We start from the raw sequence: 62954 nt of genomic DNA, 5'->3' as shown, positions 1-62954 counted from the left end.
GAAATGAGAGGGAAGTCACATCAACTAGCTGAGAATCATTCTTATTGGCATGGACAATTGATCGTCTTATGGCTTCTTGGGATCAGGGTATGCTTTTTCCTCTCTCTTTCTCTCTCCTGCCTTTATTAAAAAAGATGAGAGTGCGGACCATTGCTGTTGGAATATTTACCTCCATGAGTTTAAAAAAAAAAAAAAAAAGTTAATTACTGCTTGGAGCAAGTTGGTCTAGCTGTCCTGAGCTGTCTTTTATTAGCATCCCCCTTCATTAATTTCCCTCGCTGGATTTGCTGTTAATAGCTGCCTGGTCTCAGACAGCACAAAGCAGCATCTGTGCCATTGAGCAGAAAAGCGGGAGTCAAGCACAGGGGGGTGGGGGAAGACGCCGTTTACAAATCAACCCTGATTAACATGATGGCCTACTCTAGGGGGAACTGCATCTCTCACCCACCACCACCTTCCAGAGCATCAGTTTGGACTACAAAATCCACAAATGTCAACTGGTGCTGTTGATCAAAGGTAGGGAACAAAACACTCTTGTGCATATTGGTGCAGGTGGGAAAAAAATGATTAAACATGATAAAGGAAGTGGAGAAAAAAATAAGACTTCAGCAATAACAAGTGGTGACGGTTGTTAAAAAGGAATAGAGAATGATTCTGATCCAAAATACATTGCTTGTGAGTTAGGAATATAAAACCCTGATGAATCAGATCCAAGGTCAAGCAACCTGTGGCAAGACAGAAGCATTCAGGAAGCCCAGATGTTATGCCCATTGATGTCAAAGGAACTTGGGGCCAAACTACATGTTATGTTAAATTTATATTTTGATCCTGAATTGTATTAAAGTTAAAGAGCAGCTGGGGCTGGGTGGGAGGGAAACATCATCAGGACCATTGACACAGGCTTTTAACCCTTTCCTGCTCTGCCACAGACTGGACAGAAATCACATTCCTGAAACAGCTATGAGATCTAGATAGGACATTTCCACTGAAGCCAATGGCATGATTGCATCAGGACTGAGGCAGAAGTGGGACAAGGTCAAATAAGCCAACACACCATCCTGATTGCCTTTCCTCTTTGTGACTATTACTTAACTTAAAAAAACATACACAGCACCATGCTGGACCAAATGATGTGTTTAACATACTCTGTAGTTTGCCCTGGAGTTCTATATTGCTGTGGACTATGTCTTGGCAGCCAACAGGCTTAGTTGAGTTCCATTGCTGGCTCTGGAAAGCAAAGAGCTGATAGTTAACAGTGAGTCTTGATTGTGCTTGTGGTAATTCCTCTTCCCCTTACAGGACAAGTGTTCAAAGCACTTCACATGGATTATCCTGATATAATCCTTACAACAACACTGTATGGTTTTTATTAATATCCCCTACTACTGCATCTGGGAAACTGAGGCTGAGTGGGAATGACTTGCCCAAGGCCACTGAGTGAGATCTGACAGAGGTGAGACTCGAACTGGGAAAATCCTGATTTGCTGCAGACTGCAATCCTGTTTTTACGCTCCACCAGGTGCAGTGGTTGCTCGCTGGCAGAAGGTGTCGCAACTCTGTCTGATGCTATTACTGGAGCCAGTTTTTTCATGATGCTATAATGTTGGAAATGCCTAGAGGGTCTGACTCTCCAGGATATCTTTCAGCAGTAACCTTGAGATTGATGCCAATTCCTGAGGACTGTAGGCCAGTCTTGGAGAGTTGGCAGCCCTGTTAGGGTGCAGAGTTCTGATGACTTCTGCAAATGCATGTGTTATTACGGTGAAAAGGAACCCTTCAGAGACTTGACAAGTCATTCTGAGCTTCAGAGGTCACCACTAGAACTCTGAATTGTGCCCTAAAGTCAACAGAATGCTGTTATGCTCTTTAAGCATTGGTGTAGTATGTATTTTAGGACAAATTAATTCTGGCTACCATAATCGGAACCAGGCGACATTTCTAAATATTTTTCAGAAGCAGCCCGCACAGAGAATCCCATATGCTGGGGTGGCCAAAAAGTGGTTCATGAGCCACATACAGATCTTTGACATATAATGTGCGGCTTGTGAAAATATCTTGACTGAGCTCCTTTTTACATCACAATTAATATCATAGGTAAATAAGAAATTTTCAGGATTTATAATTATTTAAGAATTTAAATGTTCAGGATTTATAATTATTTAAGAATTTAAATGTTTTTTAAATATTGCAGCTCTCAAACATCTCTCTTGCTGCTCTCAAACATCTGGAGTTTATTGTACATAGCTTTTCAGTTCAAGCAAGTTTGACTACCTCTGCTATATGCTATCTTAGTTGCTAAAGGCACAAGCAGGGCAGACATTGTCAGTGTATCATAAGTCAATGTGAAACAGAAAATAGAGTTAAATAATATGTTCAGAGTTGGTCAGCTTATTATATGATGGCAATTTCATAATATTTTATTTCAATAACATTAAACAAAACAAAAACACACATGCCTAATGTTTGACAAAGATCCCAGCGCCTTGCGTTTGTGCTCAATGGTCGGAATGTCGGAAGACAAGGGCAGGTTGACTTCCTACTACGCAATTGTGCAGAATCTGAGCAGTTCTAACTTCCGCTTCACTCCACTGATTCTGCTGTCTCCTGCCTGTCCAGTGTTGCCAGTGCAATGCTGGCAGGCTGCCGTGAAGGCAGGGCCTTGTTCAGAGAGTGGACAACGGCAGCTAGAGCCACATTGTTCATTCAGCTCTTGCCTCGCAGATGGACTAAGGGATGATTTCATCATCATAACTGAGTGCACTCAGGCAATGCTCAATCCAAAGGGGAATGCAGGTCACCCTGCCTCTCTCCTCCTAGCCTGTTCTTCTAAATGAATAATTAACAGTTTCCCTTTTAATTGTTATCCTGGATTCATGCTTGCTGAGAAGCAGCACTGCTGCAAATTTTAATACACTTCCTATTCAGGTGAAGAATGAAGTGGTGCTTAATTCAGAGGATAAGTGAGACTGACAAGGCTTGGACACGGGTCTGAAACGAACCTGAATATTTGATCCAAGTTGGGTTTTTTTGTCTTGTATTTCTTCCAAGATGAAAGGCATAACCTCAACCTGCCCTGTGCATCTTTTGGGCGTGTAATTTTGAGTAGCTCAGCATGATGCAGGTCACATTCAGTAATGGTTTTGCTCCATTTCTAGTCATTAAACATTCTATTTTTTTTAAATATAGGTGAATGTAAAAACACATGGCTTCTGAAGGATAGCATCTGCTTAACACTTCCAGTTAAATCAATGACACTTACAAGTGCTTTCTTTGGGTGAATAGTGCCCAATCTGTACTTGCACAGATGTGTTAGAACTGAGATGATTTATTTTGAATGTAAATGTACTTATTCTTAGACTTTGGATTCAAAATCTAACTCTGGCTATATGAGATTATTAATTTAAAAAATGAATTAAAAATCAATTCGAATTCTGAAATCATATACATTTCTAAAGAAATTCAATGCTAATTTTTAAATTTAAGCTATTGTTAAATCTGCTGGTACACATTAACCTCGCACAAGACATTTAAAGTGGTAACCAAGTACAGCTCATGCTTCATCTGTCATTCCTGCGATTTTTCTGCCCTTCTGGTGGCTAAGCAGACGGGCGGTAGGTGGACTGAAAAAGAGTTGCAGTACAGAGGATGGAGGCTATATGCAGAGTGATGTCACTGAGGGTGTGGAGGGGTTTTGGACCCCACCAGGTGACACACTCAGGGGTTTGGGGTTGGAGCCACTACTAGCCAAAATTGTGAAATCTTGGTATTTTTGAATAATACCATCATGTTATATCATTCGATGTGTAATTTAATGCAGAATGCAATGAAACAGACCTTGTTTAAATGTCTGTATTCTATCAAAACTTATGGACAAATAACCAGAAAAGGAAAACACAATTGCCTTATGTAACAAATAGCGGATGTTCTTAACTCAAACTGACCAAAAAGCCTGGTTTTTCTGAAAGTCAATGAGGTGTTATTATGACACAAGAGGTGTCATAATGAGATATTAGTATAAGTCAGTATAGTATAAGTATAGCATACATACACAGATACATTGATGGTCCATCCTCATTGGCAATCTTTCCAATGTGGCCCACACTCGCTCCATGTTTTTTGGTCTAGTGGGACTGTTGTCCTGTTGTTTAAATGTACGGCAGTCCCTGTTGTTTAAATGACCTGGAAAAGGTATCTGACCAGTGAGTAGCTGGTCGGCCAAGGGTTCTTTTGATGTGGTATGGGGTCCAGTGCATGATTCTGGTGCTCCATCAGTCTTCTGTTCGGCGGTTGACATGTCCTGCCCATCTGTGCTTTGAAGAAGCCATGTACTTGAGCGGGTTGCAGATCTTGGATTCTTGCCGGAGGTCTTGACTTCTGAGACCATGTTGCCATTGCTTTCGGCAGTTTGTCCCGAGAAGGCATCTTTCAAGTGCCCAGAGGGTGGTTCACATGGCATAGTATAGTATAAGTATATAGTATAAGTATAGTATAAGACCCAATGAGGTATTGGAATAAGTCAGCTCTCATTTCCATGCATCAGAGTTAATACTAGAACTCTTATTCAGTTGTTTGAGTGCCATCAAGTTGCCCACTGGTTTTTTTGTTGGTTAGTGATTTGTTGGCTGACCTGTACTGTTATATATTGAAATAAATAAAATTAATGGGGCTTACACCAACTCTAGTGATGCCTCTGCATTAGGCTGTGCATATGATATTGTAATTTATTCTGTAGGGACTGGTACGTGAGGAGATCCATCACAGGGTGACGCAATTTGCTCTCACAGTGGGTGATGCAAACCCACATTGAACTGCACCAGAGAAGGGAATGGAAGGGAGGGCTCCAGATATCCTATCCCTGCCCACTTGAGTTCTCATAAGCAGCTAGATGCTTTTGTACACCTTCCCTCCACTTTCTCCAGCAGCACTGGAAGGAGAGGTGGGTTGCCACTGCTGTGATCCTCTTCTGACTCAGGGCCCAAGCCTAATCACTAGCAGCACCAGAGGAATGCCAATGCACACTGTTGCCAAAGTGCAGTAAAGAGTTTTGTGACTGCATGATAGCCAGGTGTGCTGGTGGAAGGCCAGTGGCTTCCTGCTAGCGCTGGTGGCTGCAGGGACATCCACAAGACCAGGTAAGTATAGAGCAAGAAAGGATGGAGGAAAAGCGGTGGTAGGGATGAGTGACTTGGGCCTGGAAGGGGTTTGCGGTGCAGGCGCACGCCATATCCTAACCCTGGGCCTGATCCTCTGATACAGATCAACCCTGGCTTGTGATATCCCTGGTGCGGGTCCGAGTTGACCATTGCAGGACCGAGTTGACCTAGCATTGTGGCTGCTAGGGTTTACCCAGAGGCAAATGTCCCCTTACCCGAATAGACTTCCAGCAGCCAAAATTATCCTACAGGATGCAGTGGAACCTGCACCGGGCCAGTGCATTGCTACTCAGGAATTCAGTTGGGTTTGGGCTGTAGCAAACCCAATGTTGACGTAGTAAACATATTTCTTACATAAAGTGTAGAGTTGTCCTCAGTCTGTTTGAGAGGACAATTATGAAACAACAACCACACACAAGCCAGGAAGACAAAAATATTCTTTTTTAGCAGCACCGATTCCTGAAGCCCCAGTATCTTTATTCCGCAGACAAAGTTTACAGCAGCACTGTCAACTTTTGGTACTGGGTTAAATCCAGCAAGTGCAGTCGGGCATCCGGCCTCCTTGGCTGTGGAACAAGATAACTGACATAATCTTCCCAGGAACACGTGAGCTGTCATGTATCGTTTTAATCTGTGAACCCCCCTGAGTAGAGTGTCCCGTCACATGCCGGTTTTACTTTTCTATGAGAAAGTGACTCTGGGTTCATTGATGGATTGTTTGCTCTCTTTTTAAAAGCAGTCAAGATGCTGCATGCCCTGGGGTGCTAGACACTGTGCAATGGGAGCGAAAGCAAAGCTGATGGCCCCGTTCAAGTTCACCTGACAAAGCAGGAGCAGGCCGCAAGCAAGACTCTAGAAAAGGATTATTCACACTACCATTATATTTTGTGAATGCATTTTTCTTCCTGTGCAGCTGCAAAGCTCCCTAACCCTGAAGGTTTATGCACCATAATAAAGAGATTTAATTTTTTTTTTCTTTCTCTCTCCAGTTTCCCACTCTTTACATCTAATTTCTTCTCTGGCTCTCGGCTGTGACAGGGCATTTGTGTACCCAAACAACGCAGCACAAACATCATCCGGAAAACAATAGCAGCATGAAGAAGCAGCCACACGAGGTCTCAGCTCTCTGCTATTTGCAGAAACAAAAGCCAATAGGTTTGTTAAGCCTAACTTTGTAGTGGGGGCCTGTCTTTTAATGAAACATTACTGATTAGCTTGGTTTGTGTTCAAAAAGAATCAGAGGCCCCAAATAACCATATGCCTTACTCAATTTTTATTTACTGCCATTTAATTTTTATTTTGATATCAAAAGAATTTGCTGAAGGAAATCTGGATGTCTGACCAGAAAATGTTCCTCTTCCTTTCCTATACTTATGAGTGCAGGGCTGTTGACACAGTGGCTGCTGTATCCTGCGGGCTTGCTGGGGACCAGGCCAGATGGGATAGGTAAGTAAAGTTTTACTTACCTCCTCTGCCTGGTCTCCTATGGAACTCCTCAAGGCTAGGTTAACTCTTCTGCTGGCATAGCCTTGAGGAGACAGCTGGGTGTGTGTGTCTGGGCTGGGACAGGGGCATAGGACCTGGTGGGTGTTGCTGTTGCTGAGATCCACTTCTGTCCTGCCCTGATCTGCCCATACCAGCCTGATCTACTTCGCTCCCCACTCTGATCATCCCTTGTTGCCAGCAGACACCTGCTGGTGGCTAGTCTGCAGAGCACTTTTGGAGGCATGAAGCCATTTGGGCATATGCTGGCAGGTTGGTGAACCTCCAAGTCCACCAGATATCACATGGATAGGATTGGGCCATTTTTAATATGCAGCAAGAAATTTCATCCTTGCTGCAAAATGTACAACTTTCATTTGAAGACCTAGGGGGAATCTGATGGGCAGCTTACCCTTAAGCTTCCCTAGTGCTCAGGGATGCAGAGGTGCCAAAATGGTGACCGCTGCATCCAGTGGGGCAAGAGAAGCACCGCCAGGTCTCCTCAGGGTAAGGGAACTTATGTTCCCTTATTCTGTGTAGCAGCCAGATGGCCCTATTGGGTCTCCTTGGATCTGCACCTGCTATTGAGTGGGTACAGATTTAAGGAGACCTGTGTTGGGTTTCCTGTCCTGGGAAGGGGGGGGGAGTGTTAGGTGATGGCAGAGCCTTCCTTCCAGGGAAGGTATGTAAAAATATTTTACTTGCCATAGGCAAGTATGGCAAACAAGTTTGCTACCTGGCAAACTATTTAGCTTGCCTAAGTCAAGGAATCTCAGGGGCAGTTTGGGATGGGGAAAGAGGGATTGGATCTCAGTGTGTGTGGCTGCTGCCAAGATCCTCCCCTTCCTGCCACTGAATTGTCCCATCTGGCCCACTCCCTGCCCCAAACCACCTCCAATTCTCCTCTGAACTGCCACTTCTGCCAACCCACATGCTCAAGTGAGGGTGCCATGTACTCACAACAGCAATGTGGCTTTCATGCCATCATTCTGGCCCTTACAGTGACTGATTACCATCCTAAGGACATTGCAATACAAACTGGTCATTTCACATGCTGGTTTGTTCCCTAGCAAAAGTACTTGTGGGGCTGCTAAATCTGAACTGCAGATATTGTTCTGTTCTGATGTATACCAAGATTATTCCACACCACCTAAAGGTTTCACAGCAATGTGCTAAAACAGGAATTTCCTTAAAAGAAATTGGATACTTAGTGAAGCAATCACACAACCTCTTCTCTTCATAACCGCAGCCTGCAAATTGTCAACTAACATTTTGGCAGGCATCCAGGGTCATGTGAAATGGCCTTTAGACCTGCTCAAAAGAAATCCCAGTGACAGGGTGGTATAAAACAGATGTCTAGTCTATAGCAGAGATCCCATCATTGTTTATGCTGGGAAAGCTGCAATGATGGTTACTTTAACTATCCACTGGAAAGTTCTCCACACTAGCCTCGCTGAAATAAATCCAAACTACTCAAGAGCACAGTAGAGCTCTTATATAGCTCCCATTCATTACAATGGGGTTTATGTAAGAGAATGTCTCATAGACTGAACTCTGGAGAAGGAACAGCATTGCAATCAGTGACATCAGAATATTCCCCAGCGAACATTTGGGAAATGATATGGCATAATTCCATTTCTGCTGCTTTCCAATTCTCCAGGTGGTAGCTGACAAAAGTCCAAGCAGGTCACATCCATGAATTACAAGCTTTGATCCAAAAACACAAAAGATTGCTTCCTAAGAAAAAGTGACAGCTGCTTTTACCCAGGGCAAGTACTGCTGATGCCTGTGGACAGCACACATACCACAAAACATTCAAAGGGGACGAGTGTCAGACAGGAGGGGCTTGAATATATCATATGGCTGTGAGTGCAAGCAAGAAAAGCAGCACATGCAATGGCAACGGTCAAAGGGATTGATGTCGCTGTATCCTTCTCAGCATTGAAGAATAGCATTGTGAAAACAGAAAGAAACAAGGAGAAGTGGTTGAGATGATGGCGGAGAGAGCTCACTGGCAACAAAACCAAACCACAGTTTGACAGCATATCTGGCCTGCTAGTTGAAAACATTCTGCTTTCTTTTCAAAATGAGCAGTATCTTGGTAACCAACCAACAACACAGTCCAGTGCAAATTTGTTTCAAAACACATTCTCTCTATTTCAGCCTCTGTTACAAACCAGAGAAATTCATTAAATTAAATTAAATTCATTAAGGGCGCAAGCCTAACCTCTTATGTCAGTACTTTCCACTGACTGAGGCCAACGGGACATGTGCCTCATCTTGCAGTTGGGCGTCACTCATGGAGGTCTCCTCAAAGTAAGGGAATGTTTATTCCCTGACCTCAGAGCTGCATTGCCCTTATGTCAGTGCTGGAAAGCACTGACATAGTGGGTTAGGATTGCGCCCTTAGTGACATCACAAGTAATAAGGTCGACGAAAGCTTTGCTATGGGATAGGATAGAGGCACAGTTCCCACCCAAAGCTGAAATCCTGTGAACACTTTCCTGGGAGTAAGCCTCACTGAACACCTTGGAACTTACTTCTGAGTAGACGCACATAGGATTGTGCTGAAATTTTGTGCTCACAAACAGTAATAAAGAGAATGCTCGCACACATTGATCTGGAGGGGTTTTCAGGGAAAAGGCAGGCGGGTGCAGCATGCTTTCAAGGTACTTAGAACAGACAACAACCCACCAGTCCCATTCACCCTCATCAGTGGCCAGGCTATATCAAGCTTAGGTGGAGACATCTCTCCCTGCAGTTTGCACTACAGAACAGGATAACCCAAAATTTACTAGCTGGGATCCAAAAGACCGTCCACCTAATTCCTGACATTGAAGGGGTTTTGTCTTTGTTTTTCTTGAACAAGTTTTCTGTTCCATGTGGCAAGCTGCTTTTGAAACATGGGGGAATTATCAAATGTACAGCACAATCCTAAATTTACCTTAAGCCTGCACAGCAGCTGCTGTGTCAGCCCAGGGTGTCACAAATGTGCCATAAAGCATGTCTGTGGCATCTATTGAGTAGACTGAGCTGGCCAGAAGGCCTGCGCTATCTGACCAGTGCCAGATTCGGATCTGCAGCCAACGGAGCAGGTAGATGCTCCTCCATGCAGTGCAGGGGAGGAGGGATGGGGGGTTGGTGCATAACAGAGTGGGGGAGAGTAGAAAGTAGGTGGATCAGGTCGAGGAGGGGGAGGGATCAGCAGGGATGTCTGTATCCTATTCCTCCTCTGAAGCCTTTCCCCCGACACAGCGTTTCTCAGACGTGCCAGAGATTTAGCTGGTGCAGATCCGAGTAGCCCCATTGGGCAGGCTGCGCTTTACCCAGAGTAAGGTGACAAATGTCCCGTACTCTGAGGAGAACTTCAGCCTGCTTCTAACCAGCACTGGATACAGTATCTGGAAGTAGCATTGGATTGTAATGTGCCCTGTGTTATATGAATGGATATTAGCTAACATAATACACTTTGGGAAGAAAGAACCATTTCCCATTCAAATTCTTTAATATAGACACATGGGTTAAATGATTTGGTTGTTGCAGGCTTACATTTGTGAATAGACAGAGCCTTTAATATCCGAATTATCAATGTATGAATGACTTTTTCCAGATCAGATGGAAAGCTCTTCAACCTCTCCAGACTGAGAGCAAAGTCCAAAGTCCAGCTGAAATGTCTGCGTGACTTCCTCTTTGCCGACGATGCAGCCGTCACTACCCACTCTGCCAAAGATCTCCAGCAGCTCATGGATCGTTTTAGCAAGGCCTGCCAAGATTTTGGACTGACAATCAGCCTGAAGAAAACACAGGTCATGGTTCGGGATGTGGACTCACCTCCCTGCAATACAATCTCTGCACATGAACTGGAGGTTGTCCATGACTTTGTGTACCTTGGCTCAACGATCTCCGACACTCTTTCTCTCGATATCGAGCTAAACAAACGCATCGGTAAAGCAGCTACCACGTTTTCCAGACTCACAAAGAGAGTCTGGTCCAACAAGAAGCTGACGGAACATACCAAGATCCAGGTCTACAGAGCTTGCGTCCTGAGTACACTTCTGTACTGCAGCGAGTCATGGACTCTTCACTCACAAAAGGAGAGGAAACTGAATGCTTTCCACACGCGCTGCCTCCGACGTATTCTCGGCATCACCTGGCAGGACAAAGTTCCAAACAACACAGTCCTGGAACGTGCTGGAATCCCTAGCATGTATGCACTACTGAAACAGAGACGCCTGCGTTGGCTCGGTCATGTCGTGAGAATGGATGATGGCCGGATCCCAAAGGATCTCCTCTATGGAGAACTCGTGCAAGGAAAGCGCCCTACGGGTAGACCACAGCTGCAATACAAGGACATCTGCAAGAGGGATCTGAAGGCCTTAGGAGTGGACCTCAACAAGTGGGAAACCCTGGCCTCTGAGCGGCCCGCTTGGAGGCAGGCTGTGCAACATGGCCTTTCCCAGTTTGAAGAGACAGTTGGCCAACAGTCTGAGGCTAAGAGGCAAAGAAGGAAGGCCCATAGCCAGGGAGACAGGCCAGGGACAGACTGCACTTGCTCCCAGTGTGGAAGGGATTGTCACTCCCGAATTGGCCTTTTCAGCCACACTAGACGCTGTTCCAGAACCACCTTTCAGAGCGCGATACCATAGTCTTTCGAGACTGAAGGTTGCCAACGATGAGAATGACTTCTGGAAATGGAAAAGGTGCAAAAGAGAGCGACTAAGATGATTACGGGTCTGGGGCACCTTCCTTATGAGGAAAGGCTACGGCGTGTGGGCCTCTTCAGCCTAGAAAAGAGACGCTTGAGGGGGGACATGATTGAGACATACAAAATTATGCAGGGGATGGACAGAGTGGATAGGGAGATGCTCTTTACACTCTCACATAATACCAGAACCAGGGGACATCCACTAAAATTGAGTGTTGGGCGGGTTAGGACAGACAAAAGAAAATATTTCTTTACTCAGCGCGTGGTCGGTCTGTGGAACTCCTTGCCACAGGATGTGGTGCTGGCTTCTAGCCTAGACGCCTTTAAAAGGGGATTGGACAAGTTTCTGGAGGAAAAATCCATTATGGGGTAAAAGCCATGATGTGTATGCGCAACCTCCTGATTTTAGGAATGGGTTAAGTCAGAATGCCAGATGTAGGGGAGGGCACCAGGATGAGGTCTCTTGTTATCTGGTGTGCTCCCTGGGGCATTTGGTGGGCCGCTGTGAGATACAGGAAGCTGGACTAGATGGGCCTATGGCCTGATCCAGTGGGGCTGTTCTTATGTTCTTATGTTCTTATGACTTTTTCCCACTAAAAAAACACAGTATTTGAACCCTTTTGGCAATAGCAATTTTTCCACAATAAAAAAATGGAGAAAGATGGTATTTCTTAGGGTATGAAAATGTAAAACATTAGACCATTCCTAATGTGGTTTGGTTGGATATCATGCAGATACAGGAAATGCAAAAACAACAGAAGTGCCTCTTGGGAAAAGGCCTGTAGCTTTATCCAAAGTCATTTTAGGTTCTCTATGGAAGGTCTTGTTAATGAGAGACGATGGCAGATTTCATTGCATTCTACATGCTGATCGTTGAAAAAATAGTAGATCCCTTTCTTCCCAAAGTTTGTTAGGTAAGACATGTCTTTCTGAGAGACAGAATGAATCTGGGGGTCAGTTAGGTAAATGAGGCCTTTTCCATTACCAGTCACCCAACCTGTCAAACAGAAGGAAAAAAAAAAGTTGTAGTCTTTATTTTTCTAACTACACACAACATCTCTACCAAATGCAGATAAATTATTCCATTCAATATAAACAGAAGTAAATTTAGAATTTAGTTTGCAAATTTGCACTACAGATCAGATACTGTCTGTTACTGCAAACTACTAGGATGCGTTATCAGGCTAACAAATTCCTTTGTTGCAAGACTGGGTGAAACCAAATTGTTTGCAGAAATGCAAAGAGGCAGTCCAAACTGGTCCCAATCCAACACGGTATGTATGCATGTGCTGAGTGAAACTGGAATCCCAAAAGGTATTTCGTGGCAGAGAAGGAGCTGGGAAATGGCTACACCGAGACCCTTGCTCTGCCTCTTGAACAGGTGACTGGGAGACCCACCTTTTTCCTCCTTCTCATATATATGTGGGCAGCTCTGGCTGCTGGATCAAGCCTGAGGCTTACATGAGGAGCAGCTGCTTCTGAGTGCAATTGTTCATTCAGCTTAGTTTCTTTATTACAGTCACAGACCAGCATAAGTTCATTCAGCAAGGGATATGCTTTGCCGTGTCTATGATTGAACTGAGATTATTATGTCTGTGATGCCTGTGAAAATATCCGAGCACTTAGCTTTTGAGAGGATAGCAGAGAACTGCAGAAGTAAAAGACTGCATGCTTGCTGCCTTTGAATATACAGTGCCTCCTCCGTCAACTTGGGGTTTAGAAACGTAGGCACTGCTGGATGTGTTCTTTGCTCCCCTGTGCAACAGGCTTTTCTGAATCAAATTCTGCATCAAGAATCACCTGCAGAAACTAGTTTCTGTAAATAAGAAATTCTGAATAAAGATGATACATTTAAAGTATCACCGCAACTTAGGGCACAATCCTAACCCACTTTCCAGCACTGTCATAAGAGCAATGCAGGTCTGAGGTAAGAGAACAAATATTCCCTTACTTTGAAGAGACCTCCATGATTGCCCACCCCCCAACTGCAGGATGCAGCACATGTCCCGTTGGCATAATGATGCCAGTGCTGGAAAGTGGGTTAGGATTTGGGCCTTAGAGTTAAACCAGCTTGCCTACAATGAACATGGTTTAAATTTAAGATGGGATTGGCAAGTGCTTTTTGTTATACCCACTTCACAAGAAACTGACAAGTCAATTCTGTAGTCACCAAAAGCAATCTCAATCTCAATCATGACACTACTGAGCCAAAGACAGGTCAACAGACAATCTAGAAAGTCCTATAAAGAAAGAACATTTCACCATTATATGCCTTGTAGTACAAACCTTGCAAATCAACCACTACATCTGTGCCTTGGGAAAATTCATAGCAGAAATGGCCATAAGCAAGTCCATATTCTGTAGCTTTGTACTCTGATTTTACTACTTTGGTGTTATTGGATAACTTCACAAACTCTCCCAGAATATAAGGCTCCACACTTATACAGCCTTGTATAGTCTTGCCTTCTAGCACCTGAGGAACAAGAGAGGGTTATTATTAAAATATTTATATACTGCTTTTCAACAAAAAGTAGTTCACCAAGTGGATAACACAGTTAGGGCGCAATCCTAACCCCTAATGTCAGTGCTTTCCAGCACTGGCACAGCAGTGCCAATGGGGCGTGTGCTGCATCCTGCAGTTGGGTGTCCCTCACGGAGGCCTCCTCAAAGTAAGGGAATGTTTGTTCCCTTACCTCAGAGCTGCACTGCCCTTATGTCAGTGCTGGAAAGCACTGACATAAGGGGTTAGGATTGCGCCCTTAAATATTTAAATGGTTTTCTGTCCTCAAAGGGTTCACAATCTAAAAAGATGCAAAAGAGACATCTGCAACAGCCACTGGGGTGAAGGACAACTCCCCCCCCCCCAAAACATGAGAGGATGTCACTTAGCAGAGGAATCATATGGATGGTATTTTAGTGCCTACTGCATTTCTCAAGACAGTACAAGGACATCTGCAAGAGGGATCTGAAGGCCTTAGGAGTGGACCTCAACAGGTGGGAAACCCTGACCTCTGAGCGGCCCGCTTGGAGGCAGGCTGTGCAGCATGCCCTTTCGCAGTTTGAAGAGACACTTGGCCAACAGTCTGAGGCTAAGAGGCAAAGAAGGAAGACCCCATAGCCAGGGAGACAGACCAGGGGCAGACTGCACTTGCTCCCAGTGTGGAAGGGATTGTCACTCCCGAATTGGCCTTTTCAGCCACACTAGACGCTGTTCCAGAACCACCTTTCAGAGCGCGATACCATAGTCTTTCGAGACTGAAGGCTGCCAACAAACAGTGCAATGCATTCCTAACCCCTGGGTTAGGCTGGCACAAGTCAGTTGTGCTGGCCCTGGGGTGTCGGAAACGTGCCATAAGGCACATTTACGCTGACTCGGGAGTCCAACGCTGAGACGGGGAGGCCAACACAAGGAGTTGCGTTGGCCTCCCTGTGCCGGATTCAGGCCTGGTGGGGTCTGTTTGCATTGGCTGAGCTCAGCCAATGCAGAGGTCTGGAGGGGGGACATGGGGAGGGCAGGGAGGAGGTGGGAGAGAGGGGTTTGGGGGCAGGGGGTGGGTGGGTAGGCAGCGGGCATTCCTGGGGGTGGATGGGGAGCTGAAGGCGGGGCCAGGATCCGGCAGTTATGCTGGATTCTGACCCTGAGCGGCGAGGAGCAGCCTTTTGGTGCTCTACTCTACTCTACTCTACTCAAATTTGCATCACCTCCTGAGGTGGCTCAGATCTAAGTAGACCCATTGGGGCCAGTGCAGCGTGACGTGGGGTAAGGGGAAAGTTTTCCACTTGCCTTGGGTTGCACCAATTCTGGTTCCAAACTTGCGATTGATGCAGCGCAGGCCTGCTGGCCTTCCTGCTCCACTGCAAGTCAGGATTGTGCCCTCGGTTTCTCATCTTGTGCCTGCTCATAAACCAGTGGAATCCCTTTTGGCCTCTGGTTTGCTACTTACCAAGAGTATCACTGATGGAATGTAAAAGATTTGCGTTGGGATTTTTTGCTCATATAGCCTTTTGTTGAATTCCGTCACGTAGTACTGGGCAGTCATTTGCCGCTCAACGTCACTGAAGTGGTGAATAAGTCCCTTCTCACTTTTATACTCTTTGCCAACATACCTATGCAAAACAGAGAACACACCACAAATATGTATCATGTATTTACTAGAAATTTTGGGGGGGGGGTGCAAAATTGACAAGACCTTAGCACCACTTTCCTTCATATACAACAGAGTTCATGGAAGTCAGGTATGAAGAAGATTAGATTATGACATTTGTAGATGACTACAAAATGCATTTTATGCACTGTCTAGTTTAGATTAATGGCTGTAGTATATAAAAATAAACTTCCACGTAAGAATCAAATATCAAGCTGCAGAGGTAAAAAAAAATTGTATAGATTGTTACCATTAACCATCACATCATCAGTGTCACCGTCCACTGCATGAATAACATTCCAGTGTAGTCCTTGTTCCTAGTATGAACATGTATTCAGCCCAACAATATAATATTGAAAGACTATATATGTAAAAACTTAAGACAACAAAATAGACTTCATCTCTTACAGCAAGGCTGCTTTTAAGGCAGTGAGCCTTACACCGTGATATGTGACTGCATCTGGTACCCAGTTTTTAGAATGAGAATCTTTCAGTACCCACTGGAAGTGATGTCATGACCAGAAGTGACATCATCAAGCAGGAAAATTTTTAACAATCCTAGGCTGCAATCCTACCCACACTTACCCAGGAGTATGTCCCATTGACTGTCATTGTTAAAAGCATATACAGAGTAGCCTGTTAAAAGTACAGGCCTGTAACATTTCCCCAAATGCTGTCACATATCATGGTAGCATCGTCTACTACATTAAAAATAAAATATTGAAATGAATGGGAACCCACCTGAAATTGGCTCATGGCCCACTTAGTGGGTCCTGACCCACAGTTTGAGAAATGCTGTGTTAAGGGTATACACTTACTTTGCTTCTCTAGAGGCCAGGAGCGTACATTTTGCAGCTTAAAAAGGACACCATTGCAAAGAATGGAAATAGCAACAAGTTTTAATTTACCACAGGAGCTAGAAGTGAGGGAGATAAAAGTGATCTAGGCACTGATTCTGATTTAGGTCGGTCACCAAACCCAATGCTGAATTAATAAAGGCAATTTCCACCATGGCATAATTCCATAGGAATTCTGGCTGTGCTGATATGGAAGCAGGAGAAGGAAATGCTGACAATAGAAGAGTCCTTCAGGGTCCAGGCCACATCACTGCTGCTAGTATGTTCTGAGGACGTTTGTGACGTCGCAAAGCAGTTACTGTATCTTCATAGAGCATGTTCACACTGATGCACACAGGCTGATGTTGCAGCTCTGCAACCTTGCAAACAGCCGACATCCTGAGAGCACTGAGTAGCAGGAAGAGCAGCATCTTCAACAGGACTCTGGACCAGGAGTGTTTGTGTCGGGGTGGATGGGAAACTGGGGCTAACATTTTCCAAATTCCAACTATGTGGAATTTTCCCCTTGGAATTATGTGACATTGTGATGGAACATTATTCCTGGGATTTTTTAGGTAAGACAAAAAGGTTCCCAGCAGCCACTGGCCACAAAGAGGGATGCCTTCTATCACAGCAAAACAGGTGGCAGGGACAGCAGTAAGGGGGAAAAGGTAAGCCCCATTTCATCCCCTATTTTTGCTCTTTCTGTCCAAAAAATGCAAGCAAAAAGGTTGCATGTTTGTTTATTTGGGAAATATATTAACTGCTTTTCTGCTGTAGCAGTGACAGTGGCAAAATAATATAAAACCGTTTTAAAAATCCATGCATTTATTTGTCACTGTATTCTGTTATCGTTAGTGTTATGTTCTGTTCCATTTGGAAAACTTGGTAAATGGTATGTTAAATAAAAACTACAACCCCTAGAGCAGTGTTTCTCAAACTGTGGGTCAGGACTCGGGACCCACTAGGTGGGTCATGAGCCAATTTCAGGTGAGTCCCCATTCTTTTCAATATATATTTTTTAATATTTTAGACTTGATGCTACCATTAGTATGTGACTGCATTCGGGGATATGTTACAGATCTGTACTTTTAACAGACTACTATATATGCTTTTAACAATCATAGCAAATGGTACATTTCTGGCTAATTGTAGGCAGGATTGCAGTGTAGGATTGTTAAAAATTTTCCTGCTTGATGATGTCACTTCCAGTCATGACGTTGCTTCTGGTGGGTCCCATCAGATTCTCATTCTAAAAAGTGGGTCCCAGTCCTAAAGGTTTGAGAATCACTGCTCTGGAGTATATTCTTTTCCAGATTCTCCTCATCCAGCCCATAACCAATTCTAGACAATGCTTCAGAACTTATACTACCTCCCTAGTTAAAGATGGGAGAGACAGAGCATAGTCACTGGTGTTGCTAGGGGGATGCGGAGGGTGTGGGCCATGTTACCAAAAAGGGCTGTTATGTTTAAGGGAGTTATTATATTACCCTTTTGGAAACTTTAGGACCATAGGCTGGATAGCAAGACAGCATAAAGCAAAGAAATCCCTTGTTTAGCTTAAAGAGGAGACTGGGAGAAAGGTAACTTTCAATCAAAGTATTATATTTTTATTGCAAAAACACACAAAGGTAAACATAATACACATGGAAAATGGTAAGTATATGTCTACTTGAATCCTAGTACTTGGATACAGTGTACCTAGCTTTATGATGGCTGCATGTGCTATGTATTAGGTGTATCCGATAAGGAATCCGAAAAGGATAGGTTGTAGGGAAGGATTTTAGGGGTCCCTGGTCTGCCTAAGCCCGTTTGCTAACTAAAGAAGGGGGAAGAAGGGGAGAAATAGGTAGGATGGAAGGGAGAGAGTTTAGACGCAAGATATATTTACCTGTCCCGGGGAGCAGTTGGATGGGAGAGAGTCCTAGGAAGGACCACTCCCTTGGGAGGGCAGTCAGAGAGAGAGACCATGTGGCCGGAGCTTCCTCTTAAAGGGTTATGGCTGACCTAGAATGACCCGGAAGTATCCTACAGCTGTCCTAGATGTGCATGCTCAGTACACACAATGGAACACGTGGAGCATGCAAGAACATGATGACTGGGTATAAGCCATGACTGGGGGAGGGAGGCAGTTTGCATAAGGAGTTTAAGAGTGATAAAGCTACAACAATAGAACAATAGACTTCTTCCTCCGGAGGTGCATGCTTGTTTTGCATAATCAGAAGACATTCCTTGACTGGAGTAGGGGATGTAATCACCGTGAGTTTTGCAAACTTCTACCAGGTTTTTGGAAATTGGGCTTGTTTGCTTGGCCTGTATGATATCTTAGTCCATAATAACATAACCAGATATAAAAATCACAACTTAAAAGGAAAAAGGGGATTTTCATGTAACAGCCACACTGGGTGACGTGCTGGGGGGGGGTGTGACGCGCCCTGGGGGAGGACATGCTAACTTTGTGGCTTCAGGAGCTAGCCCATCATGCCATACACTATTGGATGCGGAGTGTCCAGTGGAACGCAGTGCAAAAAACAGAATTGCAATAGCTCCTTTCATTCAAAAGTTATGGCCAAAAAGATGGAAAGAAAAAATGCATGGAGCCCTATGGAAAGTGAAAGTGAGCCGTATCGCGCGTTTACTCACGAGTTGGCATACTTGCCATAGTCCGTCAGAAAGGGCAAGCTAAGAGGAATCCAACGACACCAGAATGGTCCCGAGCCAATGAATGCAGCCTCCCAAAACACCCGAGAAGCTCCCCCCTCCCAGCTGCAAGTCTGAGCCCAAAACGAAGCCACATGGCCGTGTTTACTCGTGAGTAGGCAAACTTGCCTTAGTCTGGAAAGGGCAGGCAGAGAGGACTTCAAGGACGTCAGAATGGTCCTGATCCAATGAATGCAGCCCCCAAAATACCTGAGAAGGAAGTCCCTCCCCCCCTCCTGCAGTCTATTGAGCTCTACGAAAAGCAAACTCAGCTACATGGTTGCATTTACTCTCAAGTAGGCAGACGTGCCTTGCCTTTTGGTTAGGCCAGGCAAAGGGGAATGTGAGGCCACCAGAAGGGTCCCAATCCGATGGAACTGGAGCACAACAAATGCTGCAGAAGGCAGCCCCCCCCCCCCCACTAAGAAGGACAAAGAAAAGAGGCTTCAACTGGTAAGGGGAATGTTTTCTATTTTGCACTTGCAAAGCTAGGAGGGTCTATCTTGATATGCTTGAAATAGAAGAACTTTAAACTGGGCACTGGGGAGGGCTGGAAATCTCACTGATTCTTTTTGGAGGGGAGGTTATTGCAGGCAGGCTACAGAGTAAGCTCCATTGACCACTATGGGACTTACTTCTGAGTAGACATGCATAGGATTGGGCTCACAGGCTGCAATTCTACCCACACTTTCCTGAGAGTAAGCCCCATTGACCACTGTGGGACTTATTTCAGAGTAGACATGCATAGGCTTGAACTCACAGGCTGCAATTCTACTCACACTTTCCTAAGAGTAAGCCCCATTGACCACTATGGGACTTACTTCAGAGTAGACATGCATAGGATTGGGCTCACAGGCTGCAATTCTACCCACACTTTCCTGAGAATAAGCCCCATTGACCACAATAAGACTTACTTCAGAATAGATTCACTTGGTGGAACAGGACTGGCTCCCCCTTATTTAATTATTTCTTTTATTTTAATTTAATTATTTATAATTATTTATTTTAATTTGCTTGATGATGTCACTTCTGGCCATGACATCACTTCCAATGGGTCCTGGACAGATTGTCATTCTAAAAAGTGGGTCCCAGTGCTAAAAGTTTGAGAACTGCTGCAATAAGATGTTAGTAAGTTGACATGGGTGTGTGTGTGACTCTACGAGTTTTCAAAATCACTAAAATCAGAGTTTGGAGGAATAATACTATCATGTTATAAATCAATCAATGCGTAATTTCATGCAGAATGCAATGAAACAAACCACATTGAAATATCTGTGTTCCATCAAAAGGTACAGCCAAAAAACCAGTGGGGGTGGGGCAATGGTACATTACCATGCCCACCACCTGGGGCATTGCCCCGCCCACTGCATGGGGTGATGTGCAGGCCTCCTGCACCAGATGACGCAAATCCTAGTGATGCCAGTATCTATGCCAGTGAGCATAGTATCATCTGTATATTTGTGGCACTCAACCCCATAATCCTTAGCACAATGGTTCCCAAACTGTGAGCAATGGCTCCCTGGGGAGCCATGGAAACCAGCCAGGGGAGCCGTGGAATCTTTGTGAAAAAACCTGCTGCACTATACAATGTTTAGGATTGAAGTCCTAATGAGGAGCCATGTCTAATGGCCCAGTAGGTCAAGGGAGACACCAGTTGAAAAAGTTTTGGAACCATTGTCCTAGTGGTTTCATGTTTTACTTTATACAAAAATATGCAAGGCAGTCCATTCTATAGGAAAACTATAATTAATACCCAGTGACTATACTAGAAACTCAGCCTACCTTGCCTTCCCAGATTGATCAAAAATTTACACTAGTGAATTCATTATTCACATTAGTGAATTCACATTAAAAATTCACATTAGTGAATTCACACTAGTGAGCAATACCTTCCCAGAGTCTCTTCTTGGTGTAGGAAGTGTATCCAAAAAGCATTTCTTTGTTTTCCTTTTTTAGCCACATTCAAGTAGTCTCCAATACATACAGCTGTTTCCTGGGCGGTCCATAGTCCAGATTTCTTAGAGAATTTCAAAAGAAGAGCAGCTGGAAAAGAAGATCAGTGAATTGACAACTTCTTCAGCAAGGTGGTTCCGTACCAGTAACCAAGCATGAAAGGGCAGAGTTACTAGGTTTTCTTGCTAGGATCAATGCCCTTTCCCAGAGAAGAGTAATGGGGTTGTGGGATTTTGTTTCACAGTCTGATCAATAAGAAGTGGCATTCATTACTGCAGCAAGGAGCTGCAACTGGAAGAGGGAGATGTATGTTGCATGTGCAGACCATGCCATGTAACCAACAATTTTCTGCTCTTTGATTTTATCCTAAAATCTCTCTCCTGAGAGGGGATACCTCATTCTGTCAGTTGCAAGGCTGACATAAGCAAGATTCCAGCTTTGGATGCTCTTCCATGTTCAAAGCTTGTTGTAAACAGAAAACTAGCACAGCAGGGAGAAAGGTTCTATCTCAGCCCTTTGTCTGCTTTGCAATTTGCAAGTAGTTTTTTTTTAATTATAGCATCACAAGAAAAGATGAACTGGGGAAGGAAAATGCCCAAGGCAAAGAATGCCCAAGGCAAAGAATGCCCAAGGCAATCTGGTGCTTGAGGATCAGGAACTAGTTTGCAGGGTGGTAGTAAAACTGGGGGGCTGATCTATACATGTAGGAAAGGGATGCGAATTAGGGCCAGATCCTAGCCAACCTTCCAGTGCTGATGCAGCCATACCAATGAGGCATGCACTGCAACCTGAAGTGGGGGGGGGGCCTTACCTCGGGGCTGCATTGTGGCTGCACTGATGCTGGAAAGTTAGATAGGATTGGGCCCTCAGGTGGTAGAGGGCTGCGGTAATAGAAGAGATTGCATCACTTCAGACTGCATTCTCAGAGTGCTTTTACATGCTGCAAAGAAGCCAGAGCGATTGATGCATCATCTTTTGTGCTTCTGTTGCAACATGCAAATGGGGAATTTCCTGTATTACCCATCAGGAGAGACATGACAGTTTCTGCTCGTGTGTACATTAACACATCTCAGCACGCGAAGTTTGTCAGTTGGCCTGACAATGGTAGGGTGGAAGAAAACTTCTGGGACCAGGGGATGCATTTATATAAGGGCACGTTTTAGTCAGATCTACTCACAGTGTGCTTTTTGGAGTTGGTTCGGCTTAAAGAGCCCCGTATTCTTCAGTCTCTCTACTAGCCAACTATGTGTTACACCTGCCAAAAGCCTCTCATAGTCATCATCACTCAGAATGCGAGCTTGTAGGCATTGTTCTTTGGATCGACTCATAAATATGAAAGAGCTGCCACTTGAGTTCAAAAATGGACTCCCCAATTCTGAGAAACTACTTGAAAAACTGTGTTGGTTGTACCATGATTTCAGAGAAGAGCTTGAGCTCCCACTACGGTTAAAAACGTTCTTTAGTTTATCACCTTCATCTTCTTCAGTGGTAGCACAGTCACTGGATTGATTGGCTAATTGTTTGATCCTCCCAGATAGAGAATTTGTAGTCTCAGACTTGTGATCTTGTTGATTCCTTATCACAACCACATCAGGATCATTCTCAACTGACTTCCTTCCACTACCAGAAGCAAACTCCCAGTCATCTTCTGTAACTGCTTGGGGGTCAACTTCAGGCACTTCAGAGGAGCCCCCTGCAGTCACCATAACAACTGATTCATTAATCCAATTCTGTATATAACAGCTACGTTCTGGTTGTTTGCTGTTTACCAAAGCAGGGGCCATACTATGATTGGGGAGGTGTGGACTCCCAGGTGTATCTTCAGTAGCATCTACAGTTTCTCCTTCTGGGTCAACTAACAGCCAATGATTTTTAGATATCGGTTCTGTAACTTGGTTGCAGCTTTTGGGATCTTCTCTACTTCCTCTCCCAAGTTGGCTTTGATTATGGCTAGACAAGGCATTGCAATATTTGTTGCTGTCCTTGGTTCTGGAATCTGAAGAGGGTATACTCATTCCAGATGGATCTTGTTCACAAGAGGGATTCATTCCATCACTGAAAAGGTTACTGTTCCTACAGCTGGTGTTACTGAGTTCCTTGAGTGATTGTTTCAAAAAATCCTCTTCACATTCTGTTCCCTCCAGTTGCTCCTCTTTGACATTTGGGCATGATTCTGTTAGTCTATTAGCTACAGCTATATTGTTCTGTGTAACGGGACCTATATAGCCATTTTGAGCCTTCGACAGATTATGAGTTTTGGAAGATAGTAAACAGAGATTGTGCTCTTGGGCACTTTCTCCACCATCTTCAGTCAAGGCTGCGGTGTGGTCTTGCACATTATCTGTAGAGCCCTTTGTTTTCTGTTCCTTTTCTTGGGGTAGTTCAATCCAGTCAACCTCTTCCCAGCTAGGAAGTGAACTCGATTTGGACCATTTGCTCCAAGATCTCAATGAACTCAAAATTTCACTCCTGCTTTGAGATCTGCTTGACATGCCATCACCATTGCTTTGATCCCTTTCTGAAGGTTCACTCTCTGTCTCTTCATCAAGGGAGGTATCCACTGCAGGAACACGGGATAATTTCTTTCGGATTTGGCCTTTAAGACTTTCATGACCTTTCCTCACCTTTTGTGAAACTGAGATCTTTGCAGTGTCTTTTCCATGGAGTGATCTTTCTTCAGTAGTGCACACAGTGTCCATATTCCTGGTTTCAGTTTTCAGAGCTGTTATACAGGTGCCCATTCTGCCTTCCTCTTGTCTCACTGTGTGGCTCCTACAAGCACTTTCAAAAACTTCACAGACTGCTGTATGATGCTGGGAATGCATTTTGAGGACTTCCTTGAAGTTTAATTCACCATTCACAATCTGCTTTTCGATACCCACTTTGAAGCTATCTGGAACATAAGACTTGGCATCTGAATTGGGGAAACTCTGCACCTGCAATTGCTCCTTAGCAGACATGACCAGGGACATGATCTCCTGGGCAAGGAGATCTTTGTCTTGTTTTCCAGCATGAGTGGAATGACTATAAGTGTACAACTTTTCCAAGGCCTCCTGGCATAGTTGGGTCACTCCACTCAGTCTTTCACTCTCCCCATAGAGTCGCTGGTGAACTTTTGTAAGGCAGAAAGCGGCCTTTACAAAACTGTGAAGTTCCTGTTTGCTGGTGGCTGGCTTTTGATCCCTTTTACTAAGGAGACCAATTTCAAAAGACTCCTTTGCTTCAGACAAATAGAACTTTTGTTTTTCTGAAGGACATGCAGGGGAGTAGCTATAAGACAGCAAACACACTCCACGGATATTCTGCAAGACATATACAGCTGAAATTGATAAGGTATTTCAGATTCATGTGTCCAAAGTAAAGTTCAGATACTTCATAGAATAATGATAATTTACCATAGACATGCGCCTATAAGGCAAGAAATTTCTGCCAAAAAATCAAACTTAGATCATCCCCTCACCTTATCTGCGAGGCCACTAGAGGGTCAGGGCTGGGAGAAGCAGACAATGCAGAGATAATTAGAGGGCTATTAGTCTCCATGACAACCCTCTAGAGCAAACTGCAGCCAAAGTTAACCTTTTTCCAATTCTCATTTACTTATTTTTATATTTGTTCATGCACGCTTGACTTGCGGCACAAATCCTATAGGGCTGGTTGTGATGTTGTAATCCTAGTTACAACAACACAAAGGCCCTACGGCATCAAAAAGAGTTGCCATTTTGCAGGTGGCCATTTTGGATCCACCATCCGAAATGGCAACAATGGTCTGCACCTGGTTCTGGAGGGAAGTGATGGTAAGCTGGTGGGGTGGGCAGAATGGGGCAAGTAGGAGGTAGGAAGGGTCATGTAGGGGGCTAGCCAAAGGGCTAGCATAGATCTGTGGAGATCCATTGGTGTTCAGGTGGCTTATGGGGAAGTAAGGGAAAATATTTTCCCTCACCTCTCCCAAGCCTCCTGATTCAACTTCCCCTCCCCCCACCATAGCATGCAGTGCATCCTGTTTTGGCAGGGAAATGGATAGGATTGGGTTGTTGGATATCTTTATTACACACTGATGGAACACACCAACATTTGCATGCTTATTATGAGATATCTAGTAATTATTTCATTCATGTTAGACTTTTTCATTGGCCAGCTGCATTCTCAGAGGCCTAGTACAGAACCTTGCATAGCATGTTACTTCTGGAGGATTAATTGCTGAGAGGACTGATCTTTTTGGTGTTGGGCAGGATGGGAGAGGGATAGGAAGGAATGATAACAATATAAAACCCTATATTGTGAAATTAATAACCATAGTTGTACAAAGCACTCTTAGTTTACCAGATGCATTTTGTATGAATTCATTTTACTATAACAAAAGATAAATATCATTAGCAGCCTTTGGTTGAGTCCTAAATTCCCTCACGCCAGAATAATTTGTCGGCGCATTGGAGCAGTAGTTAGTAATAAAGAATTTTCCGCTTGGAGAGAACATTCACTGAATATGGTCCTTACCACGGCTGTGAGCACAAACAGCGGTGTGAACTGACTGAAGGCTGCTGCTAACTTGCAGGCCTCAGCAGCTGATAGCAACCGATGGTCAAACTCTTCCAGAAGATTCTGTAGCGACAGCAAGAAGAATGCAATATTTAGGCAGGTCTGTTTTTGCAAGACAGCAAGATTTTTATTTCAAGTCTGCTTTAATGACTCTGACCCTTCATGACCATACAAACCCAAACAATCTATAAAAACCAATCAATAATGCTTTTTAAATGACATTTTTGGAATCGGCTTCATTTGTAAATGTTTGCCACAATGACTGAGTAACTGACAGCCCGATTCTACCTAACTCCATGCATGGTGATGCAGCAGCACCAATGGGGCGTCCGCCATATCCCAAGGGAGAATTTTTGCATTGGGGAAGGCTCCTGTTGACCCAGTGGGTCTACTTGGACCTGCGCCAGCTATATAGCTGTTGCAAGTCTGAGTGAATCTCTGTAGGTGGATTGGGCCTGGGAAGGGTGTTAGGATTCAGCAGATGCCACTGCTGCTGAACCGACCCTCGTCTCGGGCCTGATCCACCCTCTTCCTCACCCCTGTAGCCTCATTCAAGTTAATCTAAGTACCTAAGTATCTAAGTGAGAATAGTTACCAGGTTAATCTGAGAGTTGTTTTTAAAACGGTTGTAATCATTTTCACTCATAGATACAAAGATGTCAGCCAGAATACCCAATGATGTAGCAATCCCCTGCAAGAGAGAGACAGATAAAAATAATCTTGTTGTTTGTTTCCATTATTTATACTTTAGGTTACTCTAAATACTTAAGGTGCAAAAGCATAAACAGAATCTAAGAGACCAATTCTGCCCCCCCCCCCCCGCTGGTGCAGCTGTGCCAAAAAGTAGTGTGCTGTCTTTGGCGGGGGAGAGGGGGTCAAGTGGTTTTGGAGGAGAAAGGCGACATAAATCCCCTTACCCCTTCATAAGTCTCCAGCTCTGCAATGGGTCTCCTTGGACATGTGCCAGTGACAGAATTTGAGAAGAAAGGCGTAGGGAGACTGCCAAAGCAGAGGATAGGATCCGACATATGACACTGCTGCCAGATTCACCTCTCCTTCACGCTTCCTGCCCCATTCCTCCTCCTCCACACTTTAGCCCTTCCCTATTCCCTCTGCAGCTGAATCTGCTCTGGCAGCCGCAGACAGGACCAATGATGGACAGAGAGCACTGCTGCCTCTTGAAGCAGTGCTCCTGAAATTACTGCTGACGAGTTCTCCGCATGCTGTTGTAGCCATTTTGCAAGAGCAGAAGTGTCTTCTGCTGTTGCAAAGAGCTATGGCGGGCAGCCGGAACCTTTATACTATAGTAGTGGTTCCCAAAGTCCTCCGTGGGAGTAGGGAACCACTTGAGTCTTTGCAGGGACGGGGATGCAGCAGCAACTCGATTCCCAGGATCGCGCTGCTGCCAGGACCGGAGGGGGGAGGGTTTACATATCAGCAGGTAGCGCCAGCCTCTGAGGGGTGAAGGGAGCTCCATGGAGCCCTCCACAGGGCCTCTGATTCATTAAAAATCACAATTGGAAACAACTTCCGGTTTTGCAATTGAAAACTGGAAGTGGTTTACAGTTGCAATTTTTAGTGAATCGGAGGCTTGGGGAGCCCTGCTGAGGGCTCTGCTGGGCTCTCTATACTACTCTGGAGGCCGGCGCTACCCGCTGGTAAGTAAAAACCCCCTTCTGTCCTGGCAGCAGCATGATCCTGGGAACCGAGTCACTAACTTCCCTCCCTTCCACCCCCTAAAGGGGCATAGGCCAGTGCTTTCCAGGCTGGTGGGTTGTGACCCACCAGTTTGGGAACTGCTGTACTATAGGATTGGGCTGTAAGGCTGTTAGTACACTGTTCATAGCAGGTCAAAAAGGGACAGCTGCTCCATTGTTTCGGAAGAGCTGCAGTTTGTTGCTTGAAATGGTAGAGGCAGCACTTCCTTGCAAGTAAATCTGCTTGGGAAAAAGGACCACAAACTGTCTCTAGTCCTCCACTTTCAGTTATAGTGTATGTAACAAGCTGCGTTGTTCCTTATTGTGATTCAATCCGGTTATGGGGATAGAAATAAATCTGGGAAAGAGTGTACAAAATAAATTCTTCAGGCTGGTACCACCTGTTATTTCCAATGGAGGATATATTTATTTTCAAAGTGCATTCATCACCTTTTTGTCTGGCTGTGGAAGTGTGAAATAGCCCAAAACTGAGGCCCAGATCAGCTCTGCTGCTTCATACCACATTCCTAAAGAGAAAAAATGATTAACATTTTAACCAGTTATTTTGAAGGATTAACATTTTTATACATTTCTTACACACATCTCCAGTTTGATGGATCTGAAGGGGAAATTTTAGGATTATGATTTTCCAGCTTAGGTATAGGAAATATTTGTTAGTTTTTCTTTGCTTTCATGGCAAATTTAGGCTGATGCATAATTGTGCATTTAGTAGTTGGCAACCTTCAGTCTCGAGAGACTATGGTATCGCGCTCTGAAAGGTGGTTCTGGAACACCGTCTAGTGTGGCTGAAAAGGCCAATCCGGGAGTGACAATCCCTTCCACACCGGGAGCAAGTGCAGTCTGTCCCTGGTCTGTCTCCCTGGCTATGGGCCTTCCTTCTTTGCCTCTTAGCCTCAGACTGTTGGCCAAGTGTCTCTTCAAACTGGGAAAGGCCATGCTGCACAGCCTGCCTCAAAGCGGGCTGCTCAGAGGCCAGGGTTTCCCACCTGTTGAGGTCCACTCCTAAGGCCTTCAGATCCCCCTTGTAGATGTCCTTGTATCGCAGCTGTGGTCTACCTGTAGGGCGCTTTCCTTGCACGAGTTCTCCATAGAGGAGATCCTTTGGGATCCGGCCATCATCCATTCTCACAACATGACCGAGCCAATTGTGCAGTTAGTGTCTGGGTAACTGCCAAAACATTCCAATTTTGCTCCAATGTTAACAAAATATTATGCTCAGAATGCACAAGCAAATTCAGTGTACTGGGAATTCGCTCATTCGGTGTAAAGCCACATGTGGAGACATTTTCCATATTATTTTTATTTATTTGCTAAATTTATATCCCTCCACTCTTTCTGAAGGGCACCCAAGGAGGCTCATAACACAAATCAAAATAAATACAGAAAATACAAAAAAAAACAAACAAAAAACAAAACCCCAACTATAAAATACATAAAAACACCATAATTAAAACCCAATCAGCAGTGAACAGCAGCAATTAAAACCATCAATAATAAGAACATTAAATAAATATTAAATTACATGTTAGAGGATAAAACATACTATGTGACCAGAATAATCCCCCAAGAACAAGTCCTGCACAAATCACACTGAACTGAATACCAGTTGCACAAGATCATGGCAGTGGTGATGAGCAGGTCCCCCCTTTTTTCCCCCAATGCACAGTGCTTGTGCAGAAGCTCCTAATAGATTCTTCATCAGTGACTTAACATCATGGCTTAACATACATGTGAAAAATGAGCTACAAAACCTTAGAAATCACAGAATGTGAAATTGCTGCATGAAACCAAAAAGAAATTCTACCCAGCTTTTGCAGAATCTGTCCTCTGATCTGTATACAGACAGACTGAACAAGGATCCTGTCACTTTCTTTAGCGTACTTCCACACACCTGAAAAACAAAGTGAAAAGAAAGATAAGCTTAACGTAGTTTAGAGTTACCTAAAGGTGGAGAGGCAGAAGGCAAGGTCAAGGGAGGCACCAGGATGACAAGGGAGGGCACCAGGATGAGGTCTCTTGTTATCTGGTGTGCTCATTGGGGCATTTGGTGGGCCGCTGTGAGATACAGGAAGCTGGACTAGATGGGCCTGTGGCCTGATCCAGTGGGGCTGTTCTTATGTTCTTAACTACAATTCCCAGAAAGCCTTGCAGGTCTCTTTTTATCTGGTGTGCTCCCTGGGGCATTTGGTGGGCCGCTGTGAGATACAGGAAGCTGGACTAGATGGGCCTATGGCCTGATCCAGTAGGGCTGTTCTTATGTTAAAAGTTGCTGGGTTTATTTAATCGGCCTAGAATAGGTGTTGGAGCGCAATCCAGACTTGCAGTTAAGCTGGCGCAAGTCCTTTGCGCCAACTCTAAAGCATGTTAACACCACCATGGGAGTCAGGGAGGCCGATGCAAGGATACACACTGGCTTCCCTGTGCTGAATCCAGCCCTGACAGAAATGAGTTCACACTGGCCGAGGACGGCCAGTGCAGGGGTGGGAAACGGCAGGACAGGAGTGTTTTGGGGCAAAGGAGGGTGGGGGTGGGCAGACCGGTGGTTGGACTAGGCCCGAGAGGGGGGTGGGACCAGCATCCAGCACTTAGGCTGAATCCTTACCCCCCTCCCAAACAACCTAGCATTACACCGGGCTGCTTGAGTCTGTACTAGCAATTTCACTGGCATAGATTTGAGTAGCCCCACTGAGATGGCTGGGGCATTACTCACAGTAAGGGGAAATAAGATTATAACTTGCACTGGATATGGCACCCTGCACATGCCCGATCTCGTCTGATCTCGGAAGCTAAGCAGGGTCAGGCCTGGTTAGTACTTGGATGGGAGACCGCCTGGGAATACCGGGTGCTTATACCATAGTCTTTCGAGACTGAAGGTTGCCAACCAATTGGCCTGCCTATTCCTGTGCAGATTAGGATTGGGCTGCAGCATGGTTTTAGGGGCAATCAAAGTGATAGGATATAGATATGTAGTCACTATGAATGCTCAGTGGTGTGCACTGGTTATAAATAACAGCAATATTCTGGTTTTATTAGGCCATGTATTTCTTTTGGAGACCTAAAATCAATTCTCAAAGCGATTGAATGTAAAATAGATTTTTCATGAGTCAAAACTCAGGGCCAAAATAGAATGCAATGTAAAAAGTGTGCTTAAGTCTGACACTCTCTTTTTGAGCCAAAAATAGATGCATAGCCATGATTTGGATCAGGATCGTGGCACATGGGAAGAGAGGATACATTCATGCTCAGTATAATCCACAAAATGTATACTCACTAATGATGATTTTATTTACTGATGAATCAGACAGGTTCAGCTGGTAGAGAGCCAGTTCTATTACAGGTGATATCTTCTGCCAATGACCCAAACATGATGTCTTTTGAGTTATACATCAGGTCATCCACCCCAGAGCAGTAGGACTCTTAGGGTGCAATCCTAACAAACTTTCCAGCACCGAGGTAACGGCAATGCAACTTCAAGGTAAGGAATAAACATTGCTTTACTTTGAGGAGGCCTCTGTGACTGCCCTCCAACTGCAGGATGCAGCACATACCCCATTGGCACAGCTATGCCAGTGCTGGAAATTTGGTTAGGGTTGCACCCTAGGGCACAATCCTATCCCGCGCTGGAACAGGAAAGCCAAGAGGTTTGCGCTGTATTCAGCGTAGGATGGGGCCTAAAGCGGCTCAGTTAGAGGCAAGGGGAATCTTTTCCCCTTACCTCTGGGCAAGGCGCCCTTGCCCCTATGGGTCTCCTCAGTCTTGTGCCACCTCTTGAGGGGGAGGAGGCAGGAAGGAGACGGGAGGGACGCCTCTTGAGGTGGCGCAAGTCCGAGGAGAGTGGAGTGGCTTCAAGCCGTTCCAATCTCCCCAGGAACAAGGGCTGGAATCTGCATAACTGCGGGGTCCCAGCCCTGCCTCCTACCTGCCCGCCCCCGGGGCTGCCCACCGCCTGCCCTCCCCCTGCCCAGGAACACCTCCCTCCCACCTCCTCCCCACCCCCTCCCTGCCTAACTCAGAGCCTTGCATTGGCCCAGCCAGGGTGATGCAAGGCTCGGTGCCTCTGTTGGCACAGAGGCTTGTTCCCAGTCTCCACAGGCCGGCACACCTCTGCATGCCAGCTTAGCTGACTTCCGAGGAGGTGCAAATGTGCCTTATGGGATCAGCCCGGGTCAGGATTGCACCCTTAATGATTTACATGCATAGACTGTAATGTCTGCATAGGGAAACATCAAATCCTTCTATACATAAAGTCAACTGTCATGTATATTCAGATTGTAGTAGGGTCTGAAGTCACATTTCATTTGTGGAATATCATCTATATTCTGTCACAAGCAACAAAACTTGGTGAAAAGCAGATTGTAACAGGATTTTCCCTCAAACTGAAAAAGAGAGGGCAGGGGGAGAGGGACCCTCCAATCCACCGCCTTTGAAGTCCCGGCCTGTAAAAGGTTGGAAACAGCTCTGTTTGAGAGTCTAAATAAGACCATCATTTCATCAATTGTAACTCAAACAACTGTAGAATTCTTAATGTATATATACCTGTTGCTCCATTGTCATTAATAAGACTGCTAAGGATATATTCAGCCTTCAGTAGTTTACCTGGAAACAGGAGAGAAAGAAACATTTCTAAATAAAAGGGAGATGTAAACTATATTCCACAGAACCGAAGGTTTCTATTGGAGTTCTTCTGCCTCTTCATTCCTAACAGAGCTTCCTTTACAGAAAAAAAGTGCATCAGGCATAAAATAATGTATCTGTACTAATGGTTCCCAAACCGGTGGGTCACGACCCACCAGGGAAACTGGGAGAGGGCCATTGCCCTGTAAGGGGAGTGGCCCAGAAATGGGAGCCTCAATGGCACAATAGCAACTGTAGCACTGCTGGGAGCAAAGGGTTTTTAAATGTACCCTTTGGGGCCTTCGCTGCCCGCCCCCATGAAGGGGTCTGCCCCTACAAAGCGGTCTGTACAGTTAATTCAGCATTGTAAGCTAAACTTAAACAGGTGGGTCCTGGGCAGTTTGGTGCACCCTTAGCAATTAATGGCTTTACTTGAGTCCCAGGAGTGACATAGTTAACCATGTAGGACCTAAGGAAAGGTCTGTTTAATGGGCCCACATTACCTTGGCTTGTGGCTTGTACAGTAAAAGAGAAAGTTACCTGCTAGAGCCCCTGGTCAATTCTTTGCATCTGTCTCAAGGAGGTGTTTATTGCACACTTGAGATGGGAAGGTAGGACTGATACCCAGTTCTTATAGTAAAAGTCTCACAAAATAACGGGCAGTCCCCTCTCCCATTTCAGTTCCTATAAAAGACCAAATCATTTTCATAGGAAGACCCAGCAAAAAGGCCTTAGGAGTGAACACAGGAACTGTTGGCCAAGGATTTGCCAGAACCACAGAAATATTATCTTCATCTCCAAGTCTTTAGGGAGCCAGTCAACATTCCCATACCACCACAGGAACCTCTCCAGCAACATTCAGTGATACTGTCATCAAAGCTACAGCTGTCTTCAGCTTAGCTCATTCTCTTACTCTCTTTCTTTTCCTCTCCACATTCTTAGGCCATGTCACAGAATGTCACCCGCATGTAGCATTAGGGCACCCAGCATGGCTTTGCACCTGAGTGTTCACTCTGATTCTCCAGTGGCTGTTTTCTGTTTGACTGGCAGAAAAGATCATAGCCTGGTCCTGCCACAAGTGGATTCAGACACTAACAGTCTAATCCTATGCAGGTGGATACAGAAGTAAGCCTCGCTGACTTCAATGGGGTTTATTCTCAGGTAAGTGTGAATAGGGTTGCACCCCAAAACTACCATTTCCTGAGAAGGATTGGAAGTATGTGGGGATACATTCCAATCCTCTCAATGACAATTACACAACTAAAGTCATTTTAAGAACCCTGTTAAAAGCTATAATTTTGTGTTCTATTATTATTATTATTATTATTTTATTAATTTATACCCTGCCTTTTTGCCCAACGGGCACACAAGGCAGCTTACAATTTAAAAGTGCAACATGAAAAACAATTAAAAACAATTTACAATAATTAAAAAATCTAAAAACAAACAAACCCCGTGGATTTTCATATAAAAAGTGGTGGATTTTCACATATTCCGAGTGGTGAAGAGCAGAAGTGATTGTGAGGAGCTCCAGAAGGATCTCTCCAGACTGGCAGAATGGGCAGCAAAATGGCAGATGCGCTTCAATGTCAGTAAGTGTAAAGTCATGCACATTGGGGCAAAAAATCAAAACTTTAGATATAGGCTGATGGGTTCTGAGCTGTCTGTGACAGATCAGGAGAGAGATCTTGGGGTGGTGGTGGACAGGTCGATGAAAGTGTCGACCCAATGTGCGGCGGCAGTGAAGAAGGCCAATTCTATGCTTGGGATCATTAGGAAGGGTACTGAGAACAAAACGGCTAGTATTATAATGCCGTTGTACAAATCTATGGTAAGGCCACACCTGGAGTATTGTGTCCAGTTCTGGTCGCCGCATCTCAAAAAAGACATAGTGGAAATGGAAAAGGTGCAAAAGAGAGCGACTAAGATGATTACGGGGCTGGGGCACCTTCCTTATGAGGAAAGGCTACGGCGTTTGGGCCTCTTCAGCCTAGAAAAGAGACGCCTGAGGGGGGACATGATTGAGACATACAAAATTATGCAGGATTGTAGGGAAGGAGGCGGTCCCGGACCCGAGCCGTAAAGGGTATGTATGTAGTCCCACAAAGTAGTTTTTAGAAGCAAATGACATCTCATAATGCAATGTATCCTTGACATTCCATGCTTATTCACCTTTGTAAATGTGTCACCACTTGGTGAGATCATAATATAGCAAGGGGCATTGGTGTACCTGGAGAGGTCAGGGGACAAATGCACCAGGAAGCCATGCCTGTGGGGGCGGCACTTCTGCCCATGCCCCCACACTGCGCCACCACCGTCCATCTTCTGGAGCCCTTCTAGGTAGGCCTCACACGGCATCCTCTAGCTCTCTGAAAGGCTTCTTAGGGCCTTTAAATGTCCAGTTTTGTCAGAAGGCTTTTGAAGGGCTGGGGGGCATCGCACAAGGCTCCGGATGCGACCGGTAAGTGAGGGACGCCCCAAGACGGCAGTACTGCATGAGGGACAGACATTCTGCACTCCTGGTCCTCGGTGGCACATGGGTTAGGATCACAATTGACAAGGGCTTGCTTTTGCCACCATTGTTTTGCAAGTTCACCACATGAAATAAAATGTATAGAAGCAAATGATCAGAGAATTAGCGGGCAATGTCAACTCATGGTGATGTTTCCTCATGAAAACCGATCATACACTGGATGATATAAACAACAATTTTACCGTGTAACCACTACATTTCTGTACTGGTGTGCAGTACAAATTTTCCATACCTCCTGGCACAATGATCCAGATGACCAGAGCTGCCTTGGGGCTTAGAAAACTATTAGAGTTATTTATTGTGCCTGAGATGTAGTTCTTAGAAGCATATGGTAATTTCACTTGTAGCTTGTGCAAGCCAAACAAAAAAAAAAAATGCTATGTTTAACATCAGTTTAGTTTATTCATTCCTGTAATAACCACAAAAATACTTTAAAAACCAAACTGCCGGCATCCACAGTTTTTGTGCAGTAACAAAAAGAAAAAGACAACTCGGTGAACATGAGTAAGTTTGTCAGTTGCATTTTTTGTGGCTGTGGTCAGTATTTTTTTTTCCTTAATGGGGCTAGGACAGAGCATGGACAAAACTGGGACTGTAATCTACTTTTTAGAGGCTCTAGCTTCAGAAGTACAACAATTCACATACCCCTGTTTGAAACAGCAGGGCAGATTTGTTCGGAGACAAAAGCACCAATTAGTATTTTCCACACCCTTTCACAATTTTCTCTCCTGCTTTTTCCTCTGGAACCCTTTAAGCCAGGCACTTTGTGCAGGCAAGAAGAGGTGGGCGGGTGTGGAGGGGGAAGGGCATGGGGAGAGCAGGGGCAGGGTGTCAGTTTAAAAAGATGGCCCTGGGATCATAGGAATGTCATCTCCAGAATGGGACAAAGTATCCTCTTGAAAGTCAAGTAGCTCTTAATTGAAACTGAGCTGAGAAAACGGGGAGGGGGGGAGAGATGGCCTGTGACAAGGATTTCATTACCTGAATTTACTGAGACACGAGCTTGCCGAATCACCAGCTGAGGAGCAATTGGTGTTGTAGGTTGAAGCTTATGCAGCCTTTTGGCGATCTGGAGGAGCTGGTTGGAGCCATCAACCCAATATAAGAAACGGTCAATCAGGAACACAATAGCAGCTGCTGTCACGCAGTCCCTGACAGTAATGGAGACTTTCAAATAAACCTGAAAAAAAAAACATCAAGAATGGGATAGTGAGGAACAATGGGATAGTGAGTCCCTAGGTCAATATATTATTCTTGGTGCTTTACCATGCTGTTCAAAGAGGAACATTTTCTTATAACCTCCTTTCCCCATTAATGTTCAGTTTGTAAAAGAGAGGTCCGAAGGCTCACGTCTCTGCTGAAAAATGCTGTTGGCAAATCCGGTTCTTCATTCTTAGTTAGTTCTGGCCTTAATGCGTGGTGAAAGAAAATCTCTGCGTATGCACAGAGGCTATTTTTCCCATGTTCTATGGCTAAAAAGAGATTATAAGACTGATAATGCAATCATATGCATATCTTCTGAGAAGCAAGGCTTGCTGAGTTTACAGCCCAATCCTGTTCCCCGTGGCAAGAAATCGTTAGATCAGGATGACACTCAAGAAGGAAATCCTTCTTGCACAGAATTTGCTTCCAGTTCAACAGGGTTAGGCTCCAAACCTTAAAAGGTGGAAGTGGATCGGTGGCATAGCTGGGGGGGCCTCAGTGGGGTGGGCAAGTGGCCCCTCTCTTCGGAGCCATTCCCGGCAGGGGGAGAAAAACAGCCATACAGCTCCGTTTTTCTCCCCCCGCCCAGAATGGCTCCGAAGGGAGGGGCCGCTTGCCTGCCCCACTGAGCCTCCTTGCTGGACTGGCTGCTCCCCCCCCAGCTACGCCACTAAAGTGGATTATTTATTTATTACATTTTTATCTCATCTCAACCTTCCACCAAGGAACTCAGGGCAAGGTTGAGATGAGATAAAAATGTAATAAATAAATAAATAAAGCTCAGGCTTTCCCCCATTGCATTTTTGCAACAACCCTGTATGGGAAGAGACATTAATCACCCCGTGAGTTTCATGTCTAAGAAGGGATTTGAAACTGCCCCTCCCCCGTTCAAAACCAACATGATCCTCTATACCTGACTGTTCCATATAAATGTATTTGTATCTATTTTTAATCTTCTCAGTGGTAATAAGAAAGAGCAAGGTGAGTCTACCAGCTTAAAGGTGCTCCTGAGAAGCAAGCCTGTTTTCAAAAATTATCAACATTTAGAATAGGTTTCAGTTTAAATGGGAGGTGAGAGAGTTATTAGCCTTTCTTTCTAATTCCCACAGGAGATGCAGACTTCACTGGTGTCAATCAAGCTCTGAGCATCAACAAGTTGCATGAATGTAACAGTAAGACTACCAGATCAAACACTCCTTTGTACATCATAAGGAAGCAAACTAGGTCCATAGACCAATGTTTTCTCTTTGCAGGTTGCCTTTAATGGGTTTTATAGTGGCATTAACTCCCCTGGCACTCCCCTCAGTGGCTGATCCCTCTCACTGTCATGGAAAATCAGCAGAGCTTATGAAGGAACATGCTGTTAGGAGAGAAGAAAGGCCAGCAGGTTAACTCTGTGAAAATACTGAGCCTTCCTGGGTATCTAAAAATCCCTAGAAGTCACAACATCTGTCTAAATGCCCTACTTGTACCTTGGGGGAATGGGATAGGTAAGTGTCTACTTTCTTCTCTCCTCTGACCTGAGAAATTCCATATGAATCGAGAACTGCATTGTTTCTAACTCCATCTGTGTACGTGGCACTTTAAAAAGAAGGTTCCTGGCCCAAGCCCAAACATTTTATACACTTCGGTTACTACAGAAAATGTTCATTTCATATAGAAAACATTCATTCCAACAAAAACCATTAGAGTTGTCACCCAATTAAATAAAACTCAGCTAAATAAAATAAATTAAATAAAAATCATACATGTATATATCTCTGTTTTGCATATTGTCATATTTTCCACTGCAACCACTGGCACATCAAAGATAAGCTCTGCACAATGTGTTGGTTCCAGAGCATGAGCTTAGATGCATATATATTCATATCACAGCTGATTTTCTCTGAATTTGCTTCCACGTGCAACAGGACCTGCATTTCCATGTACAGCAGGATCCGTATTTGCATGTATACACATGATACTTATGCACACTACATGATTTTATTCATTCATTCATTTATATAATTTATATCCCGCCTTTCTGTCCCAGTATAGGGCACTCAAGGTGGCTTACAAAAGAAGTCATGTAAAAACATAAAATATATAAATATGTATAAAAAATAAAACATTTAAAAACATTTGTAGTTATGCATCTACTCTTGCCACATAATGTGTGGATTGGTCCTTAGATCGGCAACATTTCTCATCATCAGCAAGAAGTTGACCAAACAATCATGAGAACATTTTAGGATTACATTCTGGAGGCTAATACAAGTGAGGTGGGACACACAGAACCATGCAGCTTCAGACTCTTAGCTGAAGAATCAAAAGAATATCTGCTTCACCCTGTAATAGCTACTACTCACCCATCAACTTTATACATGGCTTCTGTTTTTAGCAAGTGCAGGTGGGACTTTGGTATTCACTGATTTGGCATCCACTGATTTGACTCACCACTGATGCTGGGATCCACCTTTAAATGCCTTGCAACAAGGGAATAAAGCTCCAAAATCCCCTTTCCTATCACTTTTATTCCATTAGATTCCATTATTCATAGTGGCTGCATACAGTATAACATCAGTACCAATGCATTCTGGGGTGACGATGGAGGAGCAAGAAACATGGAAGTGGGTCTTTAAAGCTATTTTTCCACTGATTTGGTATCCACTGAATTTTTTTAATCCACTGGGGGGCTCTGGAACAGAACCCCAGTGGATAAGGAGGCATGACCTGTATATACAGCAGGAAATCAGTTCTATTTGGGGATGGGTCTAGATTTGATTTTGCACATGGGTTGTTGTACATTTCTCTTGTACATGTCCTTAATTCTATATTATCTGGCCTGAATCACAGAATAAGTTCCCATGAGCACATACAGATAAATATCAAGTGACCATATACTGACTCAAACAAACCATGGGTTCATACATCTTAGTTTTTTCTACCCTGACCGGCTCTCTAGGGTTCAGATAGGGGTCTTTGCCTTGAGATGCCAAGATTGATCCCAAGACCTTCTAAATGCAGAGCATATGTTCTACAACTGAGCTGTAGCCATTCTCTTATAGCTGACAACTGACACAAAAGCATTGGGCACACACCTGGTGATGTGGAGTGGATTTGCATTTTGTCTTCTGGTCAACCAGAACATGAATTGAGAGGTTGGGCTTGGCACCTGCCTAGAAAGTCCCTAGGGAAGCCTGTCTTACACACTTCAGCCATTGTCCAAAGGAACTGTATGTACTTCTGGCCATGAAATAAGCCAATTAGATATGAAATTGAACTTCTGGCAACTAATCGCTTGTCATCCACCTTGGATAAGCAGGTGGTGGACCACACAAGAGACACACCAAAGACATTTATCTGATGCATTACATTAACATGGCAGTATTTTTGTGGGTAGGAGCATGTTGTATTACTTGGCAGCTGATGACAGAATCTGGTGATAAAGATGCATTAGAAGCTGCTTATATCTACTCAGATGAATAGCCTATCTGGTCCAATATTGTCTATACTGTTTAGAAATTTAAGTCCTTTGAACTGAAATATGTAGGACATTATACATACAGATCACATGCATGAACACTGAGCTACAGATCAGATTTCATCCAGGTAAAGAAAATCACATGGATGGATCAAAACGTAAGTGAAAACATTCTAGTGCTCCAACATAAACAGTACCAGTGTTAGCCTGCTGGAACACTGGCTTGTTCCAAACCAGCTTAGTATAGCTTAGTATGCCTCCTGCAGAAACTTAAGTAGCCATACAAATTGGCTAGGAATTTAGGATATATGTCTATCCCCCAAAATCAGGATATCAGTTGCAAACACAGCATCCTTTGGTTTACTCATGCTTCAAAAGCTGGCTCTTTTTTGTTTTTTGGAGGGCTCTTTTTGGAAAAGATGGCACTTGAAAGGGATTCCTGTTCTCTGCACACATGTGCCTCTTGACAATGGAGGAATCCCTGTCTTTAAGCACCTGTAAACTGACACTGCCAACTACAAATCCTTCTCAGTGTTCTCAAACTCTCTGTATATTTAAGTACCAAGCTATTGCCTAATGCATTTTTTCTCTCTGCTGCTGCTACTTCTTCCCTTAAGAGATTGAAACACAAAAGCATGAGAGAGGGTGACCTACCAAACAAAAGAGTCTTTGAGTTCCTAGGAAAAGTAGACTTGGAGGAGGATGGAAGGAATCCAAGTGGCCCTATTATTTCCACTTGCACTAATTAGACATTTTTCTGTCAGCTATTGAGCACTGCTGAGAGGCCAAACTCACTGAATTCATTTCTAAAGTGTTTACAGAAGTTTGCATCTGTTTGTGTCTCTTCAGGAGGAAAATAAGCACTTCAATAGCATTGTGAAAAATCTAAACCAAGTATCCTATTCTGGAGGGCCCGGCAGCTGCATAATTTAGCTCTCAGCTCAATGCCGAAACCTCTTGTGTCCCTCTCCAAAACCGAATGGCCACAAAATGGAGAAAAGTCAAGACAGGGTGAGAATATCATCTATTTTTTCTTTCCCTGGCAGCATGCTGTGTCACACACAAATAAATTTAGCTTGGTGTCAATTGTTGCCATTATAACCCCATTTTTCCCCCTTCTAATAGTACACTGACAACTTATAATACCCAACTCTTTCATGGGTTGCCAAGTAGCCACCATTCCTTTGCCCAGAAAAACCCTGCTGCCTTAAGGCAAAACATGGCACAAACCCTCCCTCCTGTAACAACACCTATGAAAAGAAAGAGTGGAATGAGCTTTGCGGGCCAGTTTCAGTGGCACAAACTCTCAGCAATTCCAGTGTGTGGGGCTGACTTCACACATGAAGTTGCAATGCAGACATTGCTTAATCCACTCCCCACTCTTTCCCTGCCCAGAAACAGATTACACAGGCCAACACACAGGCCAACACACATTTGCTTCCTTAAATGTTACACCAATTCCTGGGTATATTTGGGATGCTGATTCCAAAAATGGCATCCGTTTTGCCCTCTCTAGTTCAGAATGCCCTCACGTCTAGTTTTGGAAACACGGCATAGCCTCTTTAGTGAATGGTTCAAGCAGCTTCCTCATGAGGAAGCCTACACCATGGCTTCCTCATGAGGAAGCTGCTTGAACCATTCACTAATGAGGCTATACTATATCTCCAAAACTAGATGTGATAGGGCAAAACGGATGCCTTTTTGGAATCAGCACCCCAAATTCATATTAAACCACCATAAAGTTTGGGAAAAACTTTTCCGACCCTCAATTTTGTAGGCCTGTGTTATCTTTGTACAGAAACCTGAAGTACAATAGCGCTATGATTGCGCTCAAGTTTCTCACTTCTGTTCTGAAAGCAGTTTTCTAGGCCTCACACCCTGTCAAATTTTTAAGATTTGGTCATTAAGATAGCAGTGTCTCTGTGCCCACCCTAGAGAGGCTACATGTCAGAAACTGGATTTCACAAAACAAGGCCAGTGAAATCACAGCCTCCTTCTTTTCCGTAAGCATAGTTGTCCAAAGGCATGATGAATTGAGAAGTTTGAAGAAGAGTTGTGCTTTCAAAAGACATCTTTTCTGCCTGTGGGTGCACGGGTGAGTGGAGCAAAATAAAATGGCAATCATGTCTGGAACGCACACGTGCGTGGCTGTCCTCGGAAAAAGTGCTGATTTGCTTTGCAGCTGATTGGAACAGATTTCATACATGTGCATTACATCTTGCTGTCCTATGTAAAAATAAAAGATGAAATGTCCTGCCTGTGGAAATTTGCTTTGTCAGGAGTAGTCGGTTTCTATGTGATTTGTACAGAGCAATTTATCAGTATGAATGGCTTTTGCAAGCCACACTGAATATGATCCAGCAATTTACTTCCACATTTCTCAGTACTAATGTTAGCACCTCATTGAACAAAGTACAAACTCTTCCCTGGGATGTTCCCTGCATATATCTGTAGACTAGCCAGATGACCACCTGCTTTGGAAGCAGAAGGTCTCTAGTTCAATCCCTGGCAGCATCTCTCAGTAAGGCAGTGCAGGACAGGGCAAAATTCCTGTATGAAATCCTAGAAAGCCACTGCCAGTCACTCTTGCCCATATAAATTAGATGAACCAATGGCCTGACTCAGCTTCATAAGGCAGCCTCCTATCTTCCTAACAGCCAGTTTTCTGGCCATGGGCCCAGCCCTTATTGTCACTACTGTTTTCTGTAATTTCAAAAAATGCATATCCCCCGTTCACCACAGAATCTCACTATCCTTTTATAATTTCTGATTGTGACACAGAGGAATGCTTTACACCAGTGTTTCAGCACCCACTAGGTGGGTCGTGAGCCAATTTCAGGTGGATCCCCATTCATTTCATTTCATTTCATTGTGTATTTTATTTTAAATATATTTTTAAAACAGATCAGCAACTGCTTGGGAGAGTTATTCTTTATTTTAAATAAATTTTTAAACTTAATTGTAAACTTTTAAATTTACTTAATTAATCAGATTAGATTTTGTTGTATGGGAGGTGTTAAAAATTTTCCTGCTTGATGATGTTACTTCTGGCCATGACATCACTACCAGACTAATGACATCATTTCCAACAAATTGTCATTCTAAAAAGTGGGTCCCGGTGCTAAAAGGTTTGAGAACCACTGCTTTACACAACTTCAGTTTCTTCACAATCCCATGAGGGAGACGTCCCAAGGTCACATCTATTTTTCATATCCCATGTAAACACAGATCTTCATAATGCCATTTGCACCTAGTTAGTGGAAGTTAAAATAACAGTATTTTGCATTTTTATTGTGTTTTCTGAATGTTTAAAGCAGTTCACATGTGTTATCTTGATGGAGTCCTTACAACACTCCTGCAAGACCAGAAAATGTTGTTATCCCCATATTGTGGCTGGGGAGTTGAGGCCAAGAAGCAGTGGCTTGACCAAGGTCACCTAGTCAACTCATGGCACAGGCAAGCTTCAAACTGAGGAGGTTCTAATTCACAGTTGAGTCTCTTGGGGTCAGTCCTATTGAAGCCTTGCACTACCAGAATGAGCATTCTGGCAGCACAAGGTCTTCACCATGGCATGAAAGCTATGCTGGTGTCATGTGCTTCTTGGCCATTGTCGCGAACAGGCAGCAGCGCAATGTGCGCAGTAGAGGCTCCAGAGGCCTCTGTCAGTGCTGGTAAGTTTGTTGTGGAAACATGTCGTGGGAAGGGGGGCAGTGGGAATTTTGGGAAGAATTGGGTATGGCAGGGAATGGAGAGGAAAAGGTGGAACTTGATGGCACTAGTGTGCTACAGATCTTTCCTCTTTCCCAAGCTGCCCTGCCCCCTTTTTTAGACTTATGCCAGCAAAATGGCTGGCCCAAGTCCAAGGCAACCCACAGGCAATTGACCTACTGGGGATAAGTCAAAATCATATTTTTGGGTGGAAAAAACGTTTTTACTTACCTCTTACTGGCTGCCTGATTGTCTTTCCCCCCCATTGGATGCAGCGCACATTCTGCCAGCGTGGCTAAATTGGCACCAATGATGGGGGGTAGAATTGGGCAACTGGCTACTCTGCTACACCAGATAACAACGACAACAACAACATAGGCATTGACAAAATAACAGTTGAACAACTGCAACACTTCATCTATATGTTAGAATCATGAAACACGGTTATGGGGACAAGAGGCAAGAAGGGCCAAACCTAAGCAAAATGCTAAGGACTTTAAAAGAAGACTTATCATCTGGAAATAACCTTTGGGGCACTGGGTATCTGTGTCTAGAAAGAGAAATAAATGGGTATTCTGCCTGAACATCTGTTTCCACAGTATCAAATACGTACGTGTAATTGAGTTTAACGGCACAAAGGAACTTCATGGCTGGGAAGCAGAGTCAGGTGGAGACAGAATTAGATTTGCAGGAGATTTCTATACACCAATTATAGGATGGGGGGAGTCCGGGGGGAAATGCAAAACAGTCTCTACTGAAGGGTCTTTGCTTAGAAGCACTGAGTGGACGGATGTGCTGTTTTCATGGTTTCTCACATTAGTGATCTAGCTCCTCCCAGCATTACACCTTAATAGTTGGGTCCCAGCTTTATGTTCAATGCAAGGACACCTTGTGTTTTTGTTGACAACTGCAGCTGCTTCAAGTAAGGGTGAAAACACTTTTTTCCGGAGCCATCTGGCACTAGAATTTGGTAGCAAAAGTGCAAATGGGAAATTGCTTGTGCATAGTAAATGAGGAAGAGGACAGAAGAGGTGGTGGAATTTGCAATGAACAAAGATAAAAGATTACCAATAAATGGCCTTGTAGGCTCTTTGGGTGTGTTATAGGGGGTGCTTGGGAACTCAGCCAGTTGGACATGAATCTCAACGTTTGCAAAAGATACTACCATTTAAAATTTATTGGGCACATATATTTAGCATGTATTCAATGGCTATTCCATGACAACTAACAGGGTAGCATCATGCACAGTTTGCAAGAGTCCACTTAAACAGGAAGAGAGGAGAGAACCCAACACAGGAAGGCTCACACTGAGCATCTTGCCTTGTTCAAAGTGAGCTTTGATCATTTGTTCCTGAAAACTAACACAATAATGAGAAACTCATAACATAAGCAGGGCTAGCAAATACTTTGAAAAAGTACATGTCTTTGAACATTTGGGATTATGGATCACATTTTTCCTCCAAGGAGCTCCGAATGGCAGACATGGACCTCCCTTTTATCCTCACAACAATCCTGTGAGACTGAGAGACAGCCCAAGTGTATTTAAACCTGACACTCAAGTCTTGATCCAGCATGCTAACCATGACAGCACATTGGCCCTCTGAGGTTTCCTGTTAAGGAAAAAGGAATGAGATGAAATGAATGAGATGAGATGAATGGAAAAAGGAGGGGAGCAGCCGTGTACACCGCCCTGAACTCTTTGGAGGAAGGGCGGTATAAAAATGTAATAAATAAATAAAATAAAGATGCTTCCTTGGTCCTGAGCAGTACTGAAAATAATTTCTCTGGAGGCCAGGATGTGGTAATCTGTGTGTGTGTGTGTGTGTGTGTGTGTGTGTGTGTGTGTGTGAGTGAGAGAGAGAGAGAGAGAGAGAGAGAGAGAGAGAGAGAGAGAGAGAGAGACTAACTATTAAATGTCAAACAGGCAGGGAAAGGGGATAGCTTTGGGTCCCTTCGGGGAGAAGGGCGGGATATAAATAAAGTTTATTATTATTATTTGGCTCATAGGTTGGATCACCTTGTGGAATGTTATTGTAAAAGGGTACTACATGTAGTAAAATTATTTGGGATGCTTATGCAATGCTGCAAATTGAACTGAAATTTCATGCACACCTGCCAAACAGATGTTTAGTACTGTCAGTGTAAACAGCAGCAGTTCCTTGTTGGGGGCAGGGAGTGAGCATCTGCTAGAAAGCAGATCTTCACATGGACTGGAGTCAGAATTTATTTTTTTAAAGAAACATCTGCATACACACCAGGGTAAAAACATAATGCAAAATGTGGAAACATGAACCGGACAGCATTTCCACGCCCACCTAATCAAAGTAAACTAGAGGTACAGATTTTTCTGGTTACTTTCTCGACTCTGCAGCTCTCAGCCATGTGCCTCTTTCTTCTCTGTCCATTCCAGTCCCAGGTTTTCCTTCTCTTAGAATTTGGCCACACACTACAGCTGGTTATATGAGGAGACTTCTCAGTCACATGAGACATCAACTGCCCCAACAAGCAGAGAAGGCTGGAGGGCTTGAAGTGTTACCTCAGCCCTTCCCTTACGTTGGTTTCCCAGAGAAAGAGGTGCAGTATTGCTTCGTTTTTCATCTTCTAGTGTTCATTTGGGAAGGAGTAGAGAAGCGTTAATCTGAGTGGAAACTGCTCATCCTCTTAACATGGGAACATAACAGGCCAAGGCAGCAGCAAGAAATGACTCGTTCCCTCAAGTAAGGAGCTCCTTCCTTCTCCCAGGACTGGCCCAAGACCTCCTGATGCCTGAGGTGGCATGCCAAATGCTGCCCCTGAGGATGTGCCAGCCTCCACTCCTCCTATTCTCCAGTATCTTGGCCCAGCAACTTCCTCCTTTCCACATTTCCTCATCCTCTCTGTTGCCCTCTTCCTTTTCCAATTCAGGAAGTGGAAAGAGAAGGAGTGGAGGCAAGAAGATGATGGACAACTAATGTGACAGCTTCAAGTGGCCTCATGGATGGGCCAGCCCTGCCTACTCCTTTAATTGCATGGCATTGTCTTCTTCCTAGAAGGGAAGGCTAAAGCAAAGCATGAGCCACCATTTCCAGCTGCTGTGCTCTTTCCTTCCCTGCTGGAAAAGTTGGTTGGTTGGTTGGCAATCTTCAGTCTTGAAAGAATATGGTATAAGCCTACAGCACCCAGTAGTCCCAAGCAGTCTCCCATCCAAGTACTAACCAGGCCTGACCCTGCTTAGCTTCCGAGATCAGACGAGATCGGGCATGGAAAGACTATGGTATAAGCCTACAGCACCTGGTATTCCCAGGCGTTCTCCCATCCAAGTACTAACCAGGCCTAATCCTGCTTAGCTTCTGAGATCAGACAAGATCAGGCATGTGCAGGGTAACAGTTGCTGTTGCAGGAGGGAAATTCCAAACACTCAGTTTCCTAAGCAGACAGAGACATAGCTTCTCCTCTTTCCCTTGCTCATTTGGACGATCCCCTTTCCCAAGTCCTATGTTACTCCCTCCTTTCCGTAAACTGCTGCCTCCCCAAGCATCAATTTTTGAGCCCCATGATTCTTCAAGTCCTTCCTTTCCCAGACGTTTCTGACTGCTCAGCAGTGAGTCTGTGACACAAGCCTGCAAACAGAGGCTTAGTGTGGTGGGCAGTGCCACCGGGTATGGTTTTTGCGCACTTGGAAAGGCCCTCCCCTGAACCTCTTACCACAATTTGCAGGCTTGCTTCTGGCCACTGAACACAGAAATAGGTGGCAGCGACGTTATCATGTGATGCGTTTTATGTCTTTGCACTCACTTCTGGGTTCGAAGTGCTGTGTCTGCAGCACAAAGGGTGTTGCAAGCCAGGTAGGTTTGGGAAGTATTGCATTAAGGAGATCAGCCATTCCATGCCAGAGGCTTCATCAACCCACACAATAATCCTTAGCCCATTGCAATATTTATTTATTTCACATTTTTATACCATCCTTCCTCCAAGGAGCTGTACAGATGACTTTTGGAGCACACAGATCTGACAGCTGATACTATCTTTCCATCATCGCTCAAAAAGTTTTATCACACCACCCAGAGAGTGCAGATGGGTAACTCCTTAAGAGTTACTCCCATTAGAAGATAGTAGAGAAAGTAACCCTAATCATTTAAATAAACAGAAAACTTATAATTGGAATTACTTCCTAATAGATGGGCAGCCCATTCCTAACTGAATCTGTATGCGGTCTTGCTATAGGTGCTGGTGCAGGCTACACTGCATCCCATGGGGGATTTTTGGCTGCTGGAGGTCTGCTCAGGGTAAGGGGACATTTGTCCCCTTGCCCTGGGATAATCTCCAGCAGCTGCAATGGATTAACTCAGACCTGTGACAGTGATATTGTTGGCTCAAGTTCATGTTGATCCATACAGGGGGATCGGGCCTGCGAAGGGGGTTGAGATTTGGAGTGCACCACTGCCAACCCCGCGCCCTCCAGTGCCCAAGCCACCCACCAGTGCCTCATCTTCCCCCCATTCCATCCTCCCCAACCCTCTTCAATCCCTTTCCCACATTCCCTCTGCCCTATTTCACCCCTTGCGCCAGGGTTACCTGCTCTGGCAGGTCACCATAGCCAATGGCACACCCACTCCCTGCACTGCCGCAAAGAACATTACAGTGCTTTCACAGCAACCAGTGGATTGTGCAATCCAGCGCCACTGAATTGGATAGAATTGGGCCACAAGAAAAATAAATTGATAAAAATGTGTTGAAAGTATAGTATTACAGTAAATAGTTTCCTCCCTAGAAATTCCTATTAAGTCATGTCAAGAATGTTCACAGTTAAAATTACAACCAAGGGGGAAAGTGTTTCAGGATACATTGATGTGCTACTACTGAGTTTTCTAATAAACTTAACAGATACAGGGTCGTCCCCCCAACTCCTTTTATAAGCATTTCTCTCTTCTGCTTGTTTTCTACAAAAGGATCCTGCAGCCAGCGCAGAGGCGAACTGTTTAATAGGGTGATGTCAGCAGCAGCGTTGCTTGTTTTGCATACCCGACAGAGCAATGGCCTATAAACAAAGCAGCACTCGTAACAATGCAAGGCTAAGTCAAACTTTCAGACTGAGACCCAAGTGCTCTCATACAGACACTTTGAGATCAGTGAAGCTACTCAAGAAGTAAGATGCTGCACACTGAGAAAAAGGACCACAAAGTCTGACCTTCCAGAATAATAAACACTTCATTCAAGGATCCAAAAGCACTTTACAAACACTGGCTCATTCCATTGGAGAGCTTATTCTAAACTTGCCACTGTAGAATAAACTCAGATGAAATGTGTTAAAGGTTTCGCCAAACAATATCAACAAAGGCTTATTTCTCTTTCAGTGGGAATTAAAATCATTCCTTCCCCCGCCCTCTCATATGAAAAGAGAAAGTTCAGAATTGTATCCTCTCTTGCCAAACAGTAAACTTTTCTTTTCAGCTTAATTCCCCCCCCCCCGTCTTACTGAAAGAGCCAAAAAACTTTAACTATGCCTAAAAATTTTATTTAAAAAAATGGGAATGAGAACAGAAGGAAGGAGAGCAATGGGGGAAAAAACTTTTCTTGACTAATACTAATAATATAGGTCAAAATGTCAGTCAATCTACAATTAAATGGAAAACAAAAAAAATTGTATCCCCTTTTTCCCACAGTACAATAGCGCTGGAATATAAATTAGCAATGAAGATGAAATAATACTTCAAAGCACATGGCAAAAGAGAGCGCAGTATTTAGAAAGTATTTTTTCATGGCATGATGAAACATTGAAGACGACGGTAACCCATAGACTTTGGGGCATGTTGGTGAATAGTCTCAAACTAGCATGAGGTAAGATTGTAGGGCCCTATAGTCTGTGACCCCATGATATGCTTTGTTTAGCCGGGGCAGCTGCAGTTATCAACAGATGTTTCGGCAATAAATAATTGGTATCATCTCAGAAAAGGCTCATCTACCTGGGGTGAGGGGATAATGCTTGCAAACACGGCTCCAGTATTACGGCCACATTAATCTCCCATTTATCCAGGTTTCTCGGGGAGTTTACTGCAGGTGTTTATCCTGGGAGAGGACAGACAAATGCTCTCCAGTCTGAACGCTTTGTGGGCATTGTAAAACGGGTCAGCCTCCACCATAAATTTCTGTCTGAGGCCACACACACCAGAAAGAAAAAAAGGGGGAGGAGGAAGGCAAAAAAAAAAAAAAAATTACCAAAACAAATTCAGAAGCAAAATGAAACACTGCACTGCATTTGGTTGTTTTAAAACACCCTCCCACTTTATCAAGGGCATGCAAGGTGCCCCACTTGAGTTAAAGCATTGACTTGTGAACAAGGAAAAGGGGGACTTTTCAGGTCTCAGCAGGGATTATACTGGGGTAGATAGCATGTGGTTGACTACTATGTGCCACCGCTCAACTCACCCCATGGACAAGAGGTCTGTCGCTTACATGCCCAACTTGCACCTATATATATTCCCAAATACAATGGCTCTACTACAGCAATTCTTTGAAGATACACATGGGCATGTTTTCCCCATTTATTTCAGCTGTAGGGGTGGGGTAAATGAGCAGCCCTGTGTTTGCAAAAAGAAGTCATCAGAGGGATCCCTGGGGATAAAGCCTTCAGCCCAAAGATCTCTTTGTGCATCTTATGCCACCTAGGAGTATTTGACCACAGGTACTTGTCCAAAAGCCAACAAAAGGAGAGGTGAACACCAAAAGTTGTATCAAGTTGCATCATCAGACGCATCCAATGCAAAACCTTTTCTTAGAAAATCATTCCAGAAAAGATGCTATGCTTGAGACATTTTGACTATGATCTGCAACTCTTCATGAGAGGTAATAGGCATTTAATTTCTCTTGCATGAGATGATCAGGAACAGCTTAGCCAGTACTGCTTAGTCTCCTTGCTTAGTCAGTGCTGTCAGGTCTGACTGTGCTAATCATCTCTTTGATGAGAAGGGGGAGGAAGAAGGTGGGGCTGGATTCAGCCTCCTTAAAAAGGTGATTGGCACTCTTAAAGCTGACAAAGCTGACCACATGAACTACACATTATACCCATGTTTGCACAGAGTTCTTAATCTAGCAGTTGATTGGCAGGTTTTCTTTTGCTTTTGTCCAAGGCATGGACTAAGACAATGTAGATCCTATTTTACATGCAGGAGAGAATTTGGGACCATGCCTAACTGGGCTTTGCAATGTCATAAAGGCATGTATGACAGCATATACACATTTACAATGTCACCAACAGCACAACTTCAGTGGCCTTTTTTTTGGGGGGGGGGGGCTCACCTATCCTGGTAACCTTCATTTGACTTATTTTGGTTGCTAGGAAAAATTCATATAAAAGAGAAACAAATAAGTAATGACTGAATATATAATATATGCTATGATTAACTCATTTTGAGGTGTGAAGATGCAGTGAATGCTGCACTGGCGATTCTCATTCAGTATGCCAGCCTAGGCTAGGATTAGGCAATTTATACCACCAACTTCAAAGTTAGTAGGTAAAAACAAACAGGTGACAGTTATCTCCATCCCACTCATATTATTAGCTTTACAGGGTGCTTTGGCCACTCCTGCATGAAACTGCTGTCTGGCAGACAGATTTAATGAACCTTTGGTCTGGTCCAGATTGGTAAATCTTATGTTTTTATTTGGTTGGCAACCTTCAGTCTCGAAAGACTATGGTAGACGCCTACAGCGCCCGGTATTCCCAGGTGGTCTCCCATCCAAGTACTAACCAGGCCTGACCCTGCTTAGCTTCTGAGATCAGATGAGATCAGGCGTGTGCAGGGTAACAGTTGCTGCTATTTGTATGCAGTCATACTCTGAAGCACACAGGAAGCTACTCAGTAAGTCAGCTTCCTAGTTCACTATATTGGAGGAAGCCTCATTGTGCTGGAGCTTTATTTACGTGTAAGAGAAACAGCCCAGCCCAAAACCCTCTGACAACTGAGGTGGCATGTCACAACCTCTGCTCCTTCCACTCTCCAGTGTAGCTCTGAACTCTCCTCACTTCCACATGACTTTCTCTCTGCACCCCTCTTCATTTTCCATTCCAAGGAGCGGAAGGAAAAGGAGGAACAGTGGTGGCAAGATGGACAGGGAGGGTGCCCCCCCACCAATCTGTTTTCTGAGGTGACTGCTTCAGTTGGCCTCATGGATGGGCCGACCCTGCAGAGAGCACACTACATTCTGAAACAGGCACACAGTGTAATAATAATCAAACAAAATAAGGAAGGGATATAGCTGAATGGTTAAGCACATGCTTTGTAGGTAGACAGGCCCATTTTCAATCTCTGGCATCTCCAAGTAGGGCTGGAAAAGACCCCAGTCTGAAACCCAAGAGAGATGCTCCCAGTCAGTGTACACGATACTGAGGGAGATGGAACAAGGACTGGGTACAAGGCAGCTTCCTAGGTTTTAAAATCAAATAATTAATCCCAACTCTATTCCCAATAATGAGAATTTGGTTTGCTGAAGTAAATGGAATAAGAATTGCAAATGTCACCTGGCAGAAACAGCTGTGAACAATGGGGGGGGGGTCACCTATGGAATGAGGGGGCCTACCATCTGTTAGGTCACTGTACATTCAAGAATTAAGTGCTGCCAACACAAGGGGCAGGTGTCTTGCATTTCATACCAGTAACTCCTGCAGCCTTGCTGTGATCATATCATGCAGGTTTGTTTTGTCTTCGAGGTCTATGGCTTGTTTGTACTGCCACCTTTCTGGCACGAAGGGCCACTTCATTTCCTTTGCCTCTTCGATGAGGGTCCTCAAATCAGGAGGGAGCAAACCTGAAAAGGTCAAAGGGCAGGTAAGTGATTCAGCCACTAAGGTTACAAGGGGGCACCAAACATGCAAAAAGCATTCCCTTTGCCCTTTTGCATCTTAGCAGTTACAGCCTGTTGCTTCTTCCAACATTAGAGCAACAATGAGAGGCTGCCTGTCATCAGGAAACCTCTTCTGCTTTGCCCTGCAGGTAAATGGAGCAGCCTCCCATTATAGGAAAGAATTTGGCAGGAAGTGTCATACTGGAATTGCTTTGTGGGTGTTCGAGCAAAGCACAAGAGACAGAAATGTATTCCTCAATATGGAAACAGCAGTCTGGGCTGAGCCTGTGAATGCGAAAGCTTGATTGCTTGGGTTTTCTTTATTCATTTATTACTCATATTAACTACAAGTTAAATATTTTATATGTTATATATCTATAGCTCCTGTGTAGGAAAGCCCCTGCCCTTTCTCTAAGGAGCTCAGGGTAGCATTTTAGCACCACAACTACCCTGTGGAGTAGGTTAGGATGACAGACAGGTTGACCACTAGCCATCAGCCAGGAGAGCTAAACAGAACTTCTGAGTTCAGAGGCAATGTACCAGATGCTTTGAGTACCAGATGCTGGGGAAAAACAACAGGGGAGAACTATTCTCTTCATGTCTCCCTTGTCAGCTTCCCACATGCTTCTGGGTAGCTACTGTTGGAAACATGAGAATGCTGAGCTGTATGGACCTATGGACCAAACTCGGAGGGTTCTTCTTATGTTCTTATGACAGTGAGTAGCATTAGCCCAAAGTCATCGTATGTAGTGGTGGTAGTGGTAGGTGTCATTGTCTTACAGGAACTGAACCTGGGATGTTCTGCATGCAGACTATGTGTTCTGCCACAGAGCTACAATCTTATCCTCACCCCCAGAACAAATTAAGAACAGTATCTCACAGTGGCCCACCAAATGCTTCAGGAAGCACACAAGACAACAAGACACAACCTGTGTCCTGGTGCCCTTCCCTGCATGTGGCAATCTGTGGTAGCCTACCTCTAAAACCAGGAGCTTGCACATACCTACCATGACTTGTAACCCGTGATGAACTTTTCCTCCAGAAATTTGTCCATTCCTCTCTAAAGGCATCTAGGCAAGATGCCATCACTACTTTCTGTGGCAAGGAGTTCCACAGACTAATTACATGCTGGGTAAAGAAATATTTTGTCTGTCCTGACTCTCCCAACTCTCCCAACCCTCTTTTGTTTGTCCTAACTGTCCCAGCACTCAGTTTTAGTGGGTGTCCCTAAATTGGAATGGTGGGCACAACTTTGGGATGCAGATATACAGTATCAGAGAAGAATAACTCTAATATGGCTTGGATATGCTTTGGTCACCCTTTGGGATGAAAAATTCTTAATGTTTGATGAAAACAATGGAGACAAAGGTGACAAAGGCCAGCATTTGAATTCAGAGAATTTGCTTGGTCCTAATTGCTGCCACAAGTGAAGCTACACCATTGCTGTTATAAGCCCATGTGGCTCTGGTGATCCTTACAGGCTTTTAAAAGACACCTGCCAGAGAAAAGATGTCTGTAATCTCAAAGCATTCATCTAATCTGCAAAGGAATAATCACTCATGTGCACACACACAAAACATACACTGTGATTGTGAAAGTATCAATATTGTCTGGGTACCAAAGTGGAGGTATTTCAAACCCTTATTTTAGATAAAGGGTGAAAGCAGATCCCAGGGAATTGCTGAGCCTCTGATCCTTTACTTCCTGAAGGAGTTTACCTGAAGGGCCATGTCTAATGTAGTGATTATATGGGACCTGATGTACCTTATCTGGAACTAAACTGATTATTTATCCTGCTCTGCAGCATTTAATAGAAGAAAATGAAGCAAAAGAGAGGACTACCTGATTAGAAGTTCAATAGCCCATTCTACTGCATGATAATAAAGCTGAAAGGAATTTGGGATGAAGAAACAAAAGTGCTTTTTGTGGGGTGGGATGAAAGGAATCCTAGAAGAGAGACACCCGCTTTCGCTTACAAAACGATATTCCCAAACATGAGGGTGTTGTAGAGAAATATTGTCATAGCCAAAGCAAAAGGAAAATTGGATACAAACAGAATCGCCCTCCAGATGAAGTAGATGTAAATGACCCCATGGTTGGCAAGACTATGGTATAAGCCTACAGCACCCAGTATTCCCAGGCGGTCTCCCATCCAAGTACTAACCAGGCCTGACCCTGCTTAGCTTCCAAGATCCCAGTGTCATTGTTATTGACTCTCCCATGAAATGCGATTGATAACCAGAAACAGAAAAAAGGGAGGAGACAGTCACACGATTTGTCAGTCAAAAAGGAAAATCCATTTTGAGGCCAACTTTCCCCAAACAAGTAAAAAAATTCGGATTGCATAAGTAGTAGCCTGCCTAACAGAGAACTGCTTTACCTAGGCAATGACAGGACAAGGGGGGGGAGGTAAAAGGAATTTCAGCTATGAGAGCTTAAATGTTATGCGATCATGTACTGCTTTAGAACTTCTGGAAGTGTGAGTTTATGCACCAAACCTCAGAGGCTTTCTGCAGGAAAAACATATAAACATGGTTGGTAGCCAAGTTGGAGTCAAATCCTATCCAACTTTCCAGCCTTGGTGTAACCCTGCCAATGGGGTGTGCGCTGCATCCTGCGGTGGAAGGGTAGTTATGGAGGCCTCCACAAAGTAAGGGAACATTTGTTCCCTTGCCTAGGGGCTGCATTGCAGCTGCACCGACTCAGGAAAGTTGGATAGGATTGGGCCCTTGGTCTGTTAACTGAAACTATCCAGTGTCACTACTACCATCTTATGATGGCTTTAGGTGGAACAATACCTTCTAGTAGGTAGTCCTTTGTAGCAAATGCAGCAAAGCTGCCTGTGGCACCCAAAAGAATAAAAAATATATCACTGCATGGCCTTTTCTAATCAAGAGACTACTTCATCAGATAATGCAATAAATTAATCCAATTTCTATTAAAATAAATAGTATCTTTTTCATATTATTCTAAACACACACACACACACACACACACACACACACACACACACACACACTTTTTCTTGCTTTACTAGCATGTGCATTCATTTAAAATAGCAAATGCTAGGGAGTAGTTCCTTCAGCAAGGGTCCTTGCAGCATTTTATTTTCCAAACCACTTTGGTCGGTGATGAATGCTTCAAAAGATAGAGGATTCAAATACAGGGAGTTTGTATTAGGTGAAAGTGTCAAAGACTCGGGAACTGGGTATGGACTTCCAGTGAAAGGAAAGCTAATAGCAGCCAGCATTCAGAAGTTGCATTAATTTTTTTTTATAATTGAAATTTATGTGCATCACCAAACTTTGGGTGCATTGTTTTTCTCAAACGAAAACCGCTCCTTACAGCCTCATGTTTACTGAAGCTTTAAATGAGAACTGACAGCAATTCACTGGTACAAAGTAGGCTTCCTTCCCTGCCTGCTTTCTAGCTCACATCCCATTCATGTCCTAGAAATCCAGTAATCTTTTGACACTTGTCTGCTAGGAGATGAAAAATAGGGCAGGCTGGGGATGGTGGAAGCTCAGTTCAGTTTATGGTCTTGCAGCTGGTACTTGTCACTGGGACCTCACCTCTGTGCTGCTCGTGCTTGCTCTCATCTCCCGAACTCGGATCCTCCTCCGCTGCTGAGAGACTATCCAGCACTTGCTTGCATTCCTGCAACAGACCGGCTACCATTTTTTGATTATTCATGATGCTTCCTCCCACTCTGCTGAGAATCAGGGGGAACCTTGGGCGTGCAGCAATCAATTACCTAGGAGAAGACACACATTCTAAATGAAAAGGATCCCTTCCAGGCTGAGATACCTGGTGAACAAAAGAAAGGGGAAGATGATTAACTAAAGGCATCATCAATTATCTGCTAGGCTCAAACAAGGAAGGATAATAGGGAAGTACATGACAGCCTCAGAGGACTTTATTAGAGAAGGGTGTGAAATTACTCCCCAGTATGTGTGACAAACTGTGCAAGACAAACATCTCGAGGTGACCGGAGCATGACGAGAGAAAGGGTTTGCTTTTCAATACAGCTGTAAAGTCCCAAACAGTGAAGTGGCCAGCTAGGGGGTGCAAAGAATTTCTTTGCCCACATGTGACCACATGCAGTCAAGTGCTTTAAGCTGGAACCCTAATGGTAGAAAGACCTTTTCACCTCGAGCTGCAGTGAAGCACATTGATTTTAAGAACCCTCAGTGGGTTACATCATATATTCTTTCTGGTGACGGCAGGAAGCATTTTGGGAACAAGCACTGTGATAATTTTACACAAGTATAGTAGATGGAAAGTGGCGATTCCTTGTGAACTCCCCAGCCAACAAAAAGACACTAATCATTTCTCTTTATTATATTTTTGTAACCACTATGAGGGTGAAAGTAAACTTTATTGAAGTTGCCAATGAAAGCAGCATCCTCATATCCAGTTTGGCCCCAATGCTCTGTAATATTTAGTAAAATTCACTGTGTACATGTTGTCATCCTGCCATCCAGTTGTCACAGAAAACTTCCTGCCCTCACCATTGGTAGCCAATGATAGGGGGAAACTGACTGCATGATGACAACAAATTGACAGCTCTTGAGCCCTTTGGGGACAAGAAACCATTCATTTATATAACTATGGGCGCAATCCTAACCCCTTATGTCAGTGCTTTCCAGCACTGACATAAGGGCAATGCAGCTCTGAGGTAAGGGAACAAACATTCCCTTACTTTGAGGAGGCCTCTGTGAGTGACACCCAACTGCAGGATGCAGCACATGTCCCATTGGCACCGCTATGCCAGTGCTGGAAAGCACTGACATAAGGGGTTAGGATTGCGCCCTAAGTAAACCACTTTATGAATTACTTTTGTTGAAAAATCATATCTAGGTATTCTTAATAAAATAATGGGGATAATAATGAGAGCCAGGATGGTGTAGTGCAGCAACTTTCAATCTTTTTCATCTCACCAGCACACTGACAAGGTACTAAAATTGTCAAGGCACACCATCAGTTTTTGACAATTGACAAGGAACAGTGCACTGAGAGCACGGGCTCTCATCCCGCGGTGAGCCTATCCAACCCCAAACTCCCATGGCACACCAGCAAACCATCTGTGGCACACCGGTGTGTCACGGCACAGTGGTTGAAAATGGCTGCTATAATGGTTCGGGAGTTGAACTTAGATGTGGAAGATTCAGGTTCATAATCCCTGCTCAACCATGAAGCTTGCTAGGTGACCTTGGACCAGTCACTATCTCTCAGTCTAACCTATCTTAAAGGGCTGTTGTGAAGAGAAGGAATCATGTCCACCACCCTGCGCTCTTTGGAGGAAAGGAGGTATAAAAATGTGAAAAATAAACAAAATCTGGACTATCCAGGTCCTGGACCCAATGCTCAATAGGCCAAATCCAGCCAACAGCAACAATGTGACCATTCCAGGAGATAATCAAATCAAGGAGACACAATGGGAAAGGCTCACAAAATATAAAGACCTGTAAATTGAAATACAGCACCTTTGGGGAAAGAAAACAACAAACACCCCTATTGTCATTGGTGTACTAGGCACAATTCCCAAGACCTGTAAAAAAATAATCTGGCCAGTATAGGTAAAGACTGGATAACAGTTGAACAACCACAACATGCACCTGGCATTGAATGGCAATACCTCACTAGTTCTTGAACTCTTGGTAGAGGTCATACGAGTGAGCAACCAAAAATCCCAGTCCAAACATCTGGTAGATGGTGACACCACTGATAATAATAAAATCATATTGATGGTTTTCACTAGACTTTCGGGAAATTGGAAAAATGAGACCAAAAATGATGCCACTTTTGGTATCTTTCCTGTGTCTTTCAGGACGACAGCAGGTGTCCACTGGGGTTCTGTTCCAACCTCCCCCATGGATAACTGAAAGCGTGGATACTGGGGATTCCTTTAAAAAGATTGGGGAAAGTTTTTAAAATCTTGGTAAAACAAGATTTATTCTTTTTAAATGTTCTCCTATCTTTTTAAGAGGTGTCCTTAGTATCCAAATATAGGCCAATAGACAGACACACAGGATTTCAGGAGTTGATCAGTTTTTGATTAATGTTAATAATTTCCACTTGTCAGGTTCATCTCTCTACACTCACCACTAGAGAAGGAACATTCTTTTTTTTCCTGATCAATGCACAATCTTCTTTCTCAAACTGTTTCAAATATTCAACCAAAATCATTATTATATTTATATACCAAAGATGAACTCATATGGTTGAGTGCCTATCAGATTGGAAGCAAAACAGGGTCACTCAACAAAAACGGATGTGATTTCTATGTACTCAGGGGATTCCCAGGGGATGCAGAAGTACATGTTTCTGAATGGAAAGGAAATCAACAGCCTGATGTGAACTGAAAATGCTCATTGATCCCCAGAAACACGGAATGTTGGGGGAAAACCCCCCCCCCGGGGGGGGAACTGACCTGCTTGAACCTTTAACATCTTACAGTATCCTGGAGATTGGCATTAGGATTGGAGAGATAAATTTTTTTTGTTGTAATCTTATGCTAAGTGTAGTAATAGCAAACTCATGAGGCCAAGTGCCTTTTGTATCTTGTTCTTGGCAAGAAGGATGCAACCAGCGGCATAGTTAATGAAAGTGCAGCCCCGTGCAGAGTGCAAAATTATGCCTTGGAAGTGATGTCACAACCAGACTTTTAAAAAATGTAAAAAATGGGGCAGTGACATAGCTAAGGCATCTGTTACCTGGGGTCAAAGAAGATTTTGTAGTGTGTGTCCCCCGATGAAATTCGAATTTAATAAATAAATAAATAAATAAATAAATAAATAGATAGATAGATAGATAGATAGATAGATAGATAGATAGATAGATAGATAGATAGATAGTTTTCTGTTTAATTGGCCATAACTTTTGACAGAGTACAGATATTTCAGCATGGGTTTTGTTTCATTGTATTCAGCATTAAATTACCTTTCCAATGATGTATAACATGATGTGCATACCAAGGTTTTCACAATTTCGGCCGCTAGTGTCAAGCTCAGCTTGTTGACCCCCTAAAGTTTGTTGCCTGGTGCAATTGCTACACCCTGCACTCCCTTAGCTATGCTACTGGCTGCAACGAACACCAATGTTTATGGCAGCTTTTGCCGTTCTTGACCCCTCCATTATGCCCCTGCTTCTCTCCTTTCTCCCTTCCGAAACTTCCCTCCCTTCCTGCAGTTTCTGTATTTGACTGGTTGAAGCCTCGAATTCTTAAGGGCTGGGAATGCACTGCTACATTCTATCCTGAGAAAATATCTGAGGGTGATGAAGGATCAGCCAGTCAAAAGGAGATAGAAGTTATAAGGAAAGAGACTTTTGGCCAAAACCTAAGCCGGCTACTGCCAGTGGGACAAGGTTACCCACTGTCACAAACAGGCCATAAGGCACGTTGTGACAGCACAGAGGATCATGGGACCAGCAGAAAGGCCTGTGTTTTCCTGCCAGCACCAATCGAAAGCCTGCACCCATTGGAGCAAGTAGGCTCTCCAAGGGCCATTGGAGGGATGGGATAAGGGTGGAATGGAGGCAGAGAAGGGGTGTAATTGGGAGGGCAGAGAAGGGCAATTCGGCCTGGGATGGGGCAAGAATGGTAACAGTGGCTACAGCCATATTCTATCACCCTTCTCAGGCCTGATTTCCTGACATGGAGCTGCTCGGACTTGTGCCAGCAATTTTGTTCATAGAAGCCTGAGTAGCTCCATAGCGGTTGCTGAGGCTTACCCTGGAGGAAGAGACCTCCAGCAGCCTCTCTTTCCATGCTGGATACAGTGAAGGCTGTTTTGGCACTGCTGCATTGTAGCATGGAAACTTAGTTAGGATTGGGCTGCCTGGCTGTTTAGAAAATTGGTGTTCTGCATGCATTTTTGCCTAATTTTTATATTTTGTGTGTGTGTGCACTTCCATATTCTTCATAATCTTACATCCTTATAAACCGGATACAAACTCAGACAACATGACATTCTGGGAAACCCAATTAAAACCCCTAAGTCCTTTGCTCAAAAATATATATTATCCTAATTTTGATCTTGAGGCTATGCTATAATTCCAGGGAGACCAATGAAGGGGAAGTCAAGACCTGATGAGTTCCATGTGGAGGCTGCATTTATGGATTAATCCCAACAGGGAACAAATAAAGCTCATCCCAGGAGTGCTCAATGGGGACTTAGCTTAGTCAATCGCGAAAAGCAATCATTATTTATGGCCAGCAGTGTTTTGACTTTCAAATAAACATTTTAATTATTTTAAGTGCTACAATGAAACTTCCCCTACCTCTGGGTGGAAATTCAAGGTGGCCCTTGAATGGAGGCATTGGTAATTATACAAATCTTTTTGTCATGTTAGGAATCGTTTGCAAAGCCGAGTGGCGCATGAGCGATGCTGGAATTATCTTGAGACCTGGCAGCAGCAGGAAGTGCTAAACTCATTACTAGCATTAAGGTTTCCCTTACTTCCATTTGGGGGCCACTTTACCTTCCTTGTTTTTAAATGCCCCAGTAAAAAATTGTGAAAGATGTCTACCTCTCATACCCACCAAAACCACGAATAATTCGAACATTAAGGAATTCTGACTTTTCCCACACTAGGTAGTTTCTGAGACCTGGGATTCTCTGGCTCTGGCTTCAGTCAGGAATAACTCCAATAATGATATAGCTTCTGGATTACTTTCCATTTACTAAATATAAGGCTGGTCAATTCTTGTCGCATCTAATATGTGAAAGATCCGTACGTTTCCACAATCATGCACAACTAATACACGACAAAGCTACGATGCGACTTTTAATGGCACAATCCTAATCTTACTTTATGCTGGCACAGCATCCAGCCAAAGGTGTCGCAAACATGCCATAAAGCACGTGTGAGGCACCCGGTGAGTAGGCTGGCGAAGGAAGGCCTGCTCTATCCCGCCAGTACTGAATCTAGATGCTATGCTCAACAGAGCAGGTAAGCTCATGCTGGGCAGTGCAGGGACGGGGGGGATGGGGTGGAAAGGGGCAGGGAGGGGGGTGTAACGGGGTGGGAGGGGGGCAGTTCAGGTCCAGGAGGGGCAGTGAGATTGGCGGTGTTAGCTTACACTATATTCTATTCCTCCTCCTGGACTTGAAAGTCCAACAGGGGGCTTCTTAGACTTGCACCAGAGATTTAGCTGGTGCGGATTCGAGTAACCCCATTGTGCAGGCTGGAGCTTGACATGGGGCAAGGGAACAAATGTTCCCTTAGAGACCTCCAGCCTGCTCCTAGCCAGCCCTGGGTAGAGAGTGGGCTATGAGGCCCCTCTGTGCCAGCTCTGGTTAGGAATGTGCTGCCCAGCTATTATAAGAAACACCGAGAGCCTGCTAGTAGTTCATTTAGGACCCAATCCTACTGGGCTGTTGCACCACTGGAGCATGCATTCTGTTCCAGTAGGGAGGCAACAGGGGTGGGGAGGTGGGTGGATCATGCCGGGGAAGGGAATTGAGTTTGGCAGTTCTGGCATGGTAAGTAGGCTGGAGGGGTGGATCTTGGTGGGAAGAGGGCACACAAGATCCTGTCCCCTCTTTTCCAGCCTGTCCCTTCTTAGATGTACCCCAGCTACATAGCTCTGAGACCCACAGGTGGCCATAACGCCTACCGAGGGGTAAGTAAAGAGTTTTTTTCCCCACCAATCTCACAAGGGACATCTCCCCCTCCCCTCCCCACCACCACATGCAATGCATGCTCCATTGGCTCAGCTGCATACTGTAGCATAGCAGGGGATAGGACTGGACTGTCATGGGCATAATTTTTGTGCTTCTAAATTTTCCCTGCCATGGATAATAACAGCTATGGAGGAAGAAAGGTTGGGATTGGGACCACAGTATGCGTTTGGAGAGATCTCCCACCCCCGCACTACGATCCCAAATCTCTCTCTGCCTTGTGTATGGCTGTTGAAAGAAAGAAACAAAAGACCTCAAGAGATCCAGTCGTGGAACTCTCACATCATATCTAGTTTGACTCTGAGAGAAGGATAATCTTGCATGGTCTTTAGATTTATTGCCCTGTAGTTTATTACGCAAAATTGGGAAAAGGTGGGAAGGGAATAATCCCAGGTTTTGAGGGGGAAAGTGTGTCTTTATTGGAACATACTTCTAAAAACAGATTTAGAGCAGAATTGTTAAGGTGATATACAGCCAAATACAACTTCTTTTTTTCTATGGCACTTTGAAGTATGTGCTTGTTAAAACTGCTTTGAACCCATGTCATTACGCTACACTGCATTTTGCATCAACTAATTCTAAAGGGGTAGGGCTTTCTCCCTTTCGAATTCAATAGCAAGAGTCCCCTGGCCCTGCATAGGAAAGTAGGCTTGAGCACCAAACACATGGCCTTTTCAAAGGTCAGATTTAAATTTTAACTTTCAAGATAATGAGATATATTTTTTTCCTCTCATCAAGATGCACAGAGAGCTGTGTTTTATATTTCCTTTCTTACCACTCTGATTTGAAGTTTCATTTAAAACTGAGATACGATTACAAAAACATAGTCAAAGGGGGAAAAAAATCCCTACCAGATTTATAGACTTTTTGGAGGAGATGAAGGTTAGATCTGGATGGTGTTTACTGGATGAAATTTACTGGATATGCACTATGGACTTCATCCACTTATACCTGTGGAACATCAGGCCATTATCTGGCAGGAATTTCACAAATAAATAATTGGAAAACCTTTTGAGCTCACTGGTACTAATAATATTTCATGCCAAAATCATTATCTTAAATAGTCCAGCAGTTACACAGTGAACAGAGGAAGAAATTGGCACACTATTTAACGTATGAGTTTGTATGACATCGAAGCCGTATTGTATATTATTACATTAAATATTTCATTTGAATGAGATAATGAGGGACCAGGCAATGGCTGTTTGCTTCTGTTTCTATCTTAGTTTTCTGGTTTAAAGCTCTCTTTTTGTACAGCTTCTTATACCAAATGGCCCTGGCTGTATTTAAAATCAGGAAAACCCTCACTGGTGGAAAGCCTCTCCTAAGGCAAGCTCTCTTGTTAATATGCACCAACATGAAAGGGTTCCTTTTCTCCTATACAACTACAGTGTGTGTGAGTGTGTAAATTGCAGGGGGCTCATTGGCATAAATCTCGGCTGCGACCTCTGAGGTAAACGGGATTTACATTACTTTCTGACAAGAATTAAATGAAGGCCTTGTGGATATATGAACAGCCTTCGAGACGGCAACAGATGGGCATGAATGTGCTCCTTAGGCAAACTATCAGTGACATCTGTGTCCTCCAAATTCTGGTGGTCTCAGCCAATTAACAGGCAAAATGGGGAAAAGGGGAGGGGGCGAGGAGGAGGAGGGCCAGTCCCTGCACAGCCCCCTACCCTGTAGCAAAAGCTGAAGC

At 44.1% G+C, this 62954-nt stretch overlaps 1 protein-coding gene and 3 pseudogenes across 3 annotated transcripts; 1 reads left to right on the top strand and 3 right to left on the bottom strand.

Annotated features, from left to right (window-relative positions):
- Positions 1-11925: 11925 nt before the first annotated feature.
- Positions 11926-55271, bottom strand: ALPK1 (alpha kinase 1). 3 transcript variants are annotated; one of them, XM_066632500.1, is made up of 13 exons: positions 55142-55271; positions 51379-51533; positions 35357-35555; positions 31765-31824; positions 29033-29119; positions 27658-27734; positions 26106-26201; positions 25469-25573; positions 22152-24276; positions 20911-21064; positions 15285-15447; positions 13627-13813; positions 11926-12337 (listed from the first exon to the last, which is right to left on the bottom strand). In XM_066632500.1, the coding sequence occupies exons 1-13, from the start codon at positions 55260-55262 to the stop codon at positions 12138-12140; spliced, it is 3729 nt and encodes a 1242-aa protein (XP_066488597.1). In that variant the 5' UTR covers positions 55263-55271; the 3' UTR covers positions 11926-12137. The 3 variants fall into 3 exon arrangements, with proteins under 3 accessions (XP_066488597.1, XP_066488596.1, XP_066488598.1); XM_066632499.1 differs by lacking the exons at positions 35357-35555; positions 51379-51533; positions 55142-55271 and adding an exon at positions 34073-34140; XM_066632501.1 differs by lacking the exons at positions 11926-12337; positions 13627-13813; positions 20911-21064; positions 22152-24276 and having other exon boundaries at positions 15330-15447; positions 55142-55262.
- On the top strand, positions 29964-30083 carry LOC136656713 (5S ribosomal RNA; annotated as a pseudogene).
- On the bottom strand, positions 46008-46127 carry LOC136656219 (5S ribosomal RNA; annotated as a pseudogene).
- On the bottom strand, positions 50428-50547 carry LOC136656284 (5S ribosomal RNA; annotated as a pseudogene).
- Positions 55272-62954: the final 7683 nt, after the last annotated feature.

The sequence above is a fragment of the Tiliqua scincoides genome, chromosome 6 (genome assembly GCF_035046505.1).
Source record: "Tiliqua scincoides isolate rTilSci1 chromosome 6, rTilSci1.hap2, whole genome shotgun sequence".
In the NCBI taxonomy this organism is placed as follows: Eukaryota; Metazoa; Chordata; class Lepidosauria; order Squamata; family Scincidae; genus Tiliqua; species Tiliqua scincoides.
The sequence above is the reverse complement of the archived record's forward strand: the minus strand, read 5'-3'. Positions and strand labels throughout refer to the sequence as shown.

What these genes read in the sequence shown, in the direction of transcription:
- ALPK1 (XM_066632500.1), bottom strand. Translation starts at nt 55,262, where the DNA reads ATGAATAATCAAAAAATGGTAGCCGGTCTGTTGCAGGAATGCAAGCAA. An exon ending in TGTTTGTGCTCACAGCCGTG is followed by an intron (nt 24,277 to 25,468) that starts GTAAGGACCATA and finishes TATGTCTTGCAG; the next exon opens with AATATCCGTGGAGTGTGTTT. An exon ending in CAAGAAGAGACTCTGGGAAG is followed by an intron (nt 15,448 to 20,910) that starts GTATTGCTCACT and finishes TGTTTTGCATAG; the next exon opens with GTATGTTGGCAAAGAGTATA.